Source organism: Manis pentadactyla, chromosome 6 (assembly GCF_030020395.1).
Source record: "Manis pentadactyla isolate mManPen7 chromosome 6, mManPen7.hap1, whole genome shotgun sequence".
In the NCBI taxonomy this organism is placed as follows: domain Eukaryota; kingdom Metazoa; phylum Chordata; class Mammalia; order Pholidota; family Manidae; genus Manis; species Manis pentadactyla.
In genome coordinates this window covers 1,523,864-1,594,860 of record NC_080024.1, presented here as the reverse complement: position 1 = coordinate 1,594,860, position 70,997 = coordinate 1,523,864, and positions in this window count along the sequence as shown.

Sequence of the window (70,997 nt, the reverse complement as noted above, 5' to 3'; positions counted from 1 at the left end):
ACCCAGTGCTGGTGGCGCCCGAGGCCCCGGGGCCCCGCATGAGGCCCGGGAGACCAGGGCCTCCGACCCCAGCCGCCGTCCCCCACAGGTGCGCCTCATCAGGACCTGCCCCCGTGACCACAGAGTGGGCGCTGCAGAGGCTGGGCAGGGTGAGAAAGGGCCAGCGGGGCAGCGCCTGTGGCCACAGGGCCCGCAGCCACTCCAGGGCCCGGCTCTGTCCCTGTGACGCAGGCCGCCGTCCTTAATGCCCCCGGCGGGAGGGGCGCCGGGAGACCCCCCGCCCTTCCCCCGCCCTCACCCTTCCCTGGCACCACTTCTCCGCCCAGCTCCACGCCCTGCCCACCCCTCTCCACCCCTCCCGCCCCCGCCCCTTCTCCCTGCCCCTGCCCCCACCCCCACCCCTCTCCACCCCGCCACCCACTCCCACCACCTGCCCCCACACCCCTCACCCTCGCCCACACCCCCAGCCCCCTACACCCCACCCCAGCCGCATCCACCCTACCCACTCCCTCACACCTGGCCACCTTTCTCCTGCCCCCCCTGCCCCCGCCCAGGTGGGGATGGTTGTATCCACGCTGTGGGAAGGCCTGGGCCCCCCGCCCGTCCCCCCACTCCCACTACCCCCTTCTCCTACACCTATTTCCTGATTCTATAGGAGCAGGGCTATTATTAAAACAGAAACCTATAAAGGAATTAATTATGGCTATTGACTTTTATGATCAATGTGACATTATTTAACAAGTTCTATAATTTTATTTTGTGGATTGCAAAATTAATGAGTACTCTTTGTGGTAACCTTAGAAAGCACAGGAAATTTAGAAGTGGGGGATGTCCCTCCTGGTGCCCCCCAGCAGGAGGCGCACTGGCTCGCCCCCACTGACCCCGCCCCGTTTTCTCAGCGTCGCTGAGGCCTTTTCTTTGCAGGGTTGACTTCATGACCCGAAGGCGATTTGGTTTATGTTTTCAGTTTCCTTTTCTTAACGTTATAGGTATTTTTTCCTCATATCATGAAAAACTCCCTTTTGATGCTGTTTACAATAGGCTGTGAGCTCCGGCTTGGGGCACATGGCTGCTTTAGAGGCAGCTGGGGTTGTACTAAGTGGACAGATGCGTTGTCCAGGCCTCCCCAAGGACGGCGGCCCCACTGGCAGCCGTGGAAACCCTCTGGGCCCAGGTTCTGTCCCCGTCCTGGGGGCACGTGTGGGCTCACGGGATGGGGCCTCGTGCTCTGTGCACATCCAGTTTCCGCGAACCTGGAGAGTCTGGCAATGGGCTGCAGGGTCAGAGGAGGTGACCAGGAGCCTGTGGGAAGAGCAGTGCACAGGCAGGCAGGCCCTGGGTGGAGGCACTGTGGGTAGGGGGTGCAGGGAGGGCAGGGACAGCAGCATCTGCCCCAGTGCCCCGAGGGGCCTGGCCGCAGGGGGCTCCAAGGGGCTGAGGCCTGGGAACACCCCCATAAGCACATTCCAGGGGGTGGCAGGCCCTTCAGGCACAGCACAGGCTGATAACCGGTCCTCATGCCAGTCCGAACAGCAGCAGTGAGACAACACAGGTGGCTCAGCAGCCAGAATAGCTCTGGAACCATGTGTCTCTTTAGGGACACCAGGGGACTGGGGTGAAGCCCTGGCTGGAGGGCTGCACACTCTTCATGGGGTCTGCTGGGCCGGTGGGTGTCGAGCCCTTGGAGACGTGTCACCACACAGTGTGTGTGTGCACGTGGGGGGCGTGTGTGTGTGTCTGCGACTTCTGGGAGGGAGACTCGGATGTCAGCCCACCCTGGGGAGGCCAGAATCCTATGATTCCATATAGCTGTACAGGCCTTTCTCCTGAGTGGCTTGTTCCCAAAGGTGCCACCTAAAAATGTCCCCTTTGAGGGCAGAGGAGTTGTGACCAGGGAATTTGCTGAAGGCCCCTGGCCCCTCTGGGAAGTCCCAGGCCCTCAGTGCTCAAGGTGACGGGTGTCTGTGAGGAAGAGGCCAGCCTGGTGGCCCGCCAACCGAGTACAGCCCCGCCCAGCAGGCCCCAGAGAGACCCCATGGCAGCCCGTGCACCTGGCCTGGCCTCGCAGCCACCTTTATACATGGTCGCCCCTGCTGCGGTGACACCTCTCCGAGACCCTGAGTCAGCCTTCAGGGCTGTCATGGGCCCGTGTCAGCTCCGGGCCCCTTCACACGGCTGCGCTTGGGGGCAGTGGGCTCAGCTCTCTGGCCCAGCCCTGTGCTGTTGCTGGGTGCAGAGCAGGAGCCCTGTCCCTAGTTCCTGCCAGCGCACGGGCCATGAACGGTGGCACCCAGATTCCTCCCAGCAGCCGCCTCAGCGGCCGCCATCCATTCATGCCTTCCCGAGGTCTTTCCCAGAACCCTGACTATCATGGAGGAGAAACCCGAGGCACATCAACAGCCACCTCCTGACTGCACCACGGAGTCTCAGGAGGGTCTCCACTGGGGCTGGGTTGCTTGACACCCTGATCATGTCCACATGAGCATGTCCACGTGAGCATGTCCATGAGAGCTTGTCCACATGAGCTTGTCCACATGAGCTTGTCCACATGAGCTGTGATGGGGACCTGGAGGGCAGGTCTCAGACCAAGAGGAGCCCTTTCAGCTTTAAGGTTAATTTTCAAATGAAGTAATCTATATTTCTGCATTGTCTGGGTGGGGGGTCAGGGACCCGGGGACTTGCCTCCTGCTTCCTTCACTCAGAGCCACTTCTGGGGCACCTCCAGCCTGCCCAGCCTCTCCCAGCCTGCCTGGAAGCCCTTTAGTGGCAAAGCCTCTGCCCTGGGCCCTCCACCCACAGCCTGGCACTTCTCTCCTGCCCCCAGATGGGCTCACTCACCCAGGTGACAGCAGATGTGGGGTCAGCCTACCCAGCCAGTCCCCTCTGTCCCCGCTCAGCCTCACTGCCTCCAGCCCTTCTGGAGGCTCGATTTGCTCAGTGTGTTGAGGGGACCTAGAGCCCTGCCACAGGGGGCCTGGCACACGCGCTTTACAGAGGCAGTGCTGCCCGCATTGAGTCAAAGCCACCAGCTGAGCCTGCCTACTCTGCACAATGCCTCTCGGCAGGAGCCGAGATGCCCCCATTAAAAAACAAACCCCCCAAAAGTTAAATTTCTGAGCCCCTGACCCTACCCACCACATGAACCCCTGCATGCTGAGGTCACCTTGCTCCCCGAGGAGTGAACCCCCCATGAGCGATGGTTGAGTGTTGGGCTAGGTGCTGAGGCTGCACGGCCTGTGACATAGCTGCCAAGCCATGCTCCCCATGCTCTGGGGGGTGCCCAGGCCTGCAGAGGTGGGCAGCAGAGGAGGGCGGTCTGGGCTGGATCCGGGGGTGGACACGTGGGTGGGAATGCATAGATGGGGGGACGGTAGGGGTGGCCCCACATGAGCCAGTGTCCCTGGAGTGTGACCAGCCTGGAAGCTAGTGACCAGTACTTGGGGGTTGGGATCCTCAGGGAACTCATGGGACCCCGTGAGGGTCTTGGGTCTTCTCCTCTAGTCTGTGGGGAGACTGGGGGAGTCTAGGTGGGAAGAGGGGCTGTGTGAAAGTGGTCATTGCTCATCTGCTTTCAGACACCACGTTTCATTTGTTTCCACAACCAGGACAGATGCAGCTGCCCTGCAGGTCCAGGAGAGGGGGTGCATAACTAAAAATCTGCCTTCCTCAAAATCACATCGTCCTCCCTGTAAATCTGGTAAATGTTATATGAAATGGAACCATCTTTAAGAAGTTAGCTATTGTTATATTGATTCAAGTTGAACGAATCAAATTCTCAGCTTTATTTTTAAACTCACCTAGTTAAATTCCCTTACACATTTAAAACCATGTTCTAAACTAAATATGTTTGATTTTTCCCTTGAAATACCCCACAGGGCAAGTACAGAAACCTAACAAGGAAAAATTTTCCCACATCTTGGGAAGTAAAGAAATAAGTAATAGTCCTGCCTTCTCAGGACGTCCGAATCCCGTTTCTCTGAAGCGGCTCACTCACTTTGAGCATCGAGTGCGCGTGGATGGCCCTGCCGTCTGGAGCGTCGCGGTTGAGCATGACGCCTGTGGCCTGTCTTCCTTCCCCACCCCCACCGAGGGCTGGGTGGGGCCCGGGGAGCAGCTGCGCCGTCTTCCTGGGGCCTGGGCACCCTGAGCACCCAGGGCCGTGGCACGTGTGCGGCAGGAGGACGTGCAGACTTCACACGGTTGCCCTGGCAAAGGGGGCTGCACATCTGCACACCGGAGGGAAGGGCCGGCTCGAGTTGGGCCCCAGACGGTCCTTCCTGGCGATGTGAGTGGATGTGGTCTGGCCCCCCCAAGGGGCAGCCAGTGCCCTTTGACAGTGTTCTTCGCTGCCCAGCCAAGTTCTGCAGTGTCGCTGGACAACAGCCCCGCCAAGCAGTCCATGGACGGGACCCCACATCTCTGTGGCTCCAACTACCTTCCCCTGCCAGCGCCTCTGTCCCTGCCCCCGGGGCATGGCGTTTAGGGCACACGCCTGCGTTCAGGTGGAGGGCAAACGTTCTGAGGAATCGACAGCATCCAGGAGCTGCTGCGACCTGCTCACATAACAGCCCTGTGAGGGACTGGGGAGGGGAGGGCTGGGGGGGCCGTGGGAAGGAAGCCCCCAGAAGGACCTCGGTCAGTGCCGTGCGGCCAGAGCCAGCACTAGAATAAGGCTCTGACTGTGTGTCTGAACGGCAGGACTTAGAATCCCTGGAGGTGATGTGGTCAGGTGTGGGCGCTGGGCGGGCGGGAAGGGCATTCGGAGGAGGTCGGAGGGTGGGCTTGGGTCCTGCATCCTGGGGAGGTCCAGGAGGACATGCGATTTGTGGGTGTGGAACTCAGAGAAGGTGGGCGTTGGTACTGATCTCTGAATCATGTGAGGTGACGGGTCAGAGCACAGGAGGCAAAGTACCCCCCAGGGTGGTGCAGGGTACAGGGCTGGCAGGCAAAGGCAGAGCTTGGTCGCAGCAGATTTAGGGGCAGGCCAAAGAGAAACAGCCAGTACAGGAGACCTAGAAGGGCTAGTCTGGGCAGGTGGGCTGGAGCAGGAGATGGGGTTCCTTGCCAGGGTGGCCCCCAGTGTCCCCCACAGGGTTGTTGCACAGAGTCCCCCCAAGGTGTCTGACACCAGGGCCCCCACCCAGGTCCCACCCAGTGTCCCACACTAGGGTACCCCACCGGGACCCCCAGGGTCCCACGAGGCTCAGGCAAGGGGACTGATGCTCTGGAATCTGTGCTTGAAACCTGCTTCCCGCTGTTGCCCAGGGCGCTGTGGGAGAAGCACCCCTGCCCACCGCCTCCCCAGCACCTTCCTGCCGTCAGCCAGAGCCCCGGTCTCACCTTTGCCTCATTCCCTCCAGGTTTTCTCCCTTTTTTTGGCCCACTCACTTGTTTCTGGTAAAATTTTCTGTTTCTTTTTATAAGAAGAAACCTGGCATTCATTTAGCTCTTTCGTAACATTTAAGGGAATGGAGCCCAGCTGCACTCTGTCCTATAATTAGGTCTCCGGGCAGCCTCAGCAGAGGAATAATACCACATTCTCCCGAGTCCCTTACAGAATTTCCTGGGAAAATGTGACCATGTTTCTTTGGGAAGGAAGAGCGCCCACTCCCACAGAGAGCCAGCCCAGGGGTGGGGCCTTCCTGTCGCTCCTCCGGCCTTCACTGCCATGCAGACGCCGCAGGCTGAGGGCTGCCGGGCCCAGGTCACAGCCGTGGGCTGGTCGGGAGCCGGCTGTGGGACCCCTGCACCCCCAGGAGGTGGTGGGAAGCCTGAGACGCAGGGCAGGGCCGACGCCGTTTTGCACCCTCCCTTTATGCTTTGGTGTCCCCAGCTCCCCATGAGAATTCACCGGCGAAGCTCAGCCTTGGGAGCCTGGGCAGACCCCTGTGGGCCCTCGGGTGGGCCTCCGTGCTGGGCGGCGGGCCTGTCCCTCCTCCGGCCTGCATCTGCTGACAGAGGCTCACGGTCTCTGCCCAGCTGGGGCCTCCCTGCTGCGTCCACCTCTCAGAACCCAGTCCTCTGCTGGCAGCCCCTGCAGCCCCAGGCAGGTGCCCGGTGGGGCTCCAGGGGCCATGCCCCTCCTGCTTGCCTCGAGGATGATGGGACATGTCTTGGTTTCGCAGGGTTTGGCCCCAAGCACCTGAAGTCTGTGCTGGAGTCTACGTCTGCCTGTGGTGTGATGGACTGTGATCCTGTGGGGTCCTCTACGCCCCTTTGTGACACTGATCTGCAGGTGGACACCTGCTCACACTTCCCTGGGAGAAATGCCGGCTTACCGAGACCCTGCGGAAGGCCCGCTTGGTCGCCCCTGAACCAATGGGGAGGGTCTGAAGTGAACTTGGCCTCAGGGGGTGAACAGGTGGGGACTTCTTTCCACCTGCCAACCATTCTAAGGGAGTGCGTGCTGCTGTGGGTCTGTGCTTCATGGCAGGGGGCAGGAAGGTGGCGTCAGCAGGGCGGGCCCCCTTATTAGGAGAGCAAAAGCTGATGGGGATCTCCCAGCAGGAGTCCACTTCCATCTCATTGGCCAGAACTTTGCCACAATGCCAGCCATAGCTTTGGAGAGGAGGTGGCTCGGGAACAAGCATTTAGCTAGGCACTCTGTCACCCAGACGGAGGCAGGGGTGCCTCCCCGCCCTCCGATTCAGAGGCAGCACCTGCCCAGGGCCGTCTCCCGATGGCCACGTGCACCCCGCCCTCTTGGCCCTCTGCGTTCTCTCCAGCACAGCAGTCACCGCCTGGCATGCCTGTCCCGTCTCCAGTATAAAAGGCCCTGAAGCCAGGTTTCAAGTGGCTCCCTGTTGTATCTCAGTACTCCAGGCCTAGGACATGGTAGGTGTTCAATAAATATTTGTTGAATGAATAAACGAATTTCCATTTTTCACATGAACAGAGAGGCAGAGAAGATCAAGGGACCGTCCAGGTTCACACAGTGAGGGTCTGGAGATCTGAGGGTCTCAGCCCATTCTGCCGTAACAGATGTTGCTAGTAAGGTGGGTGCTTGAATAAGAGACATTCATCTCCCATAGGTCTGGGGGCTGGAGGTCCAAGCAAGGCACCGGGAAGCTCCAGGTCCGGTGAGGTCCTGCCCCCTGGCTCAGGGAAGACGGTCTTCCCACTGTCCTCCCATGATGGGGGAGGCAGGGAGCCCTGTGCGGGTCTCATCTATAAGCACACTGATCCCCTTCATGAGGGCCCCACGCCATGACCTGACCACTCCTGAAGGCACCATCCATTCCAACCTGTGATTTTGGGGGACCAGGTGTGATTTGGGGGGCCAGGGCCCACATGCTGTCCCTTGCCACCTAGCCTCTGAACGTTGAATGAGGCTGAACTGTCACCTCAGGAGAATAATGTGAGCCCCCCACCACATACACTAGACCCTGGCTGTGGGTAAGAATCTCCCCAGCAGGATACCTCCGACCAGGGTTTGGGTGGAGAGCCCTCCCCTGGTGGAGGCTGAAGGTGAAGGCCCAGGATTCTGGGTGGCCTTGACATCCGGGGAAGCCATGGAGCACCTGCAGGTCCCCACAGCCCCTGGTTGTTTAGACAAGGCACCACCCCCTCCTGGGAACCAGGGTGCCCCACCCTCTTGTCACTGCAAGGCCCCTGTCCCACGGCCCCAGCTGCTCCCTGCAGCCTGCGTGGCCCTGTGTGGTGTGCGGCGTCCCCTGCCCTGGGCTGTGAGCACAAATGTCTAATAAACTGCTGTCCATTCCCATCTGTCCAGTGCTCAGCCATGCCCACCGTGCTAGGGTGGGGATCCCCCCTCACTAACGGGGAAGAGAGGTCAGAACAGGCCCCCCAGCTGGGCCCTTGCTAATCCTGTGCATCTGACTGAGCTGCTGCAGCGGGCCATACACAACACAACGCGCTTCTCACAGTGGCGCGGACGTGAGGCTCATGCCCACTGCGCAGACGACGCGTTTCTTGAGCTCTCTGCGCCCATTATCGTCAGTCAGGTTCGCATAGATAATAACGAAGAACCAGTAACAGAGCTCAGGGCTGTCCCGGCTGCACACACCCTGCCTCCTGCAGCAAGAGGCTGGTCACGGGCCTGAGGGTCTCCCACATGGGGCATGCGGCCAGGGGGCCTCAGCCACGTGAGGTCCAGTGCACGTGAGCTACGGCCGAGGCTTGGCTTCCCACCTCCCGGACCAAGTGACTCGGTCTTCACAGACCAGTTTTTCTATGGCTTAAACTTAACTCCTCCACACCTGTATTTTCCTCAGGATCTACAGAATTTAGGAAGCTCAGGCCCTCAGTGAGCGGCATCTGAAACAGACTATGTGCGAGATGGGGACTGGGGAGTGGAAGCCGTCGACAGGGTGATCCTTCATTATTTTATATAATTTAGATCTGGTTGTGTTTGTTGGCAATGAAGCTAAACAAGTTGCTTCCTCCCTACCGTATTCAAATCTCACATACGCTCAAAGCACTGCCGTGTTAGCAGCATCTGTGCTTTTTGTCAGATTTTAGGAAAAACTCTCTGCCAGCTCTATGTGCTCTCTGGGTCGCCTTCCCTGTCGTGGGCCGGTCCCCAGAAACCCCCGGAAAGCCACCTGGAGCCGCCTTCCTTGCCGCAGGTCCCCCCCCCAGCATTTCCATGCACACGTCTCTGAGGCGGTCTCTCCCCGTGGCCGTGGTCAGCCCCTGTGGGGTCAGGGCCCCGAAATACAGCTTCATAGGAAACCCACAAAGCTCTAAGGTTTGTGTGTAAAATAGTGAATCTTCTCTTAGCCTTTTGATCTAATGCTTATTCTTTCAAAGAATCAGTTTCTGAGTTTCTTCCTGTTTTGTATGTAAATCCCATTCAAGCTTTGATCGTTTCATTGCTTTGTTAGCTACACAGCGGCACCCGCACAGCAGTGACCGTGCTCGGCGCTGGGCTGCAGAATGGAGCCCCGGGGACAGGGTCGCAGGAGGAGGAGGCGCTGCTGGCTCCTGGCCTCTTCCTGGGCAGCTTTTCATCACTGCCCTGTGGCTTTGCACTTGGGCTGCATTTCAAAAAGGCGGATCTTTTCAGTAAAACTTATTCCCCAATCACTATAGTGGGTTAAAAATAACGACACAAATTTTATTTCCCTACTGTAGCCCACAATGTATAATATTGTAGCCAATAAAGTATAAATTAAAAAATAGGCTTAATTAAAACTTAAAACAATTATAAAAGCAATGAATTGTAACAATAATGACATGCTTGCACCTTCTCAGAGTTTATACACTTTCGGGCTCCGTTGGTGAACAAACTTTCAAATACCAGGTGTTGTGATGGGATCGAACTTGGAGTGACAGCTGCAAGCCACCCGGCAGGGCCCTCACTCTGTGAAGTCAGCAGTGCCTGGCCAGGACCCGCTCCCCGAGCGTCGGCTCGGATGTGGCCGTCATGTGGAGATGCAGGGTCTGCATGCCCCTCTCTGGTGCTGCCCTCCTTTTACCTGTAGGCCATGCTGTGGGCGCCCTGGCCCAGGGCTGTGGGGGAGCGGGTGTCCCTGGGGAGGGCGGGTGGATGGCATCAAGCACCCGCCTGCAGACATGGCTCAGCAGGTCCACACGAGTGCTCTGAGAGACGGACTGGTGGGGCCATTCCTGGGAGGAGCAGGAGAAAGTAAGGACAGGCCTCAGAGCCCTGCAGGTCGGACACCTGTGCAGGGAGAGGGGAGGGCCGCCCACAGCACTGCTCCGAGGACCTCTGCAGGCTCTCGCAGCCCACCGTGCCAGCTCCTGCCAGGGAGCCCCTTGAGGTCTGCCGGAACAGCAGGCAGACACTGCCAGCAGGCCCCTGTGGAGGGAGATCTGAGCCATGCATGTCCGTGTCCCTAAGGTCAAAAATCTAAAATGGGACCAATCGGCATGGTGGGTCTTGGGACAGACTTCCTGCCCAAGAGCAGGTGCTGAGCCCAGCGCTCAAGGGCAGTCAGTGTCCTTAGTGGGGACCCCAGGAGGCAGCACTGGAGAAGGGAGAGAAGCTGGTGACCCATGTGTCACCCAGCAGGGTCACATTGCAGTGCTGCCTCCCTGAGATGGGAACCGGGATTTACCCGCCTGCCCCGTCCTGCACTGGTTGAGGGCTGGCTGGGGAGGACGATCCAGCCCCTCCGGGCTTCCCTGCGTGGGCTCTGCCAGCTCTGGGCTCAGGGAAACAGGCAGAGGGATGCGCAGGGTGCCAAGCAGTGAGGCAGCGTCCAGCACCCTCTCCTGGGCTCAGGGCGAAGGAGGAGGGGTGGTGAGTTCACTTGGCAGGGCTGCGGCAGCAAGAGCCAAGGTCCGTGCGTGGTAAGGACAGGCCGACCCAGGCACTGGCTGCAGCATGCGATTTGGGAGGGAAGGTGGGTGCAGGGCTGAGGGCCAGGCGAAGGCGGCTGGGTTGCTGCCCTGGGCCCGTGAGGCCAGACTGTGGCAGGTCAGGGCCTGAGGGGGGCGAGTGGGAAGGTGGACGGGGCAAAAGAGGGTTCTGCATGTGCTGGCGAGGATGGCTTCCAGGGTCATGGGGGTATCACCCCTGCCCCGAAGGAGCACAGGGCGCCGGTGCCCTGTAGCTCCAGGGCCCGCGGGAGGCTGTGTGCAGCTGGGTGTGTGTGTCTGCCCCTCCCACCGAGCCCCCCACTTCTTTCTTTCCCCAAAGTTCAGCAGATGGTGTTTGCACATCACTGCTCCTGGCAATGAATGAATCACTATTAATAACTATTCATTTATGAAATAAAAACAACACAGGCTAATTTGTAAATGTTAACAGTGGAGGGTAACAGAGAGATAGTGATTGCTTACGAAAAATATGTGTTTTTGAGAATATACTTCCCTAATCTTTTAGAAACTGATCTTAGAGTTCTGATATGTAAGATTTACACCTGTCATTTATTTGGAATACCATGAAATATGTGCTGCATAAACTGCCATCCGTTTTAGTATTTATTACCTTATTTACATTTGATCCAAAATTTAAAAGTGTTGAGAAGCGCAGCGATGCCTGGGCTGCGGCGGAGCGCTCTGAGAGGCCACGGGAGCAGCATCGACCACCCATTAAGGGAGATGAGGACCTGGCTACGGACTCCGCCACTCTGCAGGTGAACGCAGTGACGGAGGAAAGAGTGCTTGGAGACGGAGAAGCTCTGGAGCCCCCAGACCGGACGGTGGCGACTGGCTGCAGGACGTCAGCAAGCACCTTCAGGGTGGGAAAGCAGAGCTGGGACCGGCGTGGTGTGCGCCCTCAGGGCCGCATCCTGGGGATGTGCAGGAAAAGGCCTAGTGGGGTTGCAGGACCGGGAATCCATGCAGAGCCAGCTCCTGTGCGAACGTGGGTGGGGAGCCAGCAGTAGGCATGGGAGGTGCCCGCCGGTGCCCATCAGGGCCCGTCTGCACTCTCTCTCCCTGCTGCCACCTGAATCCAGCCCGCTACCAGATCACTAAGAACCCTTGAGATTTTGCTGGGTCACCAAATGACGAGCTGGTTACTACAAATAAATGGTGTCCAGTAGTTGTGGCTCACGGTGACTCAAATCGGGGATCCGAGTGAGAACAGGAACCCCATCTTCAGAGGGACCCTGGTTCCTGAGGGCGGGGCCTGGAGTCATTCCCAGGACCCAGCACCATGCCACACATAGCCGGGGTCTGGGCAGAAACCTGGGGAGTGAAGGAGGAAGGGAGGGAAGGACGGGGATCCTAGCACATCAAACACTAGGGAAAAGCTGCTCTGGGGCAGGGGAGTGAAGCGAGGCCTGAGGGGTGAGGGGGAGCCCCCTCTGCCAGCCCCTCCCCGTGGACACCTCCCGCTCTGAACTGTGCTTCTGATCTGCATTTGGAATGACTGCTCTCCGAGCAGGAACCTCCTATCTGCTTAGGCAAAAAGCTCCCCCATTTCACTTGGACCTGAACCCCAGTGACAGACAGTGGCTCCTGTTTGCTGTGATCACAGGAGAGCCGCGTATGGGGTGGGGCTGCGCTGGGAGCACAGCCAAGGGCTCGACTTTCCCTGCACAGGAGTCAGACATCCTCTGCTGTGGCATCCCGTCTGCTGGCCAGCGGGGCCGCTTGCCCCCTTTGCCTGGTGCCCAGGTGACCCGGCTTGGTGTGTCTGTATGCACTGAGCCGCTCACCCATGCACGTCAGGGGCCAGGACGAGGCAGCCTGGATGGGAAGCTCTCAGAGGGGGGCTGCGGGCATAGTTACACTCTTCAGGATAACAGCTCTGCCTGGTTTCTACACATTGTAAATCAGTGGAACCTGGACCGAGATTCTAATGAATAATATAAGTAATAAATGTTAAGAGGGCAGGCGGGGCTGATGCGAGGGGGCTGTGGATTCCTCCTGAGGACAGCTGCATACACAGCCCGGTGCAAAGCCAGGACGCCAGTGCTGCGGTGAGATGGGCAGACTGGGGCCATGAGAGGCCAGAGGTCGTGGCCTAGCTGAGACCCTCAGCTGGGGTGAGGGGTAGGGCCCAACATGCAGGAGATGCCATTGTGCTCAGATAAGCAGTCCTGAGACCGGGGGGCACCACCTTGCCCGGAGGAGCCCAGGAGCCCTGGAAGGATGCAGCAGACCCGGCAGGGAGGGGCTGTGCGCACTTGCTGCCCTTCTGCTCCGTCAAGTCACCCTAACAGCGCGGCAGGGCAGGGCTGGCCCCACTTCACAACGAGCAGTGTGATGTCTGGGGGTTTAAACAAGGTCAAACGATCATGCTGTGAACTGGGGTCATTCGGCCCCGAAGGCTGAGCTATTTGCTCAGCAGCCTTGAGAGGCATTACGGAGACGTGGGGTCCTGGGCGCAAGCAGAGGCGGCAGCTGCCAGTCCCCAGCACGGAGGCAGGGAGACGTGGACGGGCCTCCTGGGAGGGACGAGGTCTGTGTCGAGGAAAGTGACCGCAGCACTTGAGGAAAGAGCACGGGCCACCGGGGCCACCAGCCCAGCTGCTGCACTCTGCAGCCCTTCATGGCGCCCACGCCGTGGTCACACTGCCCATGGGCTGCTTCCCCCCAAGTGACCGGGTTAGAGGGCAGGCCTGTTCCTGGGAGCCAGGGTCTCTGCGGGTGGGCAGCTCCCCATGGCACTGGCAGGTTCTTGAGATGCAGAGTCCAAGATGCGTCCACCACCGCTGCAGTCTTCCCTCTCTCCCTCTGGGGTCAGCCCTGTGCCCCAACCTCTCCCGGGCCCCAGACCCCACCCCATTCTCCCTCCATCCCACCGTCTATGGCGGCTCTTGTGTGGCTGGTCCTGTCTTGGCAGCTGCCTCTCAGAGGCCCCGAACTAACACAAGCAGGACCGAGGAAACATGGTAGGTGGGAGATTTGGGACTGGCTGCCCCATCACCCAGCAGGCACAGAGGGGTTGAGTGGGACAGGGTTGCCCCTGGCACAGAGGCTCCCTGGTGGGGACCTGGAAAAATGTGCTGGGGGCCGGTGGGGGCAGCTACAGACAGTGAGGCCGGCAGGGTGTGCCTGAGGGTGTCTGCATGCTGAGAAGGGTAACGTGGGCCTGAGGGCCAGGTCTGGGACAGCAGCCCTGTGGTGGCTCGGAGGCTGGCCCCTACCCCCTCCAGGGCCCCCGCAGGCCCAGCAGGCCCTGGGCTGCCGGTCTCACTGTTAGAGTCACAGGGCCTGGAAGACTGGAAGCAGCCGGTCTCTGCCCCACCCAGATCCCCGATGGGCACGGAGGGGCAGCTCCCCGGCCACCTGGGCCTCCCTTCCTGAGGCATAGCTGCAAAGAGGGTGTCTGCGGAGTGGGCTGCAGCCCCAGACACCACAGCCAACACAGGGCCCCAGCAGGCCTCTGTCCCTCCGCGTCATTCCCAAGTCCCTCTGTCCCTGCCACCTCCTCAGCAAGGCAGGTGGAGACCCGTCCTTTCCTGAGGCTCAGGCCAGCAGGACCCCACCTGTCTATTCAGAGTGATGGAGTCTCTTCAGAGAGAGGGCGTTCCGGGGAGGCTAGGAGCAGCCCTGGGTCCCTCCCTGCCCCATGGTGTAAGGCATCCTCCTGACCTTCAGGACTGGGGTCAGAAGGCCCTGCTGGGGTGTCCACTCCTTCGTGGCCTGCTGGACACAGGGACCATGATTTGCTTGTTCAGTTAGCTCCTGAGGGACGTGGGGCTGTTTCCAGGTTCAGGCTGCTGCGCCAATGCTGCTGTGGATATTTCCATGGACACATGTGTGCACATCCTCCCCGCACGTACCTGTGAAGGGTCCCTGGATTGCAGCCTACATGTATGTGTGGTTATAATAAGCAGTGCCAAACTGTCTCCAAAGGGGTTGCTCCAGTTCCCACTCAGCACAGTGTCATGGTCCTACGGTCCTGAACCCTCTCCAACATTTAGCATATATATGTCCATATATCTGATGTTGGACATTTTGGTGACTGTGCTGGAATCTTGTTCTGGTTTTCATTGTGCTTTAATTTCCCTGATGATTAATTATATTGTGCACCTTTCATATACTTATTTCCATTTGTATTTTCTGTTTTTTTATGAAAAATATATCCAACGTTTTCCCCATTTTTTTGTGGAGGGCATCTCGTTGATTTTTTACAGTTCTTTCATGTTCTGGGTCCAAACTCTGTTGGTTATATGTACAGGAAATACTCCTCCCACACTGCTGCTTGCCTTTCATTCTCTTATTTGTGTATTTTGAAGAATTGACAAGATTCATTTGAATGAAGTAAAGTTGATGGTTAGTTATTTTTATGTGCTGTTTAAGAAATCCTTACCTAGATCAAGGTCATGAAAATACTTTCTTATTTTTTTAAGAAGGCTTTTTGTTTTAATTTTCACTTTGAGACTTGTAGTTTTCAGGAGTTGGATTTTGTGTATGGTTTGAGGTAGGGATCAAAGTCTACGTCTATTATATTGACTACCCACTGACGTTTCCTTAAATGGCTGTTTTTCTCCTCTGCTTTGCAGTGATTGTTGCCATACATCATGCGACTTGCTTCTGGGCACTCTGTTCTGTTATTCTGGCTATTTGTCTATCCTTGCTTCAATTTTTACATTTGTTTAGGGTTAAAAATAAATCTTTTAATGCAGATGAAAGATGGCCACATACATTTTGGCATTTCTCTCATCAGTCCTTGTGGGCTCAGTGACTTCTTGACGAATATAAAATGACTGAGTGATTCTCTGCTGGTTTCTGGGCCCAGGCCTTAAAAAACTGGTAGGTCCCACATCTTGTCTCTTGGACCTGTCACTTGTGGGGCACCAGGGAGCTATGTGGGAAGCCCGACTACTGGGAAGCCACCACTCTAGAGGGCCATGTGGAGAGACACATTCAGAGGAACTCAGACCACCTGAGGGGATGCCTCGACTGTTCAAGTCATCCTGACGCGGTTCTGATGCCTAAGAAGCCCCAAGTAAGTGATTAATGTTTTAACCCCTAAATTTTGGAGTGGTTTGTGAACAGCAATAAATAGCTGTGTCATCCTATTTTAATCTTCATGACTGCAATCCCTATCACCGACATTTCACATTTTGTTATAAATTTAGAATTAGCTTGCCAATTTTTACCAAGATATCTGCTGGGGTTTTGCTTAGAATTGCCTGGATGCTGTAGACTTATCGAGAAGAACTGATCTCTTAACAATATTGAGGCTTTCAGTAAATCATGTCATTCCATTTATTTAAGATGTCTTTAATGTCTCCCAGAAATGTTGGTGTTTTTCTGTCTGTGTTATTCCCAGACATATGATATTTAGTGATGCTATTACTGTTGCATATAATGTAGTTTAAATGTTTCATTTTCTGGTTCTTTAAGGGTAGTATGTATTTTATATTCTTTGTAGTCAGAGACCATACTCTGTATGACTTCAGTCTGTTGGTATTTAGGAAGAATCGTTTCATGGCCTCGCCTATGGTCTGTGTTGAAAAGTGTTCCAGATGCACTTAAAGAAGATGCATTTAGGCAGATCTTTCTAATTTTGCTCAAATCTTTTATGTTATTACTGGTTTCTTATCTGCTTGTTCTATAAGCAGAGAAGTGAGTTAAAAACTTCAACTATGACTATGGGTGAGCCTTTTTCTCCATTTTTTCTGTTACTTTTGCCTGTGTATTTAGAGACTATTTGTGTTAGGTATGTGTACGCTTAGGGATTGACTTAGTAGATGGACCAATTTATCATCGCAAAATATTCCTCTTTATCTCTAGTAATTCTTCTTACTCTAAACTGTGCTTTGTCCGATATTAGGAAAGCTTCACCAGTTTTCTTCTAATTAATTTTTTTTAAGTTTCTTTTAATCAGTCTTTCCTTTTGTTACTCTATGCTGTTACAGTTAAGGTGTGTCTCTTATTCAATTTATAGTTATGCTTTTCTAAATCAATTTTATATAGTCTCTGAATTTTAAGTAGAGAATATAGTCCATTTACATTTAATGCCATTGCTGCTTTTTTAGGTTTAAATCTACCATCTTGCTATTTTATTTTATTTTATTTTTATTTTTATTTGTTCAATTTATTCATTATCAGTTTTCTTTTTATTGCTTTCTTTTGAATTGAAACATTTTTATTGTTCTCTTTTTTGGCTCATTTAAGTACTTAGCAGTTCATAGTTATTTTTTTCTTGGTTTTCCTAGAGATTACAATATGCATCCTTGACAACTTTCCCCGCTATTTATTTGGGTTGGTTGGGGATGAATTCTCTGTTTTTGTTTGTCTGAAAACTTTAAAAATTACCTTCATTTTTTGAAGGATGTTTGTCAAAGATGTAGGATTTTTGTTGGCAGTAATTTCCCTCTAGTTTTTAAAAATGTTATTCTATCATATTCTGGTTCCAGTGATTTCTGTGGAAAAGTTAGTTCTCAGTCTTATGCTTCTATGAAGGTAATGTATTTTTTTCTTCTGGGAGTTTTCCCCCCCTTTGTCTCTGTTTCTCTGCAGTTTTACTATGATGTGTATAGGTGTGTCTTTCCTTGTATTTTTTTTTTCTGCTTGAGGTACACAGATCTCACCATATTTGTAAAAGTCTTATTAAGTATATCTTCAAATATTGCTCTTGCCCCATTATCCATCTCTTCTCTCCTTCTGGGAATCTAATGACCTGCATGGAACACTTTTTCACCATGTTCTATATGACATTTTCCCCCACCCTGCATTTCTAATCACTTTTTTCTACTTTTTAATCTGAATGTTTTCCAATGACCTATCTTCCAATTTGCTAGCGCTCTCTTCTGCCATGTCTAATCTGTTTTTAATAAATCTATGAATTCTTAATTTCACTTATTAAATTTTATTTTTTAGTTCTGAAATTTCCAGTTGGTTATTTTTATAGATTCCCTAGGACCTCTCTGATGAAATTAATTCTTCATCTTTTTCCTTGAACATCCTACTCATATTTATTTAGGTTGTGTATTAGAACTCAAATACCTGGATTATCTGTGGGGATGCTGTTTGTATGGTTTATATTTTTCTTAGTATTCTATCATTTGGTCCTATTTCCTGGCATGCTTGTAATTTTTTATTGAAAGTAAAATATTCTGTATGAAAAACTGTAAACTCCTGAACGATGTTATTGTAGTTCAGAGACAAATTAGTGTTCTTTTGGGGGACAAATGAGTCTAGGAAGAGCACATGCCTACCTATGGTTCTTCTATTTGCAGTTTGCTCTTACTTCCACGGCAGAACATATCAGGGGTCTCAACTGGAGGCTCAGGTTATCACTGGTGCCCCTTCTCCCCAGTAGGTATGAACTCAGATTTTTGCATCCCAGCTCTGTGAAACTGTTGTAATTCCTGCCCAGACCTTTAACCTCGGAGAAGCTGCTTTTTGATTGTCCTTTTTGAGGTCTGACTCTGAACCATGCAACTTGGCATTGGAAAATGCCTTGAGGGAAACTGCAGGATTCTAGGTTCACTTCCTTGTGCTTCTCTTTCCTCTGGATCCTAGTGTTCACACTGTGGCTGCTTTGGTGGCCCCAAATTCCAGTTCCAAGTGACTGCTTCACATTCCAGGCCACTGTTTTCTCTTCATGTCCTGGGCTGCTCTTCAGTAATCACACCAAGAGGGAAGGGGCTTCACTGTGGACTCACCTCAGAGCACTTCTCTTCCTTCCAGGATCTTGGCCTCTGACATCCTGGCTGCTCCCCAGGACCTTCCAACAGCTGATTTCATGCATTATGTCCAGCCTCCAGAAGTAAGAAGACTTAGTACTAAACCAGCTCTAAGCTGAAAGTTGGCTTCTGAATCCACATTTCCTAGCAGTCTGGCTATTGCTGGCTCAAGAAACTGCTAACACTGATATCTGTTGTCCCTGAAGCCCCATTCATCTTCTTGCCAACTCCAGACAATGGGATACTTGCTGCCCGGGAGTCTGGGATGGCACTGAATAAGGCTTTGCAGTGGAGAGCACGCAGGACACTCCGGCCCCTGGGAGTCATGCGTTGAAGTGTTCAGTTTAATAGAGAAGCCTATTTGCTGTCTCTGTACTCAGGGGCTAAGGGGTCCCAGGCACTGTGCTTACTGCTCGCTGCTGAAACCTACACCCCACCCCCTGGGACCCCGTCCCCAGACAACACTCCAGTGACTCAGTATGTAGCTTCCACCTCCTATCTGGTCCTCGTATAAAGTGAGGAGGGGGATTAGTGTATCTGAGGTGCACTTTCTCGATACACTGTCTTGTAGTTTTGTCTTGGCTTAACCATTGCAGAGGGGTGTACGCAGAGGACTTGTCTATTTGTAGCAGGCATTGCACATGGACGAGTGACCTCCTGAACCTCTGTGTTCTTGGCCAAAAGCCCGAGCATGTGGCATCACCTTGACTAGGACTGGCAGTGTGACTGCAATGTAGTGTTTACAGCGTGAACCAAAGTGTTTGTTTCCATTCTGTTGAGTAGTTGGGGGGGATGCCCCCTCCCCTACCAGTGTCCAACAGCATGTGAGGTAGGATGTAACACATACACCCTGGAGGGGAAAAATAATTCTTTTGCCCACAATTAGATTTTCTTTAGTGGAGCCAGTTTGTGAGGAGGGTCTCACTTTACAGCTGACCGCTTACACCTTACGAGTTGTGAGCAAGGCCATGTACTCTTCTACTGAAAGCCTATCCCTGGCTCTGTACGCCCCAGACTAAGAGCTCAGGACCTCGGTGCAGCCTCCTGCCCAGCCTCGTCTGCACCATCTCTTCACAGTGCCCTGGCTCACCTCCTTCAGACCCTCCCGTCCAGCAGCTGTGCTGTCCCCTCCACCTGGGCTCCCCCCTTTGTCCATCTCAGGGTGGGCTCCTCTCCTCCCTCACCTCTTGGTCTCCGTGGAACATCCTCAAGGCCTTCCATGTCCCCCTATCCAAGCAGGGCACCTTGCCATTCTCTCTCACACCCCATTCTTCTCCTTTCTGGAACCCATCATAGTGTGCCATTAGATAAGCATTTGTGTCAGTATTTTTAACATGTTTTTAAATTTAAATACTGAATTGATACAAAAGAATATTTAACACCTATGTGCAAGGAATACTTATAACAGGATGCCTCCTTGTGTAACCACCCCCAGATGAAGCTGGATCCCCACTGTGTGTGGGTCCAGAGCTCTTCCCTTCCCCCCAGGATGCGACCACCCTGAGTCTTGTATAACCCTCCCATGTGGTTTTTGGTTCACTACATCATTGATCATGACTCTAAATAATGTGTATTTAGTTTTGTGTGTTCTAAACTTCACATAAATAGAATCACACTGAATATATGCTTTGGAGACTTGCTTCCCAACTTTGCATAACATTATTGAGATTCATCAAGAATGTGTGTTTAGCTGGAGTTAGTGCCCCAGGTACCATCCTGATGTCTCAGTTGATTGAGGGTAGCTTAGCTCCTCTGTAGCTGACGCACACGTGCACGGTTGCAGGGAACAGGGAGGGAGCATTCTCCTGTGTGCCTAGGCGGCTGTCTCCTATGCCAATACATTTTCCAGGGGCTTTTCCCTCAAACTCGGGCTTCCCGCCTGCCTCCACACCCTGTGGGTGCAGGTCTGGGTCTCCCCACTGACCCTCAGAGCCCAGCACTGTGCCTGGCATCTAAGCAGCAGACTGTCTTTAAATACTAGTTGAGCAAATAAGTGAGCATGTGCTTGACCAAATAAATCTGGCGATTTCATCCAGTCCAGGCTTTCAGCATCTTCTAAATGCTGATGATGCAGTTTCTACATCACTCTCCTGAGCTCATGCAGCGTCAGCCTGATTGACTAGCCGTTTGTTGGATGTCACTGCCTGGACATCCCCAGGCGCCTGACCCTCAGCCCGCTCAGCCGCGGTCGCCATATCCATCTGTCCCCTGAACCGCACACCACGTCTCTCCACTCAGGCAGTCATTCTTTCTTCTTTCCAGCCACTCATCCCAAATATTTCAAATTGAACCCCAAATTTTGTGGATACTCCCTTAAATACTTGGTATGTGACTCTTCCTGCCAGCTTCCTGCCCACTGTCTCCTGCAGCACCAGCCGGGCGACCAGGCCGATTGCCATGTGAGGCTGTGCCTGCCGTATAGCCCTTCCCACCCCCCAGGATTGTGGCCTGATGGCAGTCAAATACACCAGAAAGCCCCTTCATGCCTTTCGGTGTGCCCCTGCCCCCTGCCCCCTGCCCGGGTCAGGCCTTGCCCCGGGCCGCCCTCCTCCACTAGGAACTGTGAGTGTGATAAACCCTTCCATGCCATGTGCTTCTCCGGGTGTACTTTGGCCATGTTGGAATTTCCCTTGCAGAACCCACAAGGGGGATTTGCTTCCCCACTTACGGCACACCTCTGAGTGGCCTCCTCATCCCACTTGCCCCGGTTCTGGGGGCCGTGTGAGGTGGTGGCCGAGACTCAAAGCTGGTATGCGGTATTTTGTTCTTTCTTCATCGTCCACTGGTGGGTGAGCTTGGGAAGGTCACACAGGCGGCTCCTGGTGGTCGCCTCGCTCCACATCCTCCCAAGCCACCCAGACTTCCTGAACTGGAAGCTTGAGACCACGTTTCCCAGGTGGCCTCGTATCGAGGTTGCTGCAGATCGCTGGGTCCCTTGTGGACGACGGGGCAGTGGGGACAGCTCCCGTGGGGCACAGCACCTGTTTCTTCTGTGGTTGAGCTTCCCGTGTCCAGTCACTAGCATCATGGACCACTCTGGCAGGGCTGCTCCCCCCAGAGCAGAGTGGGGGGCTGTTTGTCCCCAGACTCCATCTTCGTCCCAAGGGTCCCGGCTGTGTGGTCTGCCATCTGTGTCTTGCAGGAATTCTGCAAACTAGCAAGTATTTCTTTCACTAGCCTTTCCCTATTTAAACCAGCTAGAGCAGACCCCACAGGCTGCAACTAAGACCCAGACCCCGTCCCGTCACTTAACCGATCTGAACACCAGCTCCTCACAACAGGGGTGCGCCTGCTGTTGTCAGAGGAGGAACTGATGGGCTGATGTGAGAGATGAATGGTGTTGGTGGATGTTTAATATACCAAAGCTATTATTCATTTTATTATTTGCAATAACTGTTCAGCAATTATTTCCATATTTTAAAACTTGTTTAGCTAAAGGCTGGTGTTACGAGTTCACTGAGCAACCTGCAGAGCTGGACCCCAGATTGTCTGGTGGTGGGCGAAGCTGTTGGGGCCTGCCGCAGGGCACACTTGTGGGGAAGTGCCCCAGGGCTCCACTAACCAGCCGGCGGGGACATCTCTGAGCTCTTACGAGCCTGGATTTGCCTTGTAAAAATGAATGTGGAGCTACTGCCTGAGAACTGTGTACTTAATCTGAAGCAGAGCGCATTGCCCATGGGTCACTTAGAAAGCAGATCACCTCAGCTCCTGGCTTATGGCTTCCCATCCATTAAGAATTTCATTCTGCTTTTTAACAGAAAACCACTTCCCACTGAATGTAAAATTTCATTTGTAAAAAGCCATTCTGGTTGACAGCTCCTTCATCTTCCCAAGGTGGTGGGGGTGGGACGTGCCCACGGATGTGAACACTTTAGCTTTAATGGCAAATGGTTTGAAGACACCGTAACCTATTATGCTTTCCCCTTGCTATGAGTTAAACTTGGGATAGAACAGGAGTTTCTGGTGGTGCATATTTATAGTAAAGAGAAACCACTGGATTTCTTCACAAAGTGGACTGTGTGACAGCTGGGGTCCCTCAGTCGGTCCCGCCATGCAGAGGACCCATTTTGCAGGTCATTCTTGTCCTGGCACCAGGGACAGATGCTGGAAGCAGAGCTGGGCTTAGGCTCCTGGTGGGCGTCCTCTCCATGAAGAGCGCCCCTCAAAGATTGCATTCAGCACATGTCTCAGGTTAAGGTGCAAAGGAAGCATGGAAGATGATTTCTGCCTGGATTTTGGTGGGAAGCAGCAGGTGGGCACGCGGAGCTGGTGAGGACGCTTGTAAAGTGATCTTTAGGCGTTAGGCTTCCAATACTTCGTTTCATAAACAGAGTGAATATCCACATGGAGCCTGGACCTGGGGACGCAGAGGTGAGTGAGACATGTCCGTGGAGACCTGGGAGGGTGGACCCCGGGAAGCCACTGCCTCATCCCCGAGGAAGGAAGGAAGCCATGACCTCTCAATTTCTGGAGGATCTGGGACTCACTGGATAAGCCAACTGCTTCTGTACCCTTGGTTACCCTCCCAGGGCACCCTCTGCTCCAACCACCCATGAAGCCATTTCCGCACTGGGCTGCTGTCATTCCCCAGCCCACCCAGCCAATCTCTGGTCTCCAGAACCTCCGACCAAAAGACTGGAGCTGTGGGGAAGTCCCTGGAGAGAATCAGTCTCTGCTTTTGTGTCCCCGAGGTTCCACGAACCCACACACAGAATATGCTTGGCGAGCAGTATGCACATTGCAGCTGAAAATCTTCTGGATGGAACCCATTGTTGTGAGTGATTGAGTTTCATATTGTTTTGCCAACTCCCAAAATGGACAGATCCATGCGGAACTTGTTTTTCTTTGTTGTTGTCTAATAAAGCAGCAATCATATACCATGTGAGATAATGGAATGGTTGAATGCAGACTTGAATTATTTTATTTTATGGAGTCTTAATTAGATTTGTAATGCAGAGCTCCTAAGTACCAAATGTTTGCTTAGATTTAATGAGACCTGCTATGGAGAGTTAGAGAATTGCAATTCTCCCATTAACTCAGCAATGATGCATATTGCAATGTTTAGCATACATCAAGCCACCAAAGATTCTCTTGACATGGGGGACCCAGCTCCTGTTTCTCCTTCTTCTCCAAGGTTTCCTCTTGGTTTTCTTTGCTTGATGGCTGGAGAAGAACCTTCATCTCAAAAGTTTTAATGGCTCACCATGCCCTCTGCACTGAGTTTAGTGGCATACCTGCCCGCTGCTGGGTAGCACCCACATGTTCTCAGCCCCAGGTCCAGGTCTTCCGTGTATGTCACATTCCACTGTCCCCAGGTCATGCCTCCCCGGCAGCCCACCAGCAGGACCTGACACACATGGGGTCAGAACACCTGTGGGTCCAAGCCAATGCATGATGGGTTCTGTAAATAATTCTTGGCAGAGAATGTCTAAGCACCCAGTAGTGAATAATCTATTTTATTAAAATGTAAGCCCGAGAGCTATCCCTGAAACAACACTGCTCCGGCCACGTGCAAACCAGTACGGGCTTCAGAGCAGGAGGGAGGAGGGTGGCGAGCGCTGGTGCCCCAGGGAGGAGCAGGAAACATGGAGGCAGTTTGGGGTCCAGCGCACAGGGGGATGCAGAGGTAGGTGGCGGAACCCTCACTCCCCAGGCCCAGGCCGTGCATTCTTGTTCAAGGCGCCCTTCCTCAGCGCCCTGGGACTGTCACTTGAGGCCACCAGCCCATCCCCCTTCCAGCTGCACCCTCTCCGACCAGGCTGCTCAGCTCCTGGCTCCAGGTTCCCTGGGCATCTTCAGGCACTGACTGCGTGGCTCTCACACTGCCTGTGCTGGGTGCGGGGGGCACTCCAGGAGGGGAGCCTGGGTGGGAAGATGCATGTAGCCCCTCTGGGGTGTGGGGACATGGGCAGTGATGAGGGAAGGGGTGGTAGCTCTTGAGGGGAGATTGTAAAGCACAGGGGCCACTGCCCCTAGTCCTGTGAGGGGTCCTGGGAACTAGAAGTGCACCCCAAATGGCAAGGGGTGGCAAGGTTTATACCCTCACCTGCAGTTGTTGATAAAGGGTCGCCCGGCCACACTGCCTCCTGCAGGCCCGAGCTGGGCACCACGGGGCCAAGGGGGATGTGGAGCTCGGCCTGGGAAGTCAGGATCGCAGGGCAAGATTTGGGGGGCTCTGTAGAAGGGGGGCACTGGCTGCTGGCCTCAGGGCCACCTCGCCCCACCCGCCTATCTCATGGGGCAGCCAGATAAAGTTCAGGATGCTCAGTTAAATGTCAGCTTCAGTGAAACAGGAAATCAGCTCCTAGTGTAAAGATTTCCTGCGCACCTTTTCTTTATCTGGAATTCACATAAAACTGAGTGTCCTGTGCTAGGCTGCTGAATCTGGGAACCCCATCCTCCCCTGAAGTCTTACCCTCCCTCCTCCTCCTCCTGCCTGCCTTCAGTGGTTTCCTCCCACGGTGCACGGCAAGAGGTCCAGAGTGCTGATGACGCGGGACCGGGAGCCTGGCAGTGCCCATCCCCGCCCGGACTCCCCTCCTGTATCCCCAGTGGCCCTGTTCAGGCAACTCTCAGGAAGCCCCTGGCCTTTCGGGGATGTGTTCTCGGCCTTGCTGTGGGGAGCTAAGGGGGCCTGGCCCCCACTAGCTCCTAGGCACCCCCAGTGGCCGTCTCCCGTGGGCCACCTTCCTCAGAGCTCCTCGGGCACAGGAAGCCCTGCTGCCCCGCCGCCCCTGAGTGCCACAGCCCGCCTGTGTCCTGAGGATGCGTGGGGTGTGCAGCAGCTGCATCGCCTGCTCCATCGATGAGCAAATACGTGGGCCCCTGGCACCACCTGCGTGCCACCAGGGCTCCAGGGTCTACGGCTCCAGCCACCAGCTTGGCTGGCACCTCACGGCAGACCTGGAGCCAGGACCACCAGCTTAGGCGCTCCACGATTCCTGACCATCAGAAACTCTGAGAGATAATACATATTTGCTGTTTCAAGCCACCAGGTTTTGGGGACTTTCGTTAGGCGGCAGTTGATAACTAGCCCCCAGCCTCAAGAGTACTGGGCTCTGGCCACGCCTCCCCGTTTCAGAGGCCACGTTCTTACAGGCCACGGTCCTGGAGTGCGTGTCATGCAGGCCCTTCCCTCATCCACCTGCCCCCTGAAGTCTCACCTTTGCCTGCCACTGCCTATCTGCCCCACCACACTGGGATCCTTCTGGACCAGCTGCCATTTCCCAGCATGCCCCCCTCCTCCTGTGCCCCTGAGATGCTGGCCTGGGCTGGAACGCCTCCACAGCCTTTCTGAGCTCCCACACGGCTGCGCCTCCAAGAGGCAGCAGCTCTGGCCTCTGAGGGCCCACAGCACGTGGTACAGACCCCATGGCACCACCGCCCCTGCTAAGATGCCTGTGGCCAGCGGGCTCCATGGTCCCACATCCCTGCCTCCTGTCTTCGTGCCTGCTGAGTCTACAGGGATGACAGCCCCTCCGAGTTGAGCCTCGGGTGAGACTGTAGCCCAGGCCCACGTGGCAGCTGTAGGTCTGTGAGAACCAAAGCTGGGCTGGGACGCACGACGCTCAGAGGCCGGAGCTGATGCCTGCGCAGTGTCTTCAGCAGCTGGGTTCATGCTGATCTGCTTTGCAACAGAGATGCCTTCCCGAGAACTGGGAGGAGAGCGGTGAGCTCACTGGCCCCTGGGCCGTCGGGCGTGTGACCCCTGGTCCAGTCGGGGTGCTCCTGTGGGACCCGGTCGGTCCTAGTCCTCATGGGCAGGCATGGCTCTCTGACTGAGCGCGGAGTCGGGACGCAGGGACACGTGTGGCCTTTCTGGGAGTGCCACTCTGCATAAGTCACCTTCCTTAAGCTTTTGTTTACCCGTCTGAATGTGCCCACTCCGTGGGGTTATTGAAAGAATTATCTGCGGTAGGAGCTTAGAACATTGCCTGGAAACTAGCAGTGACTCATTCAGGTCTGTTGAATGACCTGCCTCGTGTTTTATTTCTGTCTTACCATGTCTGTGGGTAGGGGAGTGTCTCGGAACCGCCATTTGTAAGTGCTGACAATGAAGCCTGAGACTCCACAGGGAAACCTGGATACTCAGAGGGAGGCGGAGAGGTGGGCAGCCATGGGCAGGGTCAAGGGTGACTAAGGCAGGGCACACTCACCTTCCCGGCCCCTGTTTCACAGCCCCGCCAGCCCTGACCAGCCGCCTCCCCCACCAGCAGCCCGTGCCCGCACATCCGAAGGGGCAAGACCACCAGCCGGCGGAATAATATGGCTCTGCCCTCTCTTGGTTCCCAGGGGGTCCCACACCCTCCTGCCTGGAAATTAAATGCCCAGAAAACTAGCTGGAGGAGTCAGATGGAGCAATTACATCTTTTAAAGCAATGGAAGTGAGTGAATTGCCTGTAAATGTCAGAGACAAGCTCATATGAGAAGCTGGTGCAAGAGCTGTGATCACAGTGATCACAGGTGTGCTGAGAAGACAGAAGAATCAGAGCCGGAAATCAAGGACATCGCACAGAAGCAAACAGCTGACCAGTGGTAGGGTTCAGAGCCTCTGTGTCCACGGAGCCAGGCCTGGGGAACAGACTGCTGGGCGACTGGTGGGAAATGGCTGGTCGCTAGAATGCACTTACCCCAAAGGAAGCCAGCGCTCTCCCCGTGGAGAGGCGGAAAAGTTAAACGAGGAGTCGTTGGTCTGGCTGGAGAGCGGGCCCAGCTGCTCTAGGTGACCTGAAATACAGGCAGGAAATGTTGGCGGAGGGCATCACCTCTGTGCCGACCAGGACGGGAGGTGGTGGTGCCCTGGGCCTGCATCTGCACCAGTACTGAGGGGCAACCCAGTCCTCCTTAGAGCCACAGCTCTGTGCTGGGTCCCGTGCCCCCAACCCCTCAGAGCAAAGGTCCACCTGGCACCTCTGCAAACATGGCCCACACGTGGGAGTCACCGGGAAGCCAGGCTCTGAGTCTGGGCCTGACCACAGGGCTATGTGGGTCTGGCAGAGAGGCTGCCTGTCCAGGCCTTGGCTTCTGCATCCGCAATTCTCGGGGCGCAGGGGCGGGGCTCCATCAGCTCTGTTGCTGCTTGCGGGTGGCAGCCCTTCCCTGGGTGTGCCCTCTGAGCTCTGCGCCCTCCAGGGAATGAAGACGGCCTCGAGCCTCAGTACGTGCTGAAGAAAACACGCCTCCGCTCTCCCCGCAGATGGCAGGCCCGACCATACCTCCTGAGTCACACGGGGAGCACTCCTTAGCACAGTCACCTGAAATGCTGTAATTTGTTATTTTTTAAATGCCTTATGCATGAGGTACATTTCCATTCACTGCGGTCTCCTCCCTCACAGCCACCCCGTGGGTTAGGGAAAATATAGACGCAGGTGAAGAACGTGAGCTGGGGACACTGGGGACTCGGTCCAGGGAGCAGAGCCAGGAAGGGGAGGTCTGAGCCGCAGACTCGGTTCCCACTTCCAGGTCCCGCTTCTGACTGTCAGCAAGCTCAGACCCACTCAAGGCAATCGCCGGCCTGCTCGGGCGCCTTGCGCGGCCCATGTGCTCTCTGCAAGAAGCGGACCCCCTCCTGCCCTCTGCCCTGGGTCCTGCGCTGGTGTTGGAACTGACCCTGCAGCCATGGCTGCCCCTCACCCACGGCCCAGGAGCCTCAGGCTGTGTTGGGTGCGAGCAGACCCTGAGACATTCCACGTGTGCCGGGATCATCAGAAAAAAGGCTTCCTTCCCTGGCTTTCCTTTCCAAGGACAGGCCACCAGGACAGGAGCCTGAGAGGTGCCTCCCGGGCTGGTTCTGCTCGCATGCACAGCCGGAGCGTGGGCCGGGAGCAGGGCACTGTGCTGAGGACAGCAGCTCTGGTCTGCTGGAGGTAGGGGGCCACGTGGTTTGTGCGGAGCAGGGCGGTGTGACCAGCAGGGGAGAGAAGCTAGCACGGATGCAACTTCAGCTATACGAAGAGGACGCTGCCCGTGAAGTGCTGACAATAAGTATGTTAATGTTATCGTGGCCCACATAATAGCTCCCAAATGTTCTGGGAAGAAATTGCACATCCAGACAGGTTCAAGCCCTTAGAAGTTAATTATACCAAATCTGATCTCCTCCATATAGGGCCTTCCCATGTTTAGAGAGGGTGACAGCAAACTCAGAAGATTTTTAATCTCATACATACCCGTCCTTCAAATTACGATATCTAAAAGACGCTGGAGTTCCTCACATGAACAGTTTCGAGGTTGATTGTTCTCCAGTGAAGATTCACATAGAAAAGAACTCTCTCACCTCCCTGCTCAACGTAAGCAGCTCAAAATAAACATTGCAGACCCCAGCCAGAACCAGGTTTGCAAAGTAAAATACTCGTCTACTCGACTCTGTTAAAAAAGATCATCTGGATAACCAAATGCAACACAGAGCCGGATCGCAGAACGGTCTGGAGCTTTCCGCAGCCCTGACAGCCAGGCTGGGCCCTCCCTCCCCGGGCCTGACACGTCCGCCTTTGCCTGACTGTGAAGCCCCCTCACCCTCCACCTCGAGGTCGCCCCTCCTGAGTGAGCCCCCAGCCCTTCCTACCTGTTCACTCCCGCCATAACCCCTCTGCCAGTTTCTCAGACTTCCTGAGCCTGGAAATCGGCAGGTTGGCCCAGGTGGGCCAGTGTCGGGGAGCTCCGATGGTGCCTGCTCCGCGTGGGGCTGCCCCATATACCTCCTGCTGCGGGCTGCACGCCCTCGACCCCCACATGCGCAGCAAGTGTCTCCAGCTGCAGGTTCTCTTTGGAGTTTGTTCCGAAGGAAACAGGAGGCCTTCGCCTATGAGGAAGGAATGAGGCAGCCGACAGTGGTGGGACCTGGATGAAGGATGCTGCCTGGGCCTGTGAAGAGGCACGTTGTGAGTCATGTGTGGAAGGTGCAGGGTGTGTGTGTGTGTGTGTGTGTGTGTGTGTGTGTGTGTGTGTGTTTGCTAAGTGTACTCACACAACTGGGGAGGAAGGAAGAGAAGGTCCAATCCAAGGCGCCTGGAGGAAAACCAAGTCTTCAGGCCCCAGCACCCAGTCCAGGCCAGCGGCTCCCACCCAGGGGTAGCTGGTTACTGTGTCAGGACGGTGTTTGCTTCCTGCAGAACAAACAGCCTGAAAGCTCAGCAGCTGAGAGACAGACACTCACCTCACCTTGGGCTGTGGCCAGTGGCAGGTCTGTGGGGCTCCGCCTGCCACGGGGCTCGGAAGCAGCTCTGTCAGGCCTGGTCCCCCAACCCGGGTGCATTCATCAGGCAGATGGTAAGAATCATAAGACAGGGTGAAAGGACAGACCAAGGACAGGTGTGTGGATGGCTGCGGTGCGGGTAAGTGGGTGTGGACGCGTGCACAGTCAGATCCGTTCTCCTGAGCTGCAGCCTGGCCTGTGCTCTGAGCTCAGGGCTGCGTGGCGGAGAGGCCTCGTTCTCATGGGTCAGGGCTCATCGGTTCCTAAGTGCTTGGCTTGGCAACACACGGCACATCTGACAGTCCAGGACAAGCCGAACAGCTCCCCTGGGGTATAAGTGCACTCACAATGTGCGACTCGCTGCGGCTAACACGCGCACGCATGCACACACTGCACCCTCGCTGTGGTCAGCCCAGGAGCCCGTCCGTCGCCCTGTGTTCCCCCAGTGCCCTGGTGACCCCTCTGTACTGCTCCCGCTGTCCCTCCTTTCCCAGTGCCTCATCCGCAGCAATTATGGATTTGCTTTCCTACATTACAGATCAGCTCTACCTTCTAGAAACATCTATAAACGGAAACACAGCATGTACTCTGTATTTTTTTAAATTAAGGACATTATCCCACAGTAAGATAGACTTCTTTTGGTTTACGGCTCTGTGAGTGCGAACAGGTGACTGGGTCCATGTCACCCTCGCCACAGTTCCCAGCAGCCACAGTCCCCTGGGCCGGTTCCTCATGGGCGCGTCCCCAGCATGTGCCCAGCACCCACTTCCTCTCCTCCTTCGTCATGGCTTTGCGGCATGACGATGCGGTCACACAGCGCGCAGTCCGGCTGCCACCCCTCAGCAGCAGGCCGCGGGGGCTCTCAGGCGGGCAGCTTGTCCCTCCGCATGGTTGCCAGCCCCCCACGGGATGCGCAGACATTGGCTCAGCCGCATGCTGGAGGCCGTGGGTCGCTCCCAGACCGGCAGTCAAGTCAAGGCTGACCGAATTTTACCCCCCAGGGCGATGGAGACGTGCGCATCCCTACAACACCCTTGCACCCTGTTCCGGGAGGCGGTCACGTCACCAGGTAAGTCTGATCCTTTGGGAGGCCCTCTGTGGGACCCGAGCGGCATGTAATCCAGGGCTAATTTGCCAGCTCTTGAGGCAAAATCTTCCCAAGGGTTCTGCCTGACGCCCGTGAGTGGACAAGGTGTCCACTCGGCCGGCGGGAACGGGAGCCGCTCCCCACGCTTTGTGAACCTGGGCATCATTTCTTCCAAGTCCCCACACACATGCATGATGTGAACTTGGCTAAAACGCAAGGTGGGGCTGGGGCTCGGCATACCTTCCAGAAGGTTCTCTCCCTGCCGCCGTCTCCTTTCTGGGCTTTGCGGGACTCCTTGTCCCCCACTGGGACACTCCCTCCAGATGGTTCCCGGGGCCGCCCCAGGGCACCGCCTTTGCCTCCCCCACCTGGCCTGACGTGCGGTGCCTCCAGTGTGTTGTTCCGCACACTTTGTCTGGGCTGTTATCTCGGGGGGCAGGGATGGGAGGATGACACCCCCAGGCGCCCCTTGTGGCGGGGACAGTGGTTTCCAGCTCAGGACACTGACTCTTTTTTTACTCTGCACCCCATGACCCTCCATGGGTATGATTCCATGTTTATCTTTCCATATAAACTTTAGAATTAGCTTGCCTAGTTCCTGCTGGTATTTTATTAGGATCACAATAAGGTTTCTAAAAATCATTAATTGCAGCAATTCTTCTGAAAATTGAGTTCCTGCCCAAAATTAAGATACATCTTGCCATGTAGTCACAGCTTTTTTTCTGTACCTCAGTAGGAGGTTAAACTTTTCTTAATACAGTTTTGCAAATTTATTGTTAAATTTGTTCCCAGGTGTTTATTTTTTGTCTTTTCTTCCCTCATATTTTTTTATAGGTTATTATTGGTTTAAGAATTGGGTATATTACATTTGTGACCAACATTGTGCTATATTTTTAAAATTTCTAATCATTTTCAAATACTTTCAGCTGTACTGACATGTCATAAGCAATCACACGCTGTCTCCTTTCTTCTTATTTAGCTGCGTTTTCTTAGCACGCTGATTGGCCCTTCTGGAGAAGTGATGTGGTTCCTTGAGGTGACCTCGGTTGCTCGTAACATCAAGGAGTGTGGTTATTTTCTTTTACTATCAAGAACAGTTCCGGCTTTTTGTTTGTGATACTCTGATGCTCCCAAGGAATCAGCCGAGCATCCTATGGTTATTATTGTAAGTACTTGAAGCTGGGACGGGAATCGAACTTTACAAAATGGCTTTCCAGTCTAACGAGCAGAGATCTGTACCGTCCGGGTGGGGCACCCCCATTCCTCCAAGGCCCTTTTTCTCCCAACTCAAAATTCCTAGACATGCACAACAGTCATAGGAGGACTGAGGAGTGGAAGGAGGGAGGGAGGCGGCCAAGGGGATCGGGCCTGGGGGGTGACAGCCGGTGTCCCTGGGCTCCCTGACTGCCTCCAGCCCCGAGCCGGCACAGTCCCCTGCCGGTCAGAGTCCTGGCCATGATGCTGGGCTATGGTTCTCCAAGGTATTTCCAACCAGGGGGAACTGGGTGAGGGGTACAGGGGCTCTTTCTGTATTCTTTCTAGCAACTGCATGTGAATCTACAATTATCTCAAAACAAAAATTTTAATTTAAAACAATCTAAGGGGCTAACCATATGGCTTTTTCCAATGACCTACTATTTGGTGGCTGACGTAACAGACTTCCTTATACTGATCTGTCTTCATATTCTTCAAATGAAACCCCAGTGTTTCACAGTATGCTTTTAAGGCTCTGTTCCATGGCACTTCTTATATTCTTCCCCTCGATAACCTGTGTTTACATGTTCTTTGACCCTAGGGAGAAACTTCTGCTTCTCAGCACACTTCTCCTCTGGAGGTATGCTCCCCTGCCTTCTGACGACAGGTGCTCTGTTTCTTACCTTTTTCTGAGGCTCTGTGAAGGACGTGCGTGCATGTTTGGGTTGGTATTTAGGTTGGAGTGGGGTCTTCCAGTGAGCATTTTGCTGAAGGGCATTATGGGGAGTGGGTAGGAGGCACCCTTGTTCAGACATTGTCTGGGAACAATCTTTAGAAGCCAGCTCTCCTGCTCTGGACTCCAGCGCTGACCGCACTCCCACGCTGAGCATCTTGGGTTCCCTGCTGCAGGGTGGACAGGAGGGTCTGTGCAGCTGATTTGGCATCTTCTGCATCTCAGACTTGATAACTTAGCATTTCTTCTTCTGCTGACCATGATTGGTCCCCATCTCTCTCTACCCAACTGCACCAGCAGCCTGTTTCTTCTAAAAATAACACTAATTAAGGAATATTTATTTCAGGCTTATTAGGACAGAGACACTATTCTAAGCGCTTTGCATGATTACCTCATGAAGCCCTCTCCTCAGCCCTCAGAGGTAAACACCAGGATTATACGGTCTTGGTGTCTGAGGGAACGGGGTTGGGGCAGAGCAAGGTGCCCCCCCGTAGCCCTGTGAGTCACAGGTGTGGCTCCACTGTGGAACTTCGGGGGGTCTAACCCCAGGGGCTGTGTTCTCAACGTCATCCACTTGTCTCCCTGGCTCCTTACGTGCCTCATTTCTCCTGCCACCCCTGGACAGGACTGTGGCTCGGACAGAGCCCAGGCGCCCTGATGCTCTAAGTAAGGAGCCACCCACTGGCATGGCCAGCTGAGCCGTTCTAGTTTCTCACCTGTGCCATGGGGCTCAGGCATCTCTTGGTGGCACTTACACTGTGAACTTACCCGGCCTCAGGGGTAAGGGCAGGGGTGGGGGGACCCCTGAACATCCACTGAGGTGTTGCCAAGGCTGGGTAAGTTCACAGTGGAGCTGACTTGTGACCCTGGGTCTGCCTCCAGGTGCTCTGAGCTCATGGTCCACATTTCTCCCCCAGCCCCCTGCCCTCCATGCTGGACCCACAGCAACTCACACCCCTACTGTCCTGCAACACGGGACGGGATGGGCAGGTGCTGGTGCAGCACCCACCCTCCCACCCCAGACTTGAGTAACCCCTGAGCATCTGCGGGGCTGGCCACCTACGGGAGTCAGTGTCTCTCCTGTGGGCTGCTCATGTTCCAGGGCTGGGAATCTGCCTACTGCCCCCAAGACCAGCCGTGGGAGAAGCTGGACGTGGCTGAGATGCCTCGGCCTGGACCAGGACACGGGGGCAGGTCCTCTGGGGCCCTTCGCTGGGGTGCCATGCCTCAGCCGTTTGACTGCCCTCTGTTCCAAATTCCTTGAAATGGTGCTGTCGTGGCTGCTATCAAAGCAGCCCAAGTGAGACAGTGCTTTATGGGTACAAATCACCGTGTGAGGAGAGAACGGGAAGATCTTAAGCTGAGCTGATGCAGTCACCCAAATGAAACCAGCTGGCGTGGTATCAGGGAGCAGCAGAGATCACGGGGCTTTAGGTCTGTGGCTTTGAGCGTTACATTAAAACAGCACCAAACTGGGAAAAAAGAAGTCAAACATTTTAATTCACGAATATTGATGAGAGTTCATCAATTGCTTTAGGAGCCTTATGAAGCACAGCCTAGGGCACAATCTAATCTGCTTTCCACCCCAATGTTCCCTCTTGCTGCTGTTCACTTAAATGGGCACAGCAGCGGGAGGCTCCTTCAGCGTCCTGACCGCGCCGGCCTCCCCACCAATCAACTCAAGCCCCTCCTTCACTTGGCGCATCTCTGTTCCCACTGACTCTCCTCCCTGAAAGCCCTCGGCCCACCTCCTCTGCAGGCCCACGTCTCTGGGCACTGGCTTGTGTGTTTTGCCAAGTCTGTCCCATCCTAGTTAGTGGGCTGACGAACCTGCAGGATGGGAGCTTCATGGGCTGATCTGTCTTCTGCACAGTGCTGAGCCCAGGGCTTGGTGTTCAGGTAGGCGCTGAGCTTTATCCAACCCTTTCCTTGCCTTATTTTCTCCTTTTTTCCATTACCAGATTATGCGGTTGAACTCATTTCTGAGATTTCCGGTGTTTCAAAGGCAAATCAGGTGACCTATGCCCCCAAGCTGCCCCAGACCAGCTCCTGGCATATTTGCCACATGCAAGAGCCTGACCCTGTGTGGATCTGGGCTTGGATGTTGGGAAGAAGGGCTACTGTGTGGTAGAATCATACAAAAGGCCAAGAGTGCCCAGATTCTGCCTTCTGCCCCAGTGCCCTCAAAACAATGCACCGGTCAGACTCTGCTGACATTGACCAGATACTCGAAGAGGGTAGAGTGAGATGTTTGCTGAAGAAAAGCAGCCACATAAACCCCACACTGTGGCCTGGAGGGCTGTGTAACCCACCTACATCTCTACGCAGACCCCTTCTCATCTACCCGGCGATGGATCTTGAGCAGAGGACGTTGGCTCGAGGGTCGGCACTAGAGTTACGTTCTCCAGTTACGGGGGGCTGACTCCCAGGTGCGCCCAGCCCCACTGCTGTGCTCTCCGCAAACATCTCTAATTTTCTCCTTGTCCAAGAATAACACTCAAGGCAACCCAAATAAATCCCAGGACTCCACGTGACTCAGTCTCTGCACAGTGTTGTGAGAACACTGTGATCCGACCCCAAGCACCATAACATACAATGTATCTTTCAAACTTTTCTCAAAGGGGCAGAGGAGGGGGTTGACATTATACTTTCTACAGAAAAAGTCCTAGAAGCCTCCTTTTCTCCCTCCCCCAGACAACCCTCGTGACACCTGCCACAAATCTCTGCTCTTCTCTTTTTCTGCCCCTTCCCTGAGGTACTCAGTTCTGTTAGACGGTTTGAGTTTCTATAACAAAAAGTCCGCAGACCGGGCAGCTTGTAAATAACAAGACATTTATTTCTCACAGTACTACAGGCTGGGAAGGTGCCAGACAGCCAGGCTCCAGTGAGATCTCCTTTCTGGGTTGTGTGCTCAGGGGTGGAAGGGGTGAGGGGCCTCTCTGGGGTCTCTTTTATAACGGCACTAATCCCCACATGGGGGCCCCACCCTTATACCAGATCACCTCCCAAAGGCCCCACCTCCTGATAACATCACGTGGGGGTTGGGATTTAACATACGAATCTGGGGGGACACAGACATTGAGACCATGGCTTCAGCTATCCCCCACATGCTAAGAGAGACTCATCAGCAGAGCATCGGGGACTCCCCACAGGCCGGCACTCCCCAGAGGTGCAGTTCTCCTGGGGCCCCAAGGCTTCTGAGCAAGGGGGTCAGGAGCCTGCAGGACACATCGGAGACATGTCCAGGGTGTCAGGGAGACCTCAAGGCTGAGCCGCCCCTCAGAGGCATCCTTCATCCCACAGGAAGAGGTCGGCACTGATGCCCCCTGTGCTCCCATTGGCTGTCAGCAGCCCATGGGAAGTGGGGCCTTGGCATAAATGCAGTGAGGACCCAGAGCTGGGCTGTCAGTTGACTGCTGCCTGCCTAGAAGAGCCGAGCAAGGCGTGTTCACGGCCCCTGCAGGGGGGCCACCTGGAACCTAGTAACACCCTGGGTCTGTGTGACCCAGGAAGGAGACGGTGCTGGAGTGCAGGGCCAGGGCCACTGTAGGGGAGCTGGGGGCCAGCCCGGCTGGGGGCACTCAGGCCACCAGGCTCTTGGAACCCCAGGACCACGAGGATGATGCTTCCGGCATCGAAGGAGCACCACGGCCCGGCCTCACAGAGCTTTCTTCAGCAGCGGCCCAGGTCAGAGGTGACCCACCGGCAAGGGCACAGGAGCCTCCCCCTGCAGTGGGTCCTGCCCTTCTGCTCACCTCCTGCCTTCTCCTCTCCTCCCTCCACTCTGGCGCCTGCCTTGGGGGAAGAAAGTCTTTCTTTGAAGGAAGCCAGGGGAGCAGCTCCCCAGGTAATGCTGTGCTGCAGCCAGGAGAGAGGTGCCCTAGGACGTCTGGGGCAGGTCCCCGCAGCCCCACACACCGGGTCTGGAGACGGCACAGCGCGGCTCATCTCATCTCCTCTCTAGCCCTCTGCTCAGGCGCGTCCAAGGAGGGATGTCTGGGTGTCCTGGGTCATTCTCTCCTTTCCCTCCAAGCCGGGTCACCCACCCAATTGCACGCCCTCACCCACACGCCAGCTTGTTCCAAACCACATGGGAGGTGGGGGATTTTGCCTGCACCCTAGGGGCTTTACTTACAAAGGATCTGGACTCCACACCCAGTTTTGAGGCTTCCAGTGATGGGCACAGCCCCCTTAGTACCTGCCTGTCTTGGGCGGCAGAGCGCATGAGGCAAGCAGCCCTTGCCCTGGGGGGAGGTGTGTGGTCTGACTACTTACTTCTCTCCGTCCCTCCCTGCAGCCAGGATCCGTCCACCACTGAAGGACACCTTTTCCAGCACCGGGTTCCCCCGCGTGGCCTCAGTGAGCGGTGCCCGTCAGGGGCATCCGTGGTCTTACTGGCTCCAGGCTCACCCATCTGGGTATTTTCGGTGCCGGCGAGCTGTGTGTAGCAGGAACCAAGGAAGATGGGAGACAAATATATGCGTGGGAGAAAAAATTGACATTAAATTTTCTTACTGGCTTTTTGAAGTTGACTAACTTTTGAAATCAATTTTTGCAAAGGTGACCAACATTCAGTACTAGCTGAGGCGACCCTTGTTTGGATTTGGGGTCCCAGGGCTGTGTGTAGGTGCCACTAGGGAAGCATCACATCTCAGTGAATTCCTGCAGCGACAGCCCAGCGGATGCTTGTCGGTGCCCCCACCGTGCGGCTGAGGAAACCAGCCTGGGGGTGCTGACGAGCGGGGGGCCGTGGGGTTCCGACCCAGGCCCCTGGCTGTGGCCTGGTCCGCCTGCGGAGGCTTCTTCCCTGCGCCTCCCAGGCCCCGGCCCGAGGACGTGTGCCGGGTTTTACTGGGTGCAGGGGAGTGAGTTTAAAGACAATCTCGTATCCGTGGAGGTCCACTGAAACAGAACAATGGCATTTGTTCAGAAGAGAGAGAATTTCTATTTTCTTTTGGTTAAAAATAGCTTGTCGGCTCCCAAAACAGCACACACTGTCAATTACTGTTCAGGGGCCTTTGTCTTAAAAAAAAACAAACCTTGTTGTTGCCAGGTTGTTGAGACCCAAACCACTATCCTCCCCACCACCGGGCCCCAGGGTCCCTGTTAACCTTTGTGTGAAATGGGCCTGCTTCCTGGGCAACACTGCCACCCGGCCAGGCTGGGCTTTGTTTTAGCTTGTGTACTTCTGAGGAAGACAATGGCGCCATTCCCAGCTCCCCGGCAGCCCTGGGAACCGCCCCTGCAGGGCTGGCAAGGGAGGCGCTCCCCAGAGATGAGCCCTCGTCCCCCAGACCTGGGCCTGCCTCCCCTCCAGCCCCACCATCCTCCCCACCATCGGGAAAAACAGCACCGAGGACCCCTCGCATGCTGGGCGTGCAGCGGTGCGAGAGCCATGTTGCTCCCTCGTGGCCACAGCCACGGAGCCTGTGGGAGCCTGTGCGGGGTGTCTTCCAGCCCTGGTGTCTGCTGAATGAAGTCATCTCTCACCAAACCCATCTTCTGGGGAGGAGGCCCCAAGAGAAGTTATGGGATTGAGGTGCTTTCCCAGCACAGGGAAAATGCAGTTGTCCAGGTGCTGGCGCGCATGCCCATGGTGCACATGGGGACCGGGATGCGCCGACACAGGCCATGCACTTGGGCAACTTCTTTGAACCCCGTGGGTGGAGAAGACAAGATGGGACAGCACTGTGTGTCAGCCTCTGCACACTCCCACCCTCACTTGTGCACCCCATACACACACATGTGCGCCTACTCATGAGTGCACACACGTGTCCAGACCCACGCATGCACCCTTGCACCCCCATGTGCACACACACACTCAAATATGGGGAGAATCTAGATACCATGGCCCTCTGGGGGCAAGCTCCTTCCTCACTTCACTGGGTCGGGCTGTGCTCGTGAGCCGTGCCCCAGGTTTCCTGCTAATGGGCGAAGCTCTCTCCACAGGGACTCAAACTTTGGCCTTTGCATGGGTAAAAAGTCAGTTCTTTGAGGGGAGGGGCTTCCCCCAGTGTCCAGCGGCATGTGGAGTAAACCAGGCCAGACAGGACATGGCAACTCTGCATGCAGTCCCCCAGCACCTTCCGTATCCGAACCCACAGCCTTGGGGCCCTGGCAGGGCTATCGTGAGGGCAAAGCGACCCTCAAAACTTCCCTGGCCACAGCTGCTCCAACCCCAGCTCTCATCCTCATTCAGGAGAGGCAGTGCCACCGAAATAGTAACAAGGCTTCCGCAGGGGCCCTGTGCCCCTGAGGGGGCCCCACAGGCAGAAAGAGGGCTGTGGAGGCGGCCTGCCAGCCTGGGCAGTGTCCCTCCTTCATGCCTGGGGGCTCTCCGTAAGGATCCCTGTGCTCGGTTCTGCGGAGGAAGCGCCCAGGTGGCCGATGGTGTCCGCCAGTTCTCACCAGACGCCAGCGGCATGCTCTGAGGACCCTGGTCAAAAGGGGTCAGAGAAACCCAGAGCAGCCAACATGGAGACGGTGCAGCCGTGGAGAGAGGAGCCCGCAGGCCTGAGGCTGTCACGGCGACCCGTGGGGGCCAGAGGAGCCCACGCCCCTGCCCCTTCCTCCCACACGGGGCCTCACCTGCAGAGCTGCCCAGCTGGGTACAAGGACGCCAGGGCCGGAGCGGAGGGCAGGGAGCCCATCTAGGAGGGCAAGTGGGGAGGACGTGTGCAGGGGGCCAGGGTGGGAGGGTTGTGGTGACTCTGCACCAGAAGGAGAGGCGGCTGGGAGGGATGAGCAGGGGTGCTCAGCGGCTGAGCCAGCAGGGGCATAGCTGGAGCTGGGACCTGGGCGGGCCGGGGGGCATGGGCCGAGAGCTGGCCGCCACTCTAGGCTGGCCTCCTTCCGTCCTGCATCACCAGGAGCTGCTATTCCCAGGAGCCCCTGCTGAGCACTGGATGTTTGGCTCCAGGGGGTGCAGGGGCCGATGGGGAGGCAGGGGTGGAGGTGCCAGGGCATTTCTCCTTGGTCTCCTGCCATCTCCCCTGACAGCCCCTGCCAGGGCCCGGCTCCGCCTGCTCGGCTCGCCGGCTCTGAGGCTCCCCGGCTCTGCCCCTTCCCGCTGGGACCTGGGCAGAGCGGCCTCCTGCTTCTGTGACCTCTGGGCTGCGTCAGTGTCCCACCCAGCTTTTCAGCACCTGTGTGCTGGGAAACAGTCCCCTGTGCGTGAAACACCCTGAATGCTCTCGTTTCCCACCTGGGCCTCGGCGGGGGCTTTGAGTCTGCTCAGAGGACCAGATGCAAAGGCGCGCCCTGAAGGTCATCGGCAGGAAAGGGCCCCAAGCCGAGCAGCAGAAGTGAGCTGCTGGGCAACGGTGGCTCAGCTGCTCGTTCAACAAACGCTCAGAAAAATGACACACTCTTCATGCATCGGTTCTGCAAATAATTGTTGGCCGTCTCTCATGCATCCCTGGGAGTCCTTCTCCCGCTCAGGCCCTGGCGTTGTGCCCAGGTAGGAAGTAGGCCCCAGTCTGGGGTCGCGAAGCTCAGGGGACACATCTGATGAAGCGGCCACTCCCAGGATGGGTGTGTCAGAGGCTCCCCACCCTGCTGATAGGGGCCAGCACTGGCTCGCCTGGAGGGCTGCCCCCTGGCAAGGCCCCAGTCCTCACGCCCGCTGTTGCTCACCTGCATCCACCCACGTCTTCGCCTTCAGGGAGCAGGGCACCCACACTCAGCCAGTGCCCGCTCTGCGTGAGCACCGCACCCAGGCGGAAGCTCTTAGTGGAACAGGGCAGGCTTTGCAGATCCGTCGGCTGGAGGCCAGCGTGGTGTGTGTGCACGAGGTGTCCTGAGCAGGGTCCGTGAGCCAACGAACTAGAAGAGGCCCCAGCCTCGGCGTCCGTGGGCTACGAGCCCCTGACCACCTACACAGGCCTCCACCTGCGGGGCGTTCCAGCTCCGTTCACACAGCGGAATTGTGTGTAAGACGCCATGGAAGTGTCCGTGCGTCTTCATCCATTTCTTACGGGAATACATTGTGTTTGGGCCATTCCATTCGCAGAGACCATCCAAATTAACTGTCAGATATTTACTAAAAACACAACACAGCACAACACTAACATCTACGGAAATAACCCCTCCCTCCTTGCCTCACTGGTGGAGCCGCGTTTCGGGAATACCCACCAAGACTGACCGTCAGGGAGCTTGAGCAGCAGAGGCCCAGTGTGGGCTGGACACACGCCCCCTCTGACCGCAGGGGCCTCCGGGGACACGCGGCTACATTAGGTGATGAGATCCTTCTTGAAGAGGCTCAGAGCCACAGAAGTGAGGCGTGAACAGACCCCCACGTGTGGGTGCTCATGTGTCAGTGATGGCGATGACGAATGTTTGTCTCAAAATAAGTATTCATACAAAACCCAGGAGAGAAGAGGACAGGAGCAGACATTGCCAATGTTTATGCAGAAATAAAAGGACAAAAGGAGCTGGTTCTGAAAGATGCACCTGTTTAGAGCTAAGTGAGTCTCACAGCAGGGACTCAAAGGGTGGTTCCCGGGTGTCTGGGGACCCCAAGACTCCTTTCAGGGGGTCCTGTGGTCAAAACTGCCTCCATAACAGCACTCAGAACTTATTCCTCTTTCTGTCCTCATGGCGTGAAAGTGAGGATGGTAACTCTGCCGCTAGCCCAGCCTGGGCCAAGAGTCCCAAAGGGCACAGGGGACCCCCGTTTGTCCCCACCATGCACACATTTTAAAAACACATCAGTTTTAATTAATGGGTCCTTGATAAGCAATAAAAATTCTTAGTTGTACTAAATCATGACCCTCTTTTTAACAGTCTGTGTGCAAATGGGGAGCGCACACAGCCCTCAGCCTGCCTGCATGGGGGCATGACTGCGGGGTTCCCACCGCATGAGGTTTGCACGAAGAGCTGATGCGGAGCCATGGTTGTTCTGACCCGGGTGTTGGGCAGCGATTTCCTCTAAAGCGCAGGAAGGTGCCTGTTCCTTAAGGAAAACTGCTGACAGTATTTGTTGCCAATAATCAAATTCAAGCTTTTTCAAATGAAAATGAGAATTCTGGAGAACATGGATCCCCACTTTGAGCTGGGCAGTTCCCAGTATTTTTCTGGTGACTGATGGTGACAGTCAGGAATGTGACTTCTCAACTATTGTATAATGAAACACATCGGCCCTCAGACAATCTGCACAGCTCAGGGAGGAAACGGTTTCCAAATGGCCCGTGGTGACATGATCAGACAGCGCCTGGGAGAGATTCCTCCAGGGTGGGGGACAGGCCAGGGAGCTTCCGCACAGCTGAGCGCAGTTTCCTTGATACGGTTTCAGCTTCCACACTCCTGACGCCTTGATGAAACTACCACTTGTCAAGTTTGGGCGGAGTATCGAAGCAGGTCCACAATCATCCGGAGGAGCCATCGAAGTGCTCCCCCTCGTCCAGCCGCACACCCCCATGTGAGGCCAGGTTCTCTCCGTTCAGTCCAGCAGTGTAAGCCAGCAGATTGGAGCAGATGTGGGAAAGAATCATAAACATGTGAAACGATGCCATTCTTCCCACAAATTTGGGAGGGAATTGTGCTATTTTATTCATAAAAATATGTGATTCATGTAACCATGCAATGAGATGATTATTATTTCTACATGAATTAATAAATATTCTCAATTTTCTGTTTTAATGTTTCATACGGGAAATATCAGTAGATATGACCCCAAAACTAGGGCTCCTTAGGGTCCTCAGTCATTTTCAGGAGTGAAAAGGAGACCCAATCCCACGGGTGTGGGAACTGCTGCTGAGCCACACACGCCCTCCCTGGGGCTGGGGCCCCCCCACGGTGCCCTGGGACACCCCGACAATCCCAGGTGACCTTTCCCGAAAGCCTGTGGGCTGGGGCCTGGGTGTGATGGGCATTGGCCTTTGACCCTGGGGCAGAGCAGGGTGAGAGAGCAGCCAGTCCAGGCTCCCCTGAGCCAGGCACAGGGCACCAGCCTGCTTCATGTGGCCAGGCCACCAAAACCTCAATCACACGGGTGCAACGTATGCCAAGTGCTGCAGGGAGAAGGTTTCAGAAACCAAGTGTTCTACTAACCAAGCCAGGGGGCTCTCTCACGCTGGACCTGAGGTCCAGACGTAGCGGTGCCCCTGCCAGCCTGGGGCAGCCGGTCTTCCAGGAAGGAGCAGAAACTCCGCCTCCAGGTCCGGAGAGGGGTACGACCTCTCCCAGAAGCAGCGACCTGGGGGAGCTTGGGCGATAGAGTCCAGCAGAGTTGGCCTGTCTTGATGCAGTAGGTGGGGGTCTGCTGTGGCCCCAGGATCCATTGGCAGAGTGACCCTCAGGCTCGTTCATGTCCCGGTTTTTCTCCCTGTGGCAAAGCTGGCCTCAGGGAGGCAAGGTCTTCCATGTCTGAGCTGGAACCTGTTAGGGCGGGTGTCAGGAGCGCCCTGCCGGGCCAGCTCCAGGCCTGTGCGGTACAAGCAGACGCCAGGGAAGCCTGGCAGGAGGGAAACCTAAACAGCTGCGAGCCAGACTGTCCGGGAGGTGCTGCTGGGCACCTGAGTTGGAGGCACCACAGGGGTGCTGCCCCCTACTCGGTGCAAGGCCCACTTGCCCCCTGGCTGGGCCTTGCTCTGACCTGTGACCAGGAACCAGCCCGGGTCAGTGAGGGGGTAGGGAAAGTCCCAGGAGAGGGCCAGACGGGTCGTGGGCTCTGTCCTGGCAAACCCAGGCCATCCCGGGGTGGAACACGGGGGCAGACCAGGAACAGGCATCTTCCATAAGTGTGCGGCGCCCTGTCTTGGCCTGAGCCCCCCAGGAAGCAGAGCCTGGGCAGAGGCTCATGTGCACGTCCCAGAGGGGCGTGTGGTTCCAGGGTGCTGGGGGTGGGAGCAGGGAGGTGTCATCCAGGGGCCTCACCTACCAGCAACTGGGTGCTCCACCCCACAGGGGCTGTCTGACAGGCCGCGCTAAGGACGCCCTGGGACCGGGATCCTCCCCTGACCCTAAACTACTTGATGATGCAACTGGCCTGCTGCAGGGCCGCTGCTCCCACACCCGCGGGCGATGGGCTGTTACTGACTAGGTCGCTGTATGAAAGGCTCTGCCCAGGGATCGTAGACCTGCAGGCTGCCGGAGGCAGACGTGATTCTAGTGCTCGTCTTATTGCCGGGAGAACAAACTGGGCAATAAACCCTTTCACCCCAAGAACATTCCGTTGTCATTCTTTGGTCCCACTGAATCCATAGTGAACTTGTCTGGGGCTGAAACCCACTGGCGGGACAAATGGGGAACAGGAAGCAAAATGGGCAGAGTTGCACCTCTCCAGAAAATGCCTCATTCCCTTTCTTCTCAAGTGGGGGAGGCAGGAGGTGCGGTCTGGGGCCCATGAGGAGCCAGACAGGCTGACTTTTTGCCCCAAAGCCCAGAGTGGACCAACAGTGGGCACTGGCCCAGCCAGGGGGTGCTCAGTGTTGGCAGCTCCTTCCTCTCCAGCCATCTCTGACCCAACCCCCAAAACCCCTACCCTCAGCCCCAGCCTGGGGCCCAGGACGACCCTGTGAGATGTTGGGGCACAGTGGCCAGGCCCAGAGTGAGACCTGGTGGGAGCATGAGGGGCGCCCTCCACCCAGCTTTGGTGCCAGCAGAGAGCCAGGCATGGGGGCTGCTTCCAGGGCCGGGCAGCCCAGGGCCAGCCGGTGCGGGAGGGCTGGTCTGGGCAGGTCCCTGCTCTGAACAGGCCGAGCTCTGACTGCCTGCTTTGAGCGGTAGGGCCCCTGGAAGACAGGGCTCATCCCAGGTGGCTTCAGCCCCTTTCTGCTACAGGACTGGGAGGGCAGCAGAATGGGGATTGGGGACGGAGCTTCGGCCTGGAGCCTGTTGGAGGGGCTGCAGATCACAGCGACTGAGGGGCTGAGGCTGTCCTTTCTCAGGAAGCTGGTGCTGGTGGGCCAGTGGCACAGCCCCCAGGCCCCCAGGAGCCATAGGCCACCTGAGGGGCTGTCTCAACGAGGTACTGCCAGGGCTGCTGGTTCTCACCGCCAGATATGACCCCCACCTACACGCACACCCCCCTGGAGCCTGTGCCCCAGTGCACCCCCACCCACTGCACATTCCCCCCGGGCACATGACCCTCGGTGTACGTATCCCCCATACCCAGACGGCAAACACGCTCCCACATACATGCACATGCCCCCATACACCCACAGAGAATAAAACAAAAGTTTTTTTCTTTCATAAAACTAAAATTCCAGAAGTTCTTGGCCAACAGAGCCGTGACTGTCCGTTGAAGTCAGTGAGGAGAAGGGGGAGGAAGCAAGGCCGGCAGGGCTGGTGGGCCCCTCGTCCCCCCCAGACAAGCCAGCCCTGAGCCTCGCCACCCGTCTGCTCTGGGACAGAGAGGACCCCGTTCTGAAGCCAGCAGCTCTAAAATAATCTCCTCCGTGCAGTCGCATTTGCTCCCGGAAGCATCTCCTGTCCAAAGGAGCAGCCATGATTAGCTGCTTGCTGCGTATGTTCATAGGGGAGCGTATTTGGCCCAATAGGCACATTTGTCACAAGGCAAGACTCAGCCTGGTGAAGCGCACGCTGCTCCTCGCTGTCTCCACAGGTGTCTGGTTCCACAGGTGCACCTCCCAGAGACGTGGCGAATCGGCACCTCCTCCATGCGCAGCGCAGACCTCGGTCACTGCCTCAGAGCGGGGACTAACCAGCCGCCTCCACCCAGCCCGGCACACCCAGCTGGGGCCCAGGGAGCTGGGATGGTCACCGGGTCCCCCACACCTCCTCCAGGGAGCCCTCCCTGCTTGTATCTGCCTGGCTTTGGTGCTGTTCACCAGCCCTGGAGTCTGGCCCTGAACTGCTCTTTCTAGAACCATATCCAATGACTGGGGGCAGGGCTGTCCTGCTCCCTGCCCCCACCGTCACTCCGGGGTTGCCCCTGAGTGGAAGGTCCTCAGGATCATAGAGCACCCCAACTCTTCTCCTGGCTGCCCACTGCCCGCTGTGCCTCCCGCCTGTCCTGGCCACTCCTGGTGGTCCACGGCCTGCAGGCTCAAGGCAGTGGTGAGTTTCCTCGGTCCCAGAGGGCCCAACTCTGCCATCCAGCCTCCTGGCCGCGGAGCCTGAGGTCCCAGCAGGCCCCCAGCAGAACGTGCCTCTTCGGGCCCAAGACCGAGCTCTTCATTCTCAGCAGGTGTGGCCACAGTGCAGCGCGTGGACCGAGTGCCTTTCCGTGACCAGCACCTCTAGTCCTGCAGGCCCAGCTGGACCCTGAGGCCTGGCCTGGCCAGTGTTCACTCAGGTCTCTGCTGGGCTGCATTGGCCCCTCAGGCTAAGACTTCTGATCTCAGGAGCCAGCAGCTCTCCCTGCCCCATGAGGGAGGTGGAGTCCATCAGAGCACCCTTCCACGCAAGATGCCCAGCTGGCATGTGCTCAGGGACAGGCCCCCAAGGAGAGTCGCTGAGCGGTTCCTGCGGGCCAGGAACCTCCTGGGAACCTGGCTGTGTGCTTGCTGGGCAGGAGCCAGTTCAGACGCTGCCCCCAGGGCCTCCGGGTGGGACAGAGGTGCCACTTAGCAAGCGCATGGAGCGATTAAGCACAAAATATTCATTCAATTATTTGCCTAACAAATTAACTTAGTTCATCATGAGAAATGGAATTAATTGTATTTATCGGGTGCAGGAAAGTCAAAGCAAGCTGGCTTTAAAAATGCATATAATATGTATAGCAACTATTTCTAGCACAATAAAGCCAATTATTTTTAAAAATAAAATCTAGTACTGGTAAGAGCATATCTATAGCAACTGTTGGGTAGTTATTCTTGTCTATTTTTGAGCAATGAAAAGTCAAAATTATGCAAATGTCTGTAAGTGCACTTTCATAATAAAATGTTAAGTACTTCACAAACATGACCTTGTGCTGGCTGCACCCCTCGCAGGCGGCAGATCGTTGTGTTTCATTCTGGCATCTGGTGGGAGGACAGGCCCGACTCGCAGACGCCGTGGCACGCATGGCCGAGGGCGCGGGTGGGGACGGCCCGCGGCATTGCCTGTCTGGCTGAGCACACCCCGGGTGTTGGCTTCTCTCCTTCCCTCTCCTCCTCATGGCTGACCACAGCCCAAGGCCACCTGTGTCCCCTCCTTGCCTGAGGCTGACCTTGGAGTTGGCCCACTCGTGTTCTCCTACCCATTTCCTGTCTCTGGTCCTGTTCCCAAGTCTGCCACCGGAATCCCCTTTCAAAATGCCAGGTCACACGTCTCCCTTACCTACCCCTCACCAGGCCCCCCTGCTGCTGGTAACACCCTGCTTCCCCACTGGGGCCTCCGTGTGACCCTCAGGCCTGGCTGCTCAGAAGAGCCCTGCTCACATGTCCTCCATGGAAGGTTCTTGGTCTCCTTCTGCACGGCCCTGTACACCTGTGCCCTGTGCTCCCCACACCAGGACCTTGTCCTCACAACACCTGTGCCCTGTGCTCCCCACACCTGTGCTCTGTGCTCCCCACACCTGTGCCCTATGCTCCCCACACTGGGGCCCTGTGCTCCCCACACCAGGCTGGCAAGCTCACACACCTCTTTCAAGTCTCAGCTCTGACTCGGTCTCTGCTGAGGGGCTTCTTAACTGAACCCACCCATCACTCACAGTCACATCGCAAAGGTTCCTCAGACCCATGGGCCTTACAAGGCTTCCTCATTGGATGTCCCACAAAGCCACCGCAGCCATGGAAGTTTTGTTGACTTTGTGAATAACAGAGCAATAAATAGACTGAATATGGCTTGTGAAGCTATGCATAACACATTCTCCCTCTTTCTTAAGAATAACTGTTTTAATATATGTGTTAAACAGAATAAGCACTAGATGCAGGCTCTGTGCTCAGGACTTCCTATGCAACAATTAATTTAATCCTAGGAGAGGTCTTTTGTCTTGGTCCTACTAATTTCATCCCAATTTTACAGGTGGGGAAGCTGAGAGTGGGGAGAACAATGAGTCTGTCTCAAGCTATGTAGTAAGTGTGGATCCGGGAATTTACCCCGACTCTTCCTGACACCTAAGCTGCCCTCTTAACAACCGTGGGCGTCTGGAAGGTGTCTGCACACCGGGACCCCCGTTGGACTGCTGGGTTCCTTGAGGATAGAACTGTGCCTTATTTACGTGGGTAACGTGGGGTTGTCACAGGTTCTCCCAGCCCAGGTGCCCGGTGAACGTCCGATGATGGAGACCTGGTTGGCATCTCAGCCTCAGAGGCTACCCCTGTCAGCTCAGCCCAGCCCAGCCCGGCCTGCCCCGGGTGCTCACCCCTGCCAGCAAGGAGACCGGGCGCGAGCCCAAGTCTGAGCTCGGGATCTAGAGGGGCCTGACCAGGGTGCAGCTTCCCTGGGGCCCCAGGGCGCACCCAGGCTTCTGCCTCCACCCACCGCCTCTTGGTCCAGTTCGCAGCCAGGGGCTGGGCGCACTGCTCCACAGACACCTTCCACAGACCCTGTTTTTGGGGCTGCAAGCACCCTCTCCCTACCCTGAGCCTGGTGACCTCCGCAGAGGTGAAGCCCTTTGAGCCCTTCACAGAACTCCATTCCTTACTGGTGAGAGCACTTAACTCACAGCATGATTTAGAACAGGGAGATCGATTCGGAACAGTAATTAATAAGAATAAACAATAATAACATTAATACATAATAATTCCAAATTGCTTATTCTTACTACTAATAATGTTTATCCTCGCTATCAGTTTCCTAAACTTATCATTATCTATTTGTCTTCCACGACGGAGCCGAGCACCCGCAGTCACTCTCACCGTCCTCTGGGCTCTCCCATCCCAGGCTTTCTCCCCTGTGCCATGTGGGTGTCATCAGGGTTGCGTTTGTGTTTGTTACAGATGTAATTTTTGTCTGTTTTGTTTTAGCCCTTGCTTTAGTGATTTGGTCATCCATATACCCCATATTTCTAGAGTTCATTTCTTTTCTTGCTATAGGACTTTCTTTTAAATGTCTCAAAAAAAGTCCTTGTATAATAAAATTCCTGAGGCCTTATGTGTCTGAAAATATACTTATTTTGCCAATGTGTCTAAATGATAGCTTAGCTGGATACAAAACTCTGAGTTTAAAGATTGTTGTTCTTTATCATGGAAACTATCCCTCTACTCTCCTCCCACATTCAGTGTTGTTGGCATCAGCCTGACGGTGTTCCCTTGACAATTACTCTTGTTTTTCCTTTTTGGAAGTTTTATAATTTTACCTCCTTAATGTTCATAAATTTGTCTGGGCATATTGAGATGTGGGTCTTTTTCTTTTTTCTCTCTTTGTTGAGACTTTACATGTTCCTTGAATCTGGGGAATTCTTGGTCAGTAATATTTTCTCTCTCCTCCTCTTCATTGTTTTCTTTTCTCTGGGACTCTAAGGTCAAGGTGGACAGTTCTTCAGGCTTCACATTTCTTGACTCTCTACTGTTAAAAATCCTTTCATACTTTCTTCATTTCTTTTGAAGAATTCCTAAGATGAATCCTGTTGCTTAGTAATCTCCAGCTAAATTCACTTCGACATTTAACCCAGCTACCGATACTAAAAAAAAAACAAAAACGGAAGCCACCCCTTTGTTTTCCTATATAAGACCTTGTTCTTGTTTCAACTTCCCAATATCTGTCCTTCTTTACTTCTTAGAAGAAACTAAACTGGCTTATTTTAAACTTTTGTCCTGTCTGTTCCATTTATTCTTCTTCCTCCAGTAGGAACTTCTCTTCTTTTTGTCTCTCTATAACAGTTGTATTCCTAAGACGTCTCATTACTTTTCCTGAGAGGTTATACTCCCCTGAGGCATTATCTATTTTTCCTGGAAATACCCACTTCCAAGAGGAGAGGACGGAGCCCATGCAAGACCTTGTCTGCTTGGAAGAGTCAGTGGGCAGCCTTCTGCTATCACAGTGACATCACCCATTGCCTCTCCTCCTTGACATTGGTCTACCTCAGTATTGTCTCCTTCAGCTCTGATGACCCAACACATAAACTGGGAAGGAGGGTGAAGAGAGGAATTCTCAGTAGTTGGAAAGCCTACAAGAACCTGTTGAACTGTTCTAAGCAGGAAGTTCAAGAGTCCGTAGTGTACCCTCCGCCAGCGGCCCTGGTCCTCTCGCAGAGGCAGTGGCTTCACTGAGCTCCTTGAACCGGCACATTGAAGTCTGACATCAGCCTTGGAAAAATCTCACCATGACCTCCTCAAATACCACTTTGGCTTCATCCCTTCCCCCACCCCCCACTCCTTCTGGGACCCCAAATATTTGCAGGTCACTCCCCTGACTTGGACCCCTGGGCCTTTTTTTTCTAGTCCTTTCTTTCTCTCTAAGCTCTGGTCTTTCAGTCCACTGATCCTGTCTTCTGTTGCGCCTCAATTGCTAGTAAGTTTATTCAATGAGTTTTTAATACTAGATGTCATTTTCACTTACAATGTCTGTTTGATTCTTCTTAGAGATTCCGGTCCTTTGCTGACGTTCCCCATCTTTTCAGCCACTCGGTGCATCTCTATTCCGTTGTCTTGGTGTGTTTACAGTCATTGATGTTAAGTCCCTGTGTGCTGACTCCGGAATCTGGATCGGCCGTTGATCTACCGATGCTTTTTCTCGGTCATTAGTCATATTGTCCTACTTGATAGTCACATAAGGTTTTATTGTAGGCCAGGTATTGTGCATACAAAAACAATAGACACTAAAGTTTCTGCTCCTCAGAGGATTCCTCCCACCTTTTTTCTGGGCAGAGAAAGATAATTACCTCAACCTAATTAGGCGTTGAGCTGGTTCAAGACTGGCTGCAGCATTAGAATTAGCCCCTCTACGTTTTCCAGGTCTGAAGGATGATGCCTGGATTAGTCTAGGTTCTCCATAGAAAAGGGCCAATGGGATAGAAAGGAGACTTATTACGAGGGATCATGCATATAAGATAGCATAGCTCAAGCAATAAGGCAGAAAGAAAAGGGGCCACTTCCTCCTTCCTCTGCCTCTTTGTCCTAAACCCTGGAGTGCTGGAGAAGGCCTCCACCTTCGGGAGGGCCGTGCACTTTACTGGGCCCAGCAATTCAAATGTTAATCTCATCCAGAAATGCTCTCACAGACACACCTAATAAAATGTTTAATCAGATACGCAGCATCCTCGGATCCAGTTAGGTTGAACATAAAATTAGCTGGCATGACGCCTGACAGCAAGTCTCTCTGGCAGATGAGGAGGTTGGACACCCCGTGTTGCCTTTCAACCCAGCCACTCCGTCTCTCGCACCCCAGCACCTGGCAAGGAGTCCCTGTGAGAACACAGTTGCGATTTTTGGTCTCCTCTAGATTACAATCTCTCATGCCAGCCCACGTGATTTTCAAAATTTCCAGTGATGTTTTCCCCAGGAGGGCCCCTCTGCCTAGAACAAGCAGCAGCCTCAGACGCCACCCAGACCCGGAAAATGCCCCCAGGAAAGTAGATGGCTGGCGCCTGCAGGTCACTCAAGAAGGGCTCTCCCTGCCCCGGGCTCGGGACTCGTCCGCTCCTTCTGGCCGTGGCCGTTCGGCGTCCGTACAACTACAGTACTTTCTCGTCGCCACGGAGGGAGCAGCGGTCTGCTGGCTCCTGCCACCACCTGCTACAGGGAAGCTGAGGACCCTCACAGGAGTGAGGGCAGAGAACGGCTGCCCAGCACCTTGGCAGAAGAGGGAAGGGCGCACTCCGAGAGCCCTCCCACGTCCCACCGCTGGGCTCCGCCCCTTCCCACCGGGGCCACACTACCACCTCCACTGCCATCCCGAGGAGCCCAAGAACTGAGAAGACCTCAAGGTTTTATTTTATTTTATTATTTTTTGGCCGGATCCACCAAACGTCCCTCTACTTTTCGGTGCATCAGTGAGGTTGGATTTGGGTGCAGGGGCGAGTCGTAACCCATGCGAGTTACCCATCATATCATGAACCAGAACGACAGCAAAGACCCAAGTCTTCCACACATTACCCGTAGCACCGTGAGCGAATCTCCTCACCTCTCCTTCCCCCATTTGTAAGATGGCGTTGAAGTAGATCACACACCATTCAGGAAGAAAGCAAAGACTTCAATGTCATGTCTACACACACAATTATTATTGGTTCTTACTCTTTGCAAACAATGCTCTTGTAGGCTCCGTCTGTATCACTGCTTTGTTAAAGTGGAACAAAGAATTCCTATATGCCTTTTACCCAGATTTCCCCCATATGGATTTATCATTCTCTCAGGTAGAGGGGATAGATAGATGATAGATAGATAGATATAGATAGATAGATAGATAGATAGATGATAGATAGATAGATGTATACATACATATGTACCTACCAATTTATCTATACATTTCCGCTAAACTATTTGCATCAATTGCAAACACTATGTCCTTTCTGCTAAATATTTTTGTATCTTTCCTAAGCTGGAGATATCCTTAACATGAAATTAAGCAATGGCAGAATACTTGTGAGTAACCTGGAGTTCATGTTCCTGTTTCATCAGCCACCCCAGCAGCTCCCCTCGTGCCCTTCGGCACCGTCCAGGGTCCAGTCCAGGGCCTCATGCCGCACTGAAATCACGCCTCTTCTGGCTTGCTTCCTCTGGCGCCGTCCCTCAGCCCCTGCGGCTTCCCCTGGAGAGTGCGGGCTGGCCCCAGGGTTGGGTCCGACATACATTCTGGCGGATCCACCCCAGAAGGGAGGCGCACGGGTCACTGACCGGTCACTCCTAAGTTGGTGTCCGCAGGCTTTCTCCCCCTGCAGAGGGCCCGTGAGGCCAGAGCCTGGGACTCCTATCAACTCCCCTGTTGCCATTTACTGGCCACACCCCACTGTGGGGGAAGCTTCTCTTTCCCCACTCAGCCATTCCTTTATCTTTATAACAGCACAAATTCGTGGATTCTTGCATTATTCTGTGGATTATATATGATCAGTTCCTCTTGCCATTTACGTTGTTGCTCAAACTGTTCCACATCTAGCCATGAAGGGACGGTCTGAGTGAGCCCGTCCGCGGTGGCGCCTAGAGAGGGCCACATAGGCCTCAGACATTGTAGGATGCGTGGGTGGGCTGGGCAGTGGCGGAACACCCAGCTGTTCTGATAAAATCGCAATGGGTCAGACTGGGCAAGGTGCCTACCCTCTGGCTTAATCTATTTTTCTAGCATGTACCTCTTACAGCACCTGCTGGGACCCCTTCCTCCACCAGCCCGGAGGACAAGCCAGCCGAGATTAGACGTGCTTTCCTACCTCGCCACTCTGCGCTCAGCCTGAATCGTGCCCCCATATCCTTCCTTTACCAAGTCTGGGGCCCCCTGGTCAGGAGCAACCTCTGTGCTCTGAGCAGCCCACCCTGCAGCAGGCTCCCTTCCTACCTGCCCACTCCTGCATTCCTGGGCGCTGTAGAAAGAGACGAGTTGTTTGGAAAAGCATTTGGCAGTGCATAACAAGCATCATAAAATTGTTTGTTCCATTTGACCTCGTGGTAACATTTCTGGGAAATCATTCTAAGAGAAAATTCCAAAAATGGACAAAAGCCTATGCATGAAGAAGTTTATTGCAGAATCATACAACTCACAGAGCAAACTGGATGCCTGGCGGCAGGGGAATGGGTGAAATTCATTTTGTACTGAATGGGTTGAATATTATATTGCCTTTCATATGGTTCTCAGGATTATGAAGTCACAAGGAAAATGCTTGATGCATAATTAAGTAGGAAAATGCAGACTACAAAAACTTGTGTATACAATGAGTTATGGATAATAAATCATAAATATGATCCATAATAATATGGATAGAAAGTGTTGCTTTCCCACATAAATGACATCAAAACGCCTCCCAGGAGGGGACGTCTGTCCGAGAGGTTCTCTGTGCCGGGGCGGAGGCTTTCTGCTGGGAATGCGGCTGGGAGTGAGGGGCTGTGAGTAAGACACTCTCCTCTGAGCTGGACAAGCGCTGGGCCCGCCCAGAGGTCGGGACTACAGGCTCCCACAGGCCCACACCCTGGAGGCACACCTGGCTTCCTCCTGTGTGCCCTGTGTGTAGGCAGGGGGCGGGCCCGATGCCTTCCTGAGCCAAGCAGAGGACGTGCCCTGGCCACGGTTACAGTAACCCTTCGGAGAGTATGGGGGAGTCGTTTATATTTTCCTCGCACAGCACGCTACGGGATATCAAATGTTGTGAAATAAATTGCGACATCCCATGTTTTAATATTAAGTTTACTAAGAAGATGCATCTTTGCCCATTATTCTTCATTTCTGGTTCTTCTCAAACCTTCATGGGCTTTTATTTCAAAGCATGCTTCCAGCAAGGGGACTATTTTACCTCGCTCAGATTGAAGGTGTCAAGGAACACACAGCATGAAATACTATGTATTTAAAAGGAAAACTTACTTTCCTGTGCATAAATAAACAGATTATCCATGGCACGACAGACAGAGCTGATGGGGAAATTTGTTCAGCCGAAAATATCCAGGAATCACAGATAAAACTTGTATGTGCACCTGCGTGCTTAAAGACGGAGCTGAGCGCAGGGCAGGAGAGGCAGCCCCCAGGGGGCAAACTCGACGAGGGTCCCAAACCAGATGGCAGGTGCGTGAGCCGATTCCGGTGGGCCTGCAGCCTAGGGTCGTATGAGACCAGGACCTCCCTCCCCCGAGAGGCAAAACGCTCCCGGCTCCCACTGTCTTACACGAGGGGAGCCTGCAGCCTACTTGGCCTCTGGAACGGTGTCCCACAGTCCAAATGTCTCCCCAGATTCTCAGTGTGCCTTAATTTATGCTCCCCTTCCGCTTTGGGAATCCCAGGTTGTAAGTTACCTGACAGCCGGCCTCAGCTGGGTCACGCAGAGGGTCTCCAGCAGATAGGGCTGAAAGATGACCCTCAGGAAGAGGGGTTTCCACGGAGAGCATGCTGACAGATGCACATGCAAACATGTGCAATGTCATTTACATGTGTGAGTAACACGTAAATATATGTAAATGTGATTGCACATGTGAATGACAGTCAGGTGTTGGGGTTACTTTAACACTGCGTAAAAAGATCATAAAACAAAGCAGCCAATGCCTTTCTCATGGCGTCAAGCCCAGTTATGTCTGTGAGTCGGTGTAAACATCTTATTTGATCCTTTTTTATTTGTTAAAAATTTTAGTGTGATATTTTCCCAGGTCTGTCATTTTTTTAGATAATTTTTCTTTAACAACAACAAAAAAGTCAATATGGCTTTTTAGAAAACGTTTTGCAGATGAGAAGAATCAGCTTTCCTCCTTACAGGCCCGGCATTCCATGAAAAGGGCAGTCTGGGAGGCACCAGGGTGGCAGAGGGTCTGGTGGCTGCAGGACAGAGCTGAGTGGCCGGGGTCCCAGGCGGGCTCTGCCACTCAGCACTGGCAGTGCTGCAGGCCCCTGACGCTCTCGGCGGCTCAGCCTCTCCCTCTGGGGAATCACAAGAAGGGCCCTGTGAGGCTCGGCGATACCGCTGTGCACCAGTAATGGGCTGCCGCCTGTGCGCCATCCCCTGCATCAGGCCCGTCCACACCTGCTGGCCGGGCTGAATGCGATCCTTGCTTGGCCAGGAGAGCAGGTCGGTGCCGCTCTGGCCTGAGGATCAAGGCACATTTCCTTCCTCGTGGGGGGTGCACGGCTTGGTTCGGCGACTGGCTGAGGGCCTGGCGCCGTGGCAGTGGGGATGAGAGGCTGCAGAGGGAAGCCGTGCTGAGCACATAGGGGCGGGGTCCAAGCAGCGGCCCAGGCTTGTTACCTGAGCTGGCGGTCAGTAGCGGATCGCATGCGCCAGAGCCTCCTCCCCAAGGCAGTGGTGTGCAGTGACCCTCACACAGGCCAGGCGGGGCGCCCCCAGAGAGGGGGAGCGTGCCTTGGTAATGGTCTCCGTGAAAGAGGAAGATGGAGAGGGAACCGGAGCCCCAGGGGCACTCAGGGAGGGAGGCTTCTGCCGGCAAAGCCTGGCTCTGGACTCTGCGTCAGGGCCTTACGGGGACATGGGACGAGGGTGCTGGCGGTGGACCTGGGGCTGGAGCCCCACGTGGTGCTGCCTGAGGGTTGACAGGGTCTTCCACTCTTATTCAAAAGGCATTTTTGAGCCTCCTCAGAGAGGCTGGCACGTTCCCATGGATGAAAAGATAGGGCTCAGAGAGACGGGGCCTGCCACAGCAGCCCGGCAGGGTGGGAGGCCGTGGGGGCACACACAGTCCTGGACCCCGTGCACCTCTGCACAGGCTTGGGGACCCTCACCCAGATGCCCACTGTGGCCCAGACTTAGGGACTGTTCCCTGCGCTTGCACTGTGTCCACAGCTGGCCAAACGTGGGTTTCACCTGGAGCAGCTCCCAGTAGAAAGTCCCCAAACTCTCCCAGGAATGGGAGGGTGAACTTCACCAGTCCCTCCATTGCTCGCCCTGGGGGACCTGGCCCCTGACTCTGACCTTTTCTGGGACACATGGGGCACCTGGAGCTCAAGGGGGTGACTTATCTCAGAACCCTAATCCTGAGGTTCATCAGCACAGCCCCAGGGCTCTGTCATCTCTAGGACGAGGAGCCCAGAGGCTGTGTCCTGTTGTCAGGCCATGCCTTTGGCTGCCCTACTCTCTTCCCCATGCCATGTTCCTCCCACTAATTCAAACCCAGGTACCTGAAGCTCCCTCCCATGAGTGCATAAGGCCCAGGGCCAAGGCGTCCAGTCTTAGAGGGAAGGGGACACACGTCCCTCCCAGCCAGTGCAGTCTCTGGGAGAAGGCGGGGCTGGCACCCCAACACCCAGCTTCCCCTAGTATAGAGGTCATCAGGAAATGTTCCCTTATCTTGTCAACATCAGCACAGCCTCGGCTGAGTGTCTGCCCGGTGCCAGGGACACCCTCCTGTTCCCCCGGGCAGGGTGCGAGGCCAGATGCTCTTACCCAGGCATGTCCCAGTGCACAAGCCACCTTTATGCAGGGCCCAGCAAGGAACAGACACTGCACAATCAGAGCGAGGTCCCCGTGGGCTTCAGGAAGAGCCGGAATCCGAGCTGGGACCCTCAGCGATGATGAGGAGTAAGGAGTCGATTAGCATCATTCACAGAGACAGAGCATCTTTTTGCTTTTAGCATCTTTATAGAGATATAAATATAATTCACAGCTAACTCACTCACTCCAAGTACACAATTCAATGACTTCTGGTGTATTCATAGGGTTGTACAGCCATCCCTACCATTTTACAACATTCTCCTCACCTCCAAGAGACCCTGCACCTCTTAGCGTCGTCCCCCAGGGCTCCCGCTCTCTCCCCGGTCCTAGGCAAACACTAACCCACTTTCTGTCTCTCTGAATTTGCCTGTTCTGGACATTTCCTGCGAGTGAGATCACACACCCTGCGGCCATTTGTTACTGATTCTTTCACTTAGCAGTGTTCTCCCGGCTCGTCCACACTGCTGTGTGACCAAATACCTTATTCTTCTTTAGGGTTGAATAGTAGTCCATTGTATGGATGTACCACATTCTGTTTGTCCACTCGTCAACTGCCAGACGTTTGTGCTGTTTCCACTTTTTGGCTCTGTGACTAATGCTGCTGAAAATGTTTGCATCCCAGTGTTTGCACGGACACATGTTCCCCTTTCCCTTGGGTGTCTGCCCAGGGTGGGGCTGCCGGGTCACATGGGGCTCTATGGTCAGCTTTCTGAGGGGCTGGCAAGCTGCGTCCTAACACAGCCGCACCATGTTTCATCCCCACCAGCAATGGATGAGTGTTGCAGTTTCTCCACACCCTCACCAACACTATTATCTGTCTCTGATTATAGCTCTGCTGGTGCCTGTGAAGTGGCATCTCTTTGTGGCTTTGATTTGCATTTCCCTGATGGCTAATGATGTTGAGTCTCTTTTCATGTGCTTATTGGCCATCTGCATGTCTTCTCTGGAGATGGATATAGTATCTTGCATTTGACAAATGCACACTTCCTGTCTGGGGTGCTGCGTGCATTCATGTATTTATTTTTGATCTGGCAGTGCTGGCTTTCTTCTGGGAATGGAATCCTCCTCCTTGTGGGGAGCAGCTCCCCCTCGCCTCCGCCTTTTCCCTAACGTGTGGTGCCAGCAGTTCCCCTCTTCTGCCCCACCCTGCTTCCGCAGCTGCGGCGGCTGGCCGCGGGGTGACTGTCTACAAGGCCAGCGTCAGAGCTGGGGGCAGGCAGCTCTGCCGCGGGGCTTTGGGGGCCAATGGCCCCCACATGGGAGTGGCAGCCCCTGGGGGTGGCAGGAAGCAGTGCCCCGCCCATAAGAGAGCAGCGCCCCGCCCATGGGCCCTCCCGGGACCTGCTGAGGTGCGGTGGGGCCACTGCTTGCATTTGGGCGGCCAGCTGGGACCTGCACGACTTTGGGTGGGTTTCCTGTGTCTGTGACCTAAGAATCTGAACACAAGCCCCGCCACTTCCTCCCCAAGGCAGGAGGGGCGAGATTGCTTTGCAAGGAAGCCTCGCGGGCCAGAGGGCTGGAGGTCCAGGGGCCTGGGTACTCACCGCCTGTGCGGATCAGCTCTGGCATCCTCTCCCACCGGGGCCTCTCCGGGGGCACACGGGCTGCTGGGGGCTCGGCCCAGATGCTGGGGCGGGGGACGGGGGTCTAGGTGGCTCGGCCCGAGGCTTGTCCGTCGATCCCGTATCCATCCCTGGTGAAGACAGAAGCCGCTGGGTGTTTGCAGAATACACGATTTCCCATTTCACAGAAAAGAGGCAAGAGGCAAGCCGAAAACACGGGCCAGAGAGGAGCTTCTCTGGGACGACTGAAGCCTAAGGCAAAAGGGGGAGAGCTGTCGCTTTCTGCAAACCTACTATGCACCAGGGCTGGTGCTAATCACTTCTTATCTGACAAAATGTGAGGGCCTGGCGGGCTTGTCACCAGGGTGCAGCCTGCAGTCCGGGCTGTGGCTCCAGCGTCACGGGGCGTCTGTGACCCCCGGTGGCTGAGCGGGTCCTCGGTGGCCTCTCCATCTGAGGAGTGGCTTCAGGCCCGTCAGAGTGTGCACTGCCTTGCTGAATGGACACATGGTGCCCACAGAACCTAGCAACTGCGTCAGAAAGTCCCTTCACATGTGGTTTGACTTTACATGACTTTAATAAGATTCAACTATTCCCTGGAATCTGAGGGTTTGGCAAAGGTCTAAAACTGGTTTTCCAGTGCTTGTGGCCTGGCAGATCCAGAACGCAGTCTGGGAAATTCCCTTGACTTCTAGAGCCCTGCCATTCTCCTGGAAGAGAGAAGTAACACAGATGAACGATTCTCACTTACTGCATCGACATTTCGGTCCGCGCACCAGCTCGCACAGGGGGTTTGCCGTCTCCCTCCAGGCCCAGCTGTGCACCTAACAAGGCTGAGGAGGTTCTAGACAGTTCTGTCAAGTGTAGCTCGAAGCTTGGTAGGTACCAAGACCGTAGCCAGGGCCTCAGGTGTGGTCTGCATGGTGGCGAGGCGGTGTGGGGGTGGCCGCCTGGACCACAGTCACTGTCCACTCTCCCGGCTCCCACCCGCTCACCCCCTCTTGCTCAGGGCCAAGCCTTTGGAGCTTGACAACAGCGCCGTCACACTGCATCTGGTGCAGCTATGGCTGGGCCCAGCACGAGCCCGCAGGCGGGAGGGAGGAGCAGGCGGCCTCCGGCCCACGCACCCTGGCCCGGCGTGTGCCGGGGCTGTTGAGTACAGTCCTGGGCCTATCGGCTGGTCCAGAACATTCCTTCAGTCTTGCCCGCCACCTCTCTCCCTCACAGCCCTCAGCCTCTCCATGGAGCCCACAGCTCCTTTTATTATTACACATGCTGAGTGACAGGTGGGCCGTGGTCCATGTTCTTCTGCAGGAATGAGCTAACAGGGACCCTGGAAATGACCCAGACGTGCTCAGGGGGCTTCCCATGCTGGAGGCTTCCCACAGGGCTCACACGGCGTCATGGAGGCCGCAGGCCTCTCTGCTCACTGGCAGTCGGTCACATGCCAAGAAGGCCTGGTGTGGGTCTGTCTGCTGGTGTCTGACATGGGCTGCACATCTCGCCACTGCAGAACCCCACTGCTTCCAGCTTGCATGTCACCCCCTCTAGCCTCACTGTTGGCTGGGAGTTCTTGCCCCCAGACCCTCACAGCCGTCCACTCTCGGCTTCAGATCTCAATGCCATAGACCCACCCTGACAGAGAGGCCTTTCCTGCCCATGCCAAGAAAAGTGGGTATCAATGGTCATTCGCCATTTCCTGCCTGATGCTTATAATTAAACCACTTGATTCTCATTATCTCATTTTTCCTGGTAGAGTGAATTCCTTAAAGACAGAGATGGTTCCAGCACCCAGCACAGGGGCCATGTGCCTGGGGTCAACCAGTACTTGCAAACACCTGAATCGAGAGCACATGAGTGTGTGAGCCTTTGGGTCTTCAGTGAGAACACTGGGGCTGATTTCACCATAACCGAACGCTTGGCCGTGGTAGCTGATGTCAGAGGCCTACCGGAGCCCCGCCCTGGCCCAGGGTATTGTACTTGGCATACCTGGTGGCTCAAAAGGCTTCACCGCAGGCCTGAGGCCCCAACCCCTGCAGAAAACTACACTGTCCTCTTCCTCTGCCACTCAGTGCTTAGTTAGCAATGATATGTTAGATATGGCTGGTATTTCTAACTGAGTATTTCAAGTAAAAAAAAGAATCAGTATGATTTCTTCTGCACCAGAAATAACACTGTGGCTGCTTAACACACCCTCTAAAACTTTCCACTGGAGCAACCTTATTGCACACAATTCAACATGCATTTCTATACACCTGGGCTCCGGACCTATGATCTGGTGTGGACACATTTCCTGCATGTGTTGCTCGCAGGGCGTTTGTCTGTCCTAAGACACAACAGAGCATGTGTACTTGGTCTGGGGCTTAGCGACGGCTTCATCTCAAAAATTATTGAGGGCTTCAGAAGGTTCTTGCTTATGTAAGTTTTATCTATCAAGATTTACCGTGTTAGCAATTGAAACAAAGCACTTAACATTTTGTTTACTCACTAGAAATAACAATAATTAACCTATTACATGCTAACATAAGTAACATGATTATGAAAAATAAATACACTTTCATTAAAAAATTTTAGGGAGAACAGTGATATTGCTTTACGACTTTACAAATCTCCTCAAACCCTGACTAGATAGATAGCGGCGGGATTCTCGTATCTATTTCCACAGCTGTCGGTTGAGTGTGGCGTTCTGGTTGAAAGTACCTGACAAAAATCAGACAGATGGTTGTCCCAAAAAAACCTTTTAAAATAGTTTCTTCATAGAGTCGTGGATATTCGTCTTTGACACTTCAGCAAACTGGACAAGGGATAGTTTCTTGAAGATTAGTTGCAGTGCAGAATATAAGACCTTAATTGTTGAACTTTTTCTTCTCTGTTGCATCAAAATGCACTGATTTATCTGTCGCTCTGAGCAGATCTTTATCTTTGCATGATTTTGTGCATCGTGTCTTGTTCATTTTGCAAGTTAATGTTTCACTGAGCTACACAGTTTCAAAGGTTGATGCATTTCATTAAACAATGTCTGGAAAATCACATCTGTTAATGCCGCCATGAAGTTTCTCAGCAAAGCCTGTAAGTATTGGGAACCTATGACGCTGCGGGTGGTGGACACACAGTTCCCAAAACACTAATTTTCACTTGAAAGTTCACCTTTTATCGTTGTCAACAAATACTGTCAGTAGTTTTCTTTGAAATGACTTCACTTATTTTCAATAAAATATCTGCCAAATAATAAAGTCTGAGTAGTCTGCAAGTTGTCCTTCCAAATAAAAATGATTCCATGAGAAAACCTTGTTCGGCAGGTGGCCTGGGCACTCTGGGCTTTTCCTCAGACAGCTGCTATCCTAAGGAGACCCAACTCCTTGTGCACTTTCCATGTTGTCAGGGTAGTAAAAAGAGCCGTACGTCCACAGCCAGGATTCAGTAAAAGCCATAATCTTGTGTGTCATGCAGAACATTCCTGCGAGGGGCCTGTGGGCAGCTCACCACGCCCACTGGGGTCGTGGCGCAGATGCCAAGCACCTCACCAGCAGATCTCCTCCTGCTTGTCTTTGTACTATTGGTGCAAATGTCAGCCCAGTGGAGAAGGAGGCCAACGTATCAGTTTGGAGCTCTGGGAACCCCAGGGGCCTCAGGCCACATATTTAAGGCTTAGTAAGCTTAAGGCCGGATCTTTTACATCAAATGATACAATTTCAATATCAGTGGTTTTTCACATTGACAATACTTGTATAATGAATGTAGTTATCTGTACAGAGCTTCAAAAGTAGACATGTGAATTTTCAGACTTAGAAAATGAAGAATATATAACATGTACCCACGAACCCAATACTCAGCTTAAGAATATAAATGTTAAATGGATAGTTTAGCAGCCTACCTATTCCTCCCCCATCCTGTTCTCCTTCAACACCCGTCCAAGAGGTGGTCGCCATCCTAAATTGGGAGTTTATCCTAACGATGAATTTCTATGTGCTTTTGTGATGTGTATGTATCCCTGAGCATTTTCAAATTTATCAGATATTGGGGATTTGCTGTCCAGGGTGGGGATTATCTCAATTTATGCTGCCAATACAATGCCTAAATCTCTCTTCTCTCTGTATCTTTGGTTTAATGAGACTTAGGAGTTTTTGTGGTTCCTGTGGGTATAAAATGGAATTTTACTATTATGATAGTTCAATGTGCATTTCTCTGAGTGTCAGTGAGGTTGATCGTATTTTCAAACCTATTTACTGTTAGATATTTTTCTGCACTAATTGCCTTTTTAACCCTTAAAATGTCTTGTATTTTTTAAATTTAATATTGTTTTATAGGAATTCTTGATATATATTGAATTTTAATGCTTTGCCTGTTTTTGTGGTGCAGACATCTTTTTCCATGTGGTAGTGTTTCCTAACGTTTATGATGATGTGTCTTAATGTGCAGTTTCTACTTTTAATACAATCAGAATGATCATTGTTTTGTTATTTATGGTTTGGATTTTTTAGGACTTCCTTAATAAATCCTTCCTGGCTGCAAAGTCAAAAATATCTCCCTAGATTTTCTTATAGAACTTTTAAAGATATACCTCCCACAATTAAGTTTAACTCACCTAGATTTTATCGCTGGGTGTCATGTGACCTGGGGTCTCATTTGATTTTTTCCACGCAAACAGCAGATTACCCAGCATCATGTACTGGTCCTTCCCCCACGGACCCACAGTGACACCTGTTCTTTGTCAGATCCCACATGTTCGGAGAACTCTTCTGGATGCTCTTGGGAGGAGCACAAATAATACATTTTGTGGGTAAAGTTGTTTGATACTGTTGTTCGTGTTCTCTACATCCTTCCTGATTTTCTGTCCCTTAAAAGAGGGAGCACTATAACCTCCAGCTGTACTTGGGGAATTATTATTTGACCTTTTAGTTCTTCCTGCTTTTCCTTCATATATTTAGATTTCCTGTATCCTCTCGATGGATCAACCCTTTAATCCTGGTCAGATGTTCCACTGCTTTGCTGGTGAGTCCTTGTGCTGAGCCTACTTTGTCTGACAGGAACACACACTCACTCCCACTTTCTTATGATTAGCATTTATGTGGTATGTCTTTTTAGGTCTTTTTCCTTTTCGATCCACGTCTTTATACTTAAAGTGCTTTTCTCGTAGACAGCTTCTGCTTGGGTCCTGTTCTTTTATCTTGCCTGGCAGTTTTTCCCTTTTACTTGAAGTACTTAGATCATTTATATTTATTGTAATAATCAAAATTAATTCCATCTGTGTTTTAACTCCCATAATACATTATTTGTTTTTATTTTTGAGTTACAAGTTAATTCTCTTTAAAGAATTTAAAACACAAGTATTTCATATTTACTCAAAAAATTGCAGCTTCTGATGCTCATTGTTCCTTTGTGTACATCTGATATTTACACCAGCATCTGAGTATCGGCAACCACCTCCACAAAGGTTGTCTCATTTTGCCTTTGTGACATTTGCGTGCATGGGGCATATCCTTACAGAAGGGGAAGTTGAGGTCCAGGGCAATTATAGGAGTTCCCTGATCTCTAGAGACAGATCCAGGTTGGTACCCAGGTCTGCTTGCCTCCTGGTCACTGTTTGCTGTGGGGAGAAGTGGGGCTCGGATGCATCAGAGAGGAGGAGAGGTGGGAAGTGCCTCCCAGCAGGAAGAGGCCCCCTGCCTTCATGTGAGCTCACCCCACAGGAGTTGGGAGAGGGGCTCCTGGCAAGGCTGAAGTGCCCACTGAGTGGCTGGAGGGAGCAGTTCACCCAGGAAGAGTCAGAAGGTACAAGTCAGGGCCGATGGACAGCCAGGAATAGACAGGACAGTCCGTCCAGCCAAGGGGCTGGTGGGATGGGAAGGAGGTGAGGTACCTCCCTCAGAGTGTCCCTGGCTCCCTTGGGCCTGGTGTGGAGGGGTCTTTAGGGCAAAAGGGAGATGGGAGGAGGTGCGGGAAAGTGGGGGTGCAGAGGAAGTGGGCTCACTGCTGCTGTCCTGGGCTGGACAAGCCCACTGCTGGGCAGGCCCTTGGCACTCTTTGCTCAGTGCCCCTGCAGGCCATCCTGAGAAGCCAACATAAAAGGAGGCGCTGCCCCCACCGGCCTGAAGTCCTGGCTACAGGCTTCCCTCCCTGCGGCCCACTTCCTCCCCTGGGAGGCGCTTTGTTCTTCCTCCAGAGGGAGGCTGCTTGGTTATTTAGGTCTCTGGGAACCGCTGGGTGTGGAGCCCAGAGGTGCCAAAACCAGGGAAAATCCAGACCCAAATGCCAGTCCTTTCTGTGGGCATCACGACAACTGCCTCCATGGGGGTGTCGTCTGGATGGTGGGGAGCCCCCCACCGCCAAGCTGCACTGACTCTGCAAAAGACTGAGTCGGCCTGTGCACAGATGCAACACCCACTTTCGCTCCCCACTTCCAATGAGAGGCTGCAGCAATTCAGGAGAACTGTGTTTTTGAGGCAGAAACAGGGGACATGACCTGAGGGTGCCACCCGGGAGACTGTCACCCAGACCCAGAGGTGGTTGGGGGCAGCTGCCATTTAACCAAACTTTGATTGACGCAAGTAGCAAACTTATAATCTGGTGGTTAGTTAAGAAATAGAACAACAGGGCAGAAAAGGGCCCCCCATGACCTCCCGGGGAGGGCTGTCCAGGCACCTGCCCTGTGGAGCAGGAGTGGGCATCGCTTGGCTGGTGGGAGCTGTGGCTTACAGGAAGGTATCACCATGTGAGCGCTTTGGGGAAGGTCTTGGGAGGGAGGAGGGCCCTGCGGCCCATGGGCGGAGGACTGGAGAGCTTCCGGTGGGGCGGTGTTCAGGCTGGGGCTGCAGGGCCCCGAATGTGGGCATGAGGTACCAGAGTGGCTGATCAGCAAGTCCTTTTCCTTTTCTGTTAGGAAAGACATCTTTGCCCAGCAGGCTCTGGGGCTGACTAATCGAATGAAAAGGCTGTCAGGCAGGCTTAGGGCGTTGGGAGCCCCCCTCCAAGAGCATGGCTCCCTGTCCCAGACTGCAGGCCTCCGCCACCCTGGGCCCCCCTTCCCACCTGCGGTTCCCACCAGCAGAAATTGGTGCTCCCAGGAAGCTCGGCTTATTCCGGTATCTGTTGACCTCAGCCCGATGCCCTAGCCTGGGAACTTGTTGCCCCCTCCCCTCCCCATGCGGCCCCGCAGAGGATGCGCTGCCCGCCCGCCCTGTTGGCCCCGGCCCCGCCTTGCTCTCCTGAGGTGGCCTCCCGGTGGCAGCGTCCATGTACACATCTGTTTTTGTTTCTCCTTGTTTTGAACGTCAAGCTATTCTGGGAGCTCCACGGCCGTCCCCAGTGGGGCAAGCAGCTGCCCTCCCTAGGGCGCCTCATGAGATTACCCACTGCGGGACGCGGCGCCAACTCTCGGTCCCCATTCCCTTCCCAGCCCTGCCGGCACCCACACCCAGCTGCCCTGCTTCTTAGGTGGGATTTCAAAATGGGCCTCCTTCTCCTGGCAGGGAGGCCTGTGCCTTGTGTCTGTCCTCACCCTGCCCACACCAGTTTGTTCCATTACAGGGCTGGGAGTGGCTTGCTGTCCCCAGCAGCCAGCTGGCAAGAGGTGCATGTGTGGCGTCTCGATGTTGCCCCTGCAGACCAGGACTGAGGAGGGAGTGCCCACAGGGAAGGGCGGGGGCCGATGCTGAGCCACCCGCCCCTGGGGCACCACCTGGTGACTCAAAGCCCCGTGGAGACAGGTGGGGCCTCACCTCTGCTCGCGCCTCTGTGGTCTCTCCAGTTACAAAGCGGGGAGACCACTGGGGGACGTTGAGCTTGACTGCGATCCATCCTCTTGCCAGAACCTACGGCCATGGGCTCTGCGCTCGCCGCCAACGCTCGGAGGAAGCCCCGGGTCTCAACAAGCTGCGTCCTTTGGTTTATTTCCCCAGCTGCCCTGCGGGATAAGAGCTCCAATTGTCTTGCCTTTGCCTCACCACCCAGGAGATTTCTCAGTGGACAGCGGGCCCAGAGCGGCTCTATGCCCAGAGCTGTGGTCCACGTCAGGCCAGGGTGTTCAGATCACGGCTTTACTCACACCGCCCGTTCCGCACCCCAGGGCCTGTCTGAGCCCCTGACGGAGTGACAGCGGCTGCTCCGGGTGCGTTCATGTCACCGGCTCACAGGGGCTTGGCTGGCCCTGCCCGCCTCGCCTCTCGTGGCCATCACCACAACACTGCTGACGAAGCGTCCCCGGGTCGGAGCCCCCAGCCCCGAGTGCCCCGTCTCGGGAGTCCTGCCCCACTTTGAGGACCTGGGGTCGGATTCAAGCAAGCGCGGTGGAGCTCGAGCACATCTGTACGTCGCGGGGCTGGGACGGAGCAGGTAGCTCGGCTGGTGGGCCCACGCCTCCGGACAGCCCTTCAGTCCCTTGCGCCCAGCGGCAGAAGCGGGCTTGCTGGAGCCTGTGGCCCTCGACGAAGAAGGCTCTGTTCTCCACCAGGAGCCCCTGTGGAAGTCGTGTTTCAGGACCGTGGCGCGTCCAGGCGGGCACCGGGGACGAGGAAGCCCGGGGCATGGGGTTCAGGATGCGGCCTTCGGATCTGGGCCTGGGGAGGGATGGCAGCTGAGGGAGGAGGGACGACCATCCAGGTGGGCCGAGTGCTGTGGGGAAGGACAAGGGGCGCAGCTCCGGCCCTGCGCAGAGGTCCATCCCGGGGAGGCTGCTGCACAGTTTGGGAGGCAGACGCGAGGGGCGCGGGCGTCCGAGTCCTGCAGTCCTGGTGCCGGCCCTTCTGGGGCCTCGTCTCCCTGGGGCATCTCTGTGGGTGGCGTCAGCCTGCTGGAGAGGCCCAGGCCCCAAGAGGGTTACCCCCAGCCCAGGGCTCCTGCTCCCCGCTCACCCCAAGGGCTGTAGGCAAGAGGCCCCCACGGTCCCTGGGTGGGCGGATTCCCCTTCCTTCCCCGATAATCATCGCTCTGGGTCAGTGGGCATAATCGGGTTCTGTCTGCAAACGGGGTCATGCGGCCACCCGGCCCTGGGTCACGGAGGCCCTGGCCTGCAGCCCGGTGCCCTCTGCTGTCCTGGCCCCTGCCTGCCTTTGCTCCCCTGCGCCTGGAGGTGTTGCCCCTCCCTACAGGGCCTTGTTCTGCTCCTCTCTCTGCGCGGAGCTCTCCTGGGTCTGAAAACGACCTCCAAGTCCCTGGTGGGCCCCCATTATCAGCCCCTCCCCAGCCTGCCCGTGTGCCTCTCCTCTGAGTGCCGTGCCACCACCCTAAGGGGCGACCCGGCACCCCTGCCCGAGTCCCCCACTCGGCCCGGTTTCCTCCCGGTTCCTGCCTGCCCACCGTCTGCATGTGCACAGCCTGCCTTCCCTCCGTGCTCCGCTCCCGCCCCCTCTCTGACCTGCCTGACCCCCCAGCCTCTGGGGGCCCCTCCCCCAGCTGCATCACTCCTGCAAAGTCACGCTTCACGGGGCAGCAGAGTCATCTCAGCGTGTGGCTTGCAAAGAGCAAGTGCTCAGAATTGGCGACCCATGTGCTCACGAGTATCCACATGGGGAGGGACTGACTGAACAGGCGGACGAAGTTGGGGAGGGAGGCCTGGATGCACCCAGGAGAGCCACGCAGGGTCCCACGTGCACCTCTGCCTAACCAGGTGGCCACAGGCGCTCACTGGCCCTCTAGGACTTGTTTTCTTGGCTGACAACGGGAAAGGGACACGGCACCAATTACCCTTCTCTAGCTCTGAATGGCCTGACCACACTCAGCAGATGCCCTGAATCCACAAACCCAGGGTGTGGGGCGAGCGGTGGGGTCGGAGGAGGACAAGGCTGGGCCCTGGAGTCCCGCTGCCTCTCCTGCCGGCCTCCTCTCCTCATCCCGCCTGCTGGGCCCGGCTGGCCTCCCCTGCCCTCCACCCTCTCTTCCTCCCTGCCTCTCCCTCCCACCGACACCCTCCCTCCTTCCTTCTCTAGGTCCCTTCCTTCTAGAAATCAGTGTTTTGGCTCTCAAATTTAGGTCTTCTTCACCTTGAGTGAAGTTTTAGGTGGTGGGATTAGGGGTCCCACTTCGTTTATTTGCACAGGAGTAGCCAGTGGTCCTCGTGGAGTGGAGGGTGGCCGGGGCAAGGCTAGTGGACACTGGAGGGCAGACCAAAATGCCACCTGGTGGCTCATGTCTCAAACCACTGGACTTGGTGTCACCCAAGAGTGACCCGAGTGTTTCAGGGTCTGCGCCCTATGGGTTGGGGTTGGGGAAAGCCGGCCCGACTGCCCCTGGGCTGCGTCAGCTCCACGGGCGGTAACAGCTTCTGCATTTACTTGGACCTCGGGTTCCTCGCCTGCCCCACTGACTGTCCTCGTCTTGGATGCAGACATGCACCATCACATCCCCAGGCCTAGGGAAATATTTGCACAATGAACGAACCTGCCTTCCCTCCAGCAATCTGAGCTGGAGCTAATTTGAAATGAGATTTATGCAAAATTGCCAAAAATTATTGTTCAACTATTTGTGCAAGTTTCTAATATCCTAAGGCTGGTTCATTTTTCAAAAATCATGGAGGTCGGTTCTTAACCCTGCAATCCTGACCTGTCAGGGAAATCATGTAAAACGTCCTCTACAGCACAGCTTGGTTCACCCAGAGCCCCCCTACAAGGGACTTAGATTTGTAAAAACACCGCTGGCTGGAGTGAGATGAATGTGGCCCCCAGCAGATGCGTCCACCAGGACCTCAGAAGGTCACCTTATTTGGAGAAAGGGTCTTTGCAGATAAGTTAAGGTGAGGATCTTGAGATGAGATCATCTAGAATTAGCTGAGTGGGTCCAAAACCCAATGACTGGTGTTCTTCTACGAGACAGAAGGTTGAGTGAGACAGACGCAGAGATGGGAGAGATGCAGCCACAAGCCACAGAACACCTGGAAGAGACCCTCCCCTGGAGCCCCTGTGGGGAGCACAGCCCTTGATTTCAGACTGCAGCCTCCAGAGCTGTGAGAGAACAAACCTCTGTGGTTTTAAGCCCCCCGTCGGTGGTAACCTGTCACGGCCTCACGGCGTCTCACACAGTCCACAGACACTGGGGCGCAGCCACCGCAGAAGTGGCTGCCGATGACCTGGCACCCATGTTACTATGGGGCAGAAAAGCCTCACCGCCCTGCAGAGAACAGACTTTGCCAAGACCGGGGTTGGTGGCCACTGCTGGACTTGCCGGGATGCTGGTGCCCAGCACCTCTGCGAGCCTGTTCTGGACCAGTAGCACCAGCCCTCGCCCAACACGAAGGCCACCAGTGATGTAGGCTGTCTTGCAGGTGGTGGCCCCTTCTGTGCCACTGAACACAGGTGAGCGCCAGGCGGGGTGTCTGCATAGCCCGCTCCCTTTGAGCTCCCAGAGGGGCCGGTGACATGTGCATTTAAGTGTTTCCTGAAATTCAGGAATATAAAGACTCATTCAAGCAAGAGGCAAACCATTAAAATGAACGTGACGTCCAGTGCTTGGCGGCTGTGGGGAAGGGGGGCAGGAGCGGCTGCTGCCGAGCCGGGGAGGCTGCGAGGGGCTCGGGGTGGCTGGTAGCTGAGCTGACTGGGCAGGCGGGAGAGGGTCCCAGGACAAGGGGCTCAGGAGAGCAGGGACCCTCCCAGGAGGCTGAGGAAGAGAAAGGGCGGAAAGAAGGAAGCTGGTGACAGAGGGGAGGGCCGGCAAGAGGGGGAGGGCCAGCAGGAAGGGGAGACACAGGTGGAGGCCAGGCCGGCCCTCCTCGGGTGGCCCTGGCCCGCCTGCGGCCCCGATGCCCACCCGCCTGCAGGCTGCCCACCCCAGCGTGGCCGTCCCAGCCCCATCCCTCTCTCCTGCCCACGGAGGCCTCCAGCTCCAGTTTCTGCTCCACACTGCCATTCTCTTTATTTTTAGATCCTGCTTGCTTCCAAAGAGCAAAAACATATTTTATCAGGGAGTAACCACTTCAGCTTTTTTTAAAATAAACTTTTTATTTTAGAACAGTTTCAGATTTGCCGACAAGTTCCCAAGATGGCATCGGCAGCTCCTGTATACCCCACAGCCAGTTACAGGTGGGTGCGCCCCTGACAGGTGGGCGTGTTCACCACATGGGTGAGCTGACACCGAAGTCTTGAGGGTAGCCCCTGCCACGCCGAGTCCGGATCCGCTGTGTGCCCCTCTCCTCCTCACCGGTTCTGCCCCAGCACCCCACCCGAGGCCCCCACTGTATTTATTCTTCATGCCTCCGTAGGCTCTTCTTGGCCATGAGTTTCTCAGACTCTCCTTGTTTTTGATAACCGTGGAAGTTTTTAGGAGGACTGGCCAGGAATTTTACAGAAAAACCTTCCACTTGACTTGGTCTAATGTTTTTCTCATGAGTGGACTGGGATCGTGTGTGCTTTGGGTAGAAGCACAAAGGTAAGGTGGCATTCTCAGCGTCCCGTGGTCAGGTGTCCATACTGCCCACGTGGCACATCTCTGTTGACTTGATCACCGGCTGAAGTAGCATCTACCAGGTTTCTCTGCTAAAGTCTCTCTTTCATTCCCCCATTCCATACTGGACCCTGGAAGGAAGTCACTGTGCTCAGCCCACCTCTTGCATTTCCTGCCCCCATCCTACTATCAGCTCTGGGTCCTTTTATCAGAGAATGGTGTTAGAGACCAAGATCTGGTCACTGGGTGTGCTCACTGCCCCCGCGGCGTCACTGCTTGGAGTTCTCCTCAGCAGACAGAAGGGACGGTCAGTGCTGGTGGACAGAGCCCCCTCACCCCAATGCCAAGGCACAACATGAAGCCTGCAGAACCCCAGGCATGTGGCAGCTGGTGACATAGATAACCAGGTCATTGAGACAAGCCTCAGGAACAACTGAGGTTAAGTGGTCAGAATCACACTTCTATCAGCCCAGAGAAGTGAGACGTGGGAGTCAGAAAATAAGCTGAGTGATCAAAAATTAAGGAACTGCTACTTACCATGCCTCGGCCCTGAATTAGTGGGCAGCAAGGAGAGGGTGTGATTAAACCGTTCACCATGTTAATATGTCTGAAACATCCCCCCCCGCCCAACCGCGTGCTGAGCCCTTCACATGATTTTTGATGGCTACACGCTAGTGCACTGACTGGGGCGGCGTGGCCATCCTGCCGTCTCCTGTAGGGCATCTACCTCTTCCTCGCCCTTTGTTCTGCTCTCCTACACCCTGAGGAACTTGCCGGACTATAGTTGTATCTGCCCTTTGCTTCTTTCCTTAGCACACACTCCTAACACAGAAATGCAGGCCAAAGAGTAACTGCTTTGTCTCCTCCCCTGCCCTCCACAGTCGGGTAGTTTCCTGCCAGGCTGGATGCCATGCTGGATGTCGTGCTCGTGCCCAC